Genomic DNA, 72,089 nt, shown 5'->3' with positions numbered 1-72,089 from the left:
GAAAGGCAAAGGTGGAACTGTAACTTTGCTTCAGATTAATAATTTCGCCTCATGATGTATTTAAATTATGTTATTTAAGATACTTCCGTTTAGATAGTAACATTTCTCCCTCGTTGCAAAAATGTAAATGCTACGTACAAAATATGTTGTAACCTGCCGCAAAAACTTTTGAATTTTTTTCACTTAGTAAGGTTTTTGACCCCCCCCCTCGAAAAACACAAACAACAAATTAGTGCTAATGAAATAAAAAGGAGATTATAAAAAAAAATAGTGGAAAAATATGTGTCTTATTAAGGATAAGACAAAGGCTTGCTGTCAAGAGAAGAGTTCCAAAGGTTTATTTTCCAAGCAGCGTTCACACACTTCATTTGTATCCGTCAAAACAACGGGTCTTCAGTTGATGTAACGGTCATTTAGCTGAAAAGCGGCAAATACCCAAGCTTAAACAAACTACTAGGGATATTTACTCAAGAATACACTGTACTTTGACAGTGAAAAATGTGTTCTGTTATACTATGACTTAGATTGTATTGTTTTGTCCTATTTTAAAGTTTTACTATTGGTTTTTAAGGCATATACAATCATTACAACATTTAAAATATGTTTTTTTTTATTATTGAATTTTGTTTTCTTAAATTCTTAAATGTGTGCAATATTATGCAATATTGTATTAACGCAAAAAATATTTCCATACTAACTGAGACGACGAACTAATAGATTCTTGATGTTTTGCCGTCAAACCTCAAGTGAAGTAAAGTAGGTTTTCTATCATAAGTTGGTGATATATCATACTTAGTAAAACTTGGAAGCTAAACCGTTATAATGATCACAAAGGCCACTTGTTAGACTCTGAGAAATATCAATAGCTTATTAACAGTCCTGTCTATAGAAATACATAGCTGGTTTTAGTCAATAACAAAGCTACACCATGCAAAGAACCTCACTACATTCTACACGCATTCTAGATCAAATTTCATAGAAAAAAGTTCAGTTACTCTTTCCTAAGTGGTTACAAAGTAATATTAATTATTATTTTGCCTAGCAGGTAATTTAAGTTTTTTTAAATTATATCACTGCCTGCCAAAGTGTTGGATTTAAATCAAAGATAAAATCACACTTATTACTTCTCCTTTTGTAATGATTGTATACACTGGATAATGTCTGTAAGATATCCTAAACACATTACTCGGGCAAGTCTCAGCTGATGTTTAGAGTTATTGATGGACGTCTCGAGCAAAGCTATTTATCCTCATTTGCCTCTGGCAGTATTGAAAAGATAGATCATTTTATTAAACGTTCTCACAAATCACTGGCCTTGTAATCTGAAAAATATCGAATACATCATAAACGTGACTCTTTTAGATCAATTCTCTATAGCATACACTGTACGGTAACAATTTACTTGAATATGCGTTTATAACCAAGTATAACCAAGTTTCACAAAAAATTTTCGTATTCTGCTTCTGTAAAAATATAAATAACTGCATCACCCTTATTCAGTGTAAATAGAAATATAAGCTGTGCTTTTTGGCCAAGCACAAAGAATAAACCCGTAATTAGCCTTACTAAATTATATTTACTTATACGTGGTAACAAAATGAAAACTTCTACCCTTCCTTTTGAACTTAACTTTTTTAAACTTAAAAGAACTAACTCTGTCAAAATATAGTAAAAGTACATTGGCTGAGGGATCCAGTAACAAAATACTCACAAGTTACTCAAAACTATGGATTTTTCAGAAGTTAAGGAATATTTTTAATTAATTGTTGACTATTTCTAGTTTCGTGCAAACAAATCGCTAATAATATAATTCTTTCTACAATATATTCTATAACATATTTTCGTGTGTCTCTCTCTCATCTTTCGACTTAATTTAATGATTGAAATAATGACGTTTCACAGTCTGCAAACTACTAATATAAAGTTTTTATAGATATACTAATAGTTCGTATCGTATACACCCTTCTCGAATGTTGGTCTTATAAATCCAAGTTAAAGGTCCATAAACGTAACACATGTTAAACTTATGTGATGCGTGTAAGGTGGCTCAATATGCGATGTGCTCACTAAACATTGACTGTTTGTATCGTATTTCCCATCATACAATTTATCATGTTTAGCGTGCATATTGTCTGCATGGTGTGCGATTTTTCAGTAACTCGTTCATCAGAAAAAAATCTGAAAACATTTAGGCTGGAGCCGTTTTTAAATCACTGTGAGCTGAAACGTTACTCGTATAGAGATTAGGATAAGTTAACATACAATAAAATAATGCTTACGATAAAATACTAGCTCACAAAATAAATAGGTGAGCTTGCTTTAAATAGTAGAGTTTTCAACAGCAGTTTTACCATCAATCCCTGAGGCTGCAATTGACCGCGACAAACTTTGCAACTTTATTAAAGGTAACTCGACCCTACAATCTCTGAGAAACTTTGTAGGTAGTTGTGTAAACTGTAAACTTTGAACTTTCCTAACTTTGCACCAAGTATAGTCTTTAGGTGAACTATACCTAGCCGTTTATGTGGATGTCTAAGAGATAAAGAGTAATATATGTATCTTCAATAGTTAAACGCGTATCGGTTCCACAACGAACATTTTTCAATGAGAAGGGGGTTGTTTCTAAACCATCTATAGTATGTATTTGTACATTGTTATGTAGGTTTTGCATAGGGTGAATATTTATATACAACGAATAAGATTTCTATTACATTACATATGAGTACAAAATGTTGTAGAACAGTTGACCGTAGTAAAATTGTCAAATAAAATCAAAATAACAAGAGACGAAGTTTTTACCGGGGCTATCGTTTCAAAATCAAAACCAGTTTCCTAAAAAAAGCTATCGCTTTTTTATTCGGTTTAAGGAAACTAATAATTTGTCTCATTGACTGAGTTACAGCCTCACGGTCACAATACTGACTCAGTACATGTCTCTATATCTCTACTTCAATTTCTACGTAAACAAAGGTGTAAACGAGTATCACGTGCAAACAAAGATGTAATTTAGTATCACGTGCAAACAAAGGTGTAAACTAGTATCACGTGCAACCAAAGGAGTACATAAACGAGTAATGCGTGCAAACAAAGGTGTAAACGAGTATCACGTGCAAACAAAGATGTAATTTAGTATCACGTGCAAACAAAGGTGTAAACTAGTATCACGTGCAAACAAAGATGTAATTTAGTATCACGTGTAAACAAAGGTGTAAACTAGTATCACGTGCAACCAAAGGAGTACATAAACGAGTAATGCGTGCAAACAAAGGTGTAAACGAGTATCACGTGCAAACAAAGATGTAATTTAGTATCACGTGCAAACAAAGGTGTAAACTAGTATCACGTGCAAACAAAGATGTAATTTAGTATCACGTGCAAACAAAGGTGTAAACTAGTATCACGTGCAACCAAAGGAGTACATAAACGAGTAATGCGTGCAAACAAAGGTGTAAACGAGTATCACGTGCAAACAAAGGTGCTAAGCCCAGTTAGTAAAGCTAACTACATGAGACGTTGTCATATCCTATATATAATACGAGTAAAGTTTGAATACTTGTCCACTCGATCTGGGAATCGGCCCTAACAAAATCGTTTATATTTACGGAATAACTAAGTTCTGTGTCAAAAATAAGTTCTAGACCAGTGGTATTGCCAGGAAAAATCTATTTTCGCCATAATATGAGTGCAAACTTTTGAAAATTTAACATGGGCCTTATGAGAAAACATTCCGCCATTGTTGTCATTTTGTTTACATTTTAAGACATAACGTGACGTTCTGTACCCACGGGCACCTCAGCTTGCGCATGCACATATGGCCTATTTACAAAAGACAGTACAAACGAAAAGGAGTCCGATGAATACCATTAAGCGTTGATTAACAATACACCGATTCGCATAATTTCTGGTGGCCTTACTGAATTATTCCAAGCAGATTATTTCGTTTAATTGTTGTTATTAGTTTTGTGGTAAATATTAGTCCGGAGTGTGGTAACTGTTTATGACGATTAGATTAAGGTATCTACAATCCTAAAATGCTATGGGAAGGGAGGGAAACAGGTCCGCGACGTAGGAAATGGTTAAGGAAGTAGTAAAGGTAAGTAGTCCGGAGTGTGGGAAATGTTTATGACGATTAGATTAAGGTATCTACAATCCTAAAATGCTATGGGAAGGGAGGAAAACAGGTCCTCGGCGTAGGAGGAAGTGGTGAAGGAAGTAGTAAAGGCGAGTAGTCCGGAGTGTGGGAACTATTAATGACGATTAGATTAAGGTATCTGTTATCCTAAAATGCTATGGGAAGGGAGGGAAACATGGTCCGCGACGAAGGAAGCGGCGCAGGTCCGCGGCGTAGAAAGTAGTGAAGGAAGTAGTAAAGGCGAGTAGTCCGGAGTGTGGGAACTATTAATGACGATTAGATTAAGGTATCTGTTATCCTAAAATGCTATGGGAAGGGAGGGAAACATGGTCCGCGACGAAGGAAGCGGAGAAGGAAGTAGTAAAGGTGAGTAGTCCGGAGTGTGGGAACTGTTAATGACGATTAGATTAAGGTATCTGTTATCCTAAAATGCTATGGACTGGGAGGGAAACATGGTCCGTGACGAAGGAAGCGGTGAAGGAAGTAGTAAAGGTGAGTAGTCCGGAGTGTGGGAACTGTTTATGACGATTATATTAAGGTATCTGTTATCCTAAAATGCTATGGGAAGGGAGGGAAACAGGTCCGTGACGTAGGAAGTCGTGATGGAAGCAGTAAAGGTGAGCGGTCCGGAGTGTGGGAACTGTTTATGACGATTAGATTAAGGTATCCACAATCTTAAAATGCTATGGGAAGGAAGGGAAATAGGTCCACGGCGTAGGAAGTGGCGAAGGAAGTAGTAAAGGTGAGTTAGTCCGGAGTGTGGGAACTGTTAACGACGATTAGATTAAGGTATCTACAATCTTAAAATGCTATGGGAAGGTAGGAAAACAGGTCCGAAATGTAGGAAGTGGTAAAGGAAGTAGTCAAGGCGAGCAGTCCGGAGTGTGTGAACTGTTTATAAGGATTAGATTAAGGTATCTGCAATCTTAAAATGCAATGGGAAGGGAGGGAAACAGGTCCGCGACGTAGGAAGAGGTGAATGAAGTAGTAAAGGCGAGCACTGTGGAGTCTGGGAACTGGAAACCAATTGTAACAGTTCGATTTCTGTATCTGAAAGTGAAATACTGAAATGCTATGAGATGGGATGGAAAGATGTCCAAGACATAGGAATTAGTAAATGCTAGCAGTGCGGAGTGTGGGAAATGTTGTTGGCAATTAGATTAATGTATTTAAAATACTAAAATGCAATGGAAATAGATGACAACATGTCCACGACGTAGGAAGTAGTAAAGTTTAGCATCGCAGAGTGTAGGAACCGTTTGTGTCAGTTAGATTAATGCATCTCTAATACTTAAATGCTATGAGAAGGGAGGGAAACAATGACGTAGGAAATGGTGAAGGAAGTAGTAAAGGCTGGCATCGCAGAGTGGGGGAATGATTTTCCCCGAGCAAAGCTCGGTCTCCAGGTACTTGTTAAAGAATTGAGTATATATTTTTCTATATACTACCTTCACTTCCTATGACGCTAGGCTATATAGGCTGGAACCGTTATACACATTGCCGTAAGCAAGTCCTAAAGAGCTTCGGAACTATCACTTAGCTTAAAGCCATTTGTAAGATGGGATTTGAACTCAGGATCTCGTGGACCGAAGCTCCGTTCTCTTCAATTGGATCAGCTTGCTCCCATATGGCCCGGGTATGGATAACCGCAGACCTCTTTGAATAAAGTTGCGCTTGTAATAGTTCAAGATTTGTCTGTGTCTACCATTTATTGTAGGCCTATAGTCAATGCTAAAAGCCAATGGCGGTTGAGCTCAGGTACCGTTTAGGTACGCTAGGTTCGATTCCCTATAGCTCGAGTTGTAATAAAGCCTGCGTAAGTTATCCCCGCCTCTCCCTCTATCTAAAAACTATTTGCACGGCTAACTGAATAAGTTAAAACACCTGATTCTATTTTTTCACTAAACTGTGAAATGCATAAAGCTTGTGTTAGTGTATGGGGTACTAGTTATGCGAAGAGTAAGAAATGAATTAATAATCACGACCCCGTGTATAAGTGCGACGTGTGTGTGACAAGTTGTATACAAAGCACGGCTTGTTACAGGATAAAATGATTGATTTATATTATTCAATCGTGAACAATTATTTCTTTTAACTAAACATCAATTAAATGTGGTTCCATATAAATGCTAAATTTTAAATTGAACTGTCATGTCACAACGATTGACTTAACATTTCCCTATTAGTGTATGGCATTTGACAACTGAAATAAATAAAATATTGATTAACTTCACTTTTGTGTGTCAGATTTAAATTAAATATTTTTGAATTGACTGCCATCATAAAATGGGATTTAATTTCAACCAATCTCGTCGAGACACTTTCACTTTCTACATGTTACCACAGTAAATATCTAAATCTATGATATTTAATTTCGAAACAAAAAAAAATTGAATCTCTTGCTGTTTGTTCACGAACAGAACATATTACTCAACGATAAATGGCAAAAATAAAATATATTTTCACTACAAAGCTTTGGGTTGTACTGAACCTTAGACATGAATACCCTATACCAATATGGATAATAAATACTCAGCATATTGATATTAATATCTTCTTCTCAGGTATTATCGCCCAATGCATAAGGAATTGTAGATAGGGTGTACTTAGATTTTTACCTTGTAATTAAAAAATTTTTATATTAGAACGAAATATGAATTTTAATCAAAGTTTTTCTTTATAAAATGGAATCGGAAAATTGTGTTAAATGGTACAACTAAAATAATTATTTTCCTCTCAGCTTTTTTCCAAATTAATTCAAATGTACAAGATGGCATTTTGTATGGCAATAATTGTTGACAAAGTAGGATTTGTGTTTGAAACTATCTACAGATAGAGCAAGGACATGTAATGAGACCGCATTGTTATGTTTACACACCTGACGATCAGCTGATTACTGATGTAGTTGACACAGAGTTACCAACGTGTGAAACCTGATCCAACCTGTGTGCACTTTAGAACCACAATCAGCAGACCTAAAACCTGCTACTGTATCATATTATCTACGTCTTCACCAACAATATAACACGAAATAGGCATAAACAGATTTGAAGCTTTGCAACACGAAATAAAAATATATAGAACAATAATTCTTATTATTCTTCTTGTCCTTCATTCTTTTTAAGACCAACAGTAACAACGAATCAAAAGAAAACATTAATTGTAAATTTAAACAAATAAAACATCTGATGAATTAAATAATATAAAAATAATCATCCAGACACACTCCAAGTCTTCAGAAACACGAGATGACTTCAATCTGTCATCCTTCAAGCTTGAAAATTATTCTCCCTGTATTAGCTTAGAAACCATTTCAATGTTTTCTATTATCATCTTTAACAAGTGGTCCAGAAGTTTGGTCTTCATGACTTCCTGAGTTCAAAATTGCTATACTTGACGACAGACTTCTTCAATTCCTTTCCAACAGCTTCTTCATCACAGTCTGATTAGTTTTAGATTTAATCATGACACCAAAAGGATCATCCATATCTGAAACGTCTATACTACACTTTTCATAAATATCCATGTTAGACGTTAACAAATATGTAACAGTCATTGAACTTGGTTTACTGGTCGCTTCTTTCAAATTTACTTTCCCCACTAACACCCAACAAAGTAATATTAGGAATAATAGATTCAATTTATTTTTTTCATCCAAGTAATGCATAATTATGGGGTTACGCAATGAATACATAACATACAGTTCATGCACAGTCTATACTACGGATAAATGTAACATTAAAAGTAGTTATTTCCGTTGAAATTTTAAACATTTAAAAAATTCAAAGCTACATTTTCCACATATTTCCTTTGTAAGGTTACAAACATTTAAATAGTTGTCTGTGAAATCAACTGATAGCTTGTTGTAAATTTGTTTTACTGATAATACTTTGGTTTGGGTTTCTTATGATTATTGATGCCTCTTCTTATAAGGATTTTGTATGGATAAATATAGTACTAGTGTACCTGTTGCTCGAATTCGAGCAATTGCGAAGCATTACAGGCGACTCAAAGATTATATGGAAATACTCACGATCTACACAACACAGTTGGAAATAATCAATAATCAAAATGTTTTGTAAATATCTTATTTTTTTTAAAAAGATGATCTTGTTTTTTTAGTGTTTTCTACAAATTCTTCCCTCCCATAGCCGCATTAGGTTGTCTATGATAACTATTATAAATGAAAAAAAACATTATTTCTATTTCTTCTACTTGGTTAAATTCTATGACTTTTTCTATGTTTCCATTGTTTGCAAATCGGTTATTTCAATTATTGCTCAAGAAATGTAGAACAGTGTTAATTCAGTTTTATTTTCAGCCTAAATCAAACTGTCCAGGATTTCTCGCTCTTTTCCATTGTAACAATTACACCAACCCAAGTTTTGTCTACAGATGTAATATTCCAACGAATATCACCTACGTACAATCTCCAAGAAGTGGTAAAAAAGGCAGAAACCAACCCATACAATAGATATAAGTTAACTCCAAAATAAATAATTTTAAGAGTTACTGTGATATTAGGATTTTCCACTTATTTGGTAATAGAACATTATATTGCCAAAAATGACACGATGCATAAGAAAATCCATTTTAAAATCAGAAAAACCAATTGCAAATACTGTACTTAGTTTTGACAAATTCAATAAATCACAATTTAAATATTAACAGCTGTTTCATTAAAAAGTTGTGTAGAATTGTGCATATGGTCGTAATGTAAACAAATCTGAAGAGGCAACTTTAAAGGCTTCTGGGGCAGAGCCCCAAGGGAATTTACTTTGTTCCTCTTTTGATGGCTCATCTACAGACCAAGACCTTTCTTTAGAGACCCCTACCAAGTTTCTACGCCCAGCCGTTCTCTCAAATTAGCTGTGACAAAACCCCCGTTTTCCTCCATAAGAATAACATGGGATGAGAATTTAAAGGCCACTGGGGCAGAGCCCCAAGGGAATTCACCATGTTTCTCTTTTGATGGCTCATCTACAGACCAAGGCCTTTCTTTAGACACCTCTACCGAGTTTCTACGCCCAGCCGTTCTCTCAAATTAGCTGTCACAAAGAAAAACAGTTTCAAATTAATATATAGATTGATAATAAATAATAAGTGCTAGGTGTACAAATTAAAGAACAGCGACGGTAAAACGGTTGAATTTTATAAAACTGGAGTTACTTGATTTTCGATCATATATTTGGTCTAGCTGTGAAAAGATTTAAATTGCATATAAAACCGCGTATGATTAAGGTAGTCAATAAAATTAAATTAGAACATAAAATACGCAAACACAGCTCCATTATCAACATAGGTCAGTAGTAGACTAATGCATGAGATAATCATGAATGTAATAACGCCGGTAACCAATAATCGGCCAACCAGAGAGATAGCTTCCGAATAAAGCATTAACGTGATAACAGTTAATAGTGGAATTTAATTATAACATCAGTATAAAATGTCTTTCCAATTATTTATTGAACAATATATTATAACTGTAACCCATTGTTACTTTTACTCCAATTGAGTGCATTTTTTATTTTCTAATCCTAAAATTGGTACTGGTTTATGTTAAATTTAACATTGTAAAATATGGATTTAATGTAATGAGCTCAATTTTTTTTTATATGACATCTTTAAAAAGCTGTACAGATTATTATAGCATTTTATGAGCAAACCCAAAATATGTCTGGCATTTTAAAATATTGTCTGGCATTTTAAAATATGAAGCTTCTAATGCAATGACATGCATTTTTTTATATGAATGGTGAAACTAAGTAAGTTAACCTCGTTTAGAGCTTTACTCGTACCCAGGTAGTGTGAACTATGCTATCCATATTTTAAATATGCTTTCAAATCAGGCAATAAAATCATTATTCCTCAACAATATACTATGGTTATTCTACACAAATTCTCAACAGATTATAAGTAGATTGAGGACAAATCCATGCCCTGCTTATACTGAACTGCAACCTAAGCGGTGGAGTTTTCTTCTAAAACATTCAAGTTGTCTTGTATTCACTGAGCGCTTCAGATAAGAAGTAATTCACATTCCACTTCACCCAAAGCACAGTTGATGTTTCAGTTGACCAAGGCTAAGATCAGTGGCTACAACAGCTGAATATTAAATGTAACTGTCGGAGAACTGACTGAGTTTAAGCTTAGATTTAACATACAAAAGTTGTATCAGTCTTAGGAGAGTAGGAAACAATTTAAAGGCTGGATCCGTCCCGTTTATAAAGAAAGCGTATTGTTGAGTATCATTTGTTTTTATTTTTTTATTTTTTTCAAAAACTAAAACATTACTTTTACACAATGATCTGTTTATAAAAATTGGTTGTCCTATAATATTGTAACAAAAAAGTTCATCATAAATCAAAATCCTCTCTACATAGAGTAAATACTTAAACAACAATGGTGTTCTCAGATGTCACGGACATGAAATACACGTAAAGCAGACTCCTAAATATTACAATAGTATATGAAGTCAAGTGTGGTAATATGCTGTTTGGATCAGTTTTAGTATTGATTTTATATGACATTACACAAAAAGTAAGATTTTATGTAAATCATCTATGATAATTGACTACGAATAAAGTATAATAAATCATCATTATTTTTCCTCTATCTTATATTAATGCTAGCTTAAAGCGTAGAGATAAACTCTTTAACACTTTATTTGAATGTATCATTGGGTGTAATTTTAACATAGACAACCTGCTTAAAATCGTCCCTACTTTAATTAAACTTATATCAAATAGTAATGGGTTTAATTCGATTACATAATGCTCAGCTTAAGCTTTGATCAATTAGTCCAAGTCTGTATTACAAAGGAAGTCCCCATTAGTCCGTAATGGATTGTTACATTGAGAAATAGTGTTAACAGTAATCCATACTTCATAGTGCTTACGTTAAATGTATTTTATTACGTCACTCGCCGTACTTAGTTAATAGTTTGCCAATATACTTGTAATGTGTTATAAAAGAAAACAACTTAAAAGATGAAATACAAATGGGATGAATATGTAGGTATATGTAGGATTTCAATTTATATAACTGTTCGAATACTCAATACTTCATAATTCCTAGTACTGTATATACTTCACCAGTCTAAACCACACGTCACCATCTTGCCAGTTTACGTACTTGTCTTCATATTAAAAATGCATGGCTAGTGCTGTCACATCACTCATTATTTCCCTTAGTTGAATTATATTTTGGTTTATTATTTGAATCAGGCGATGAATATACCTTAAAGTTCTTTAACTTTAAGTGTATGGTGAGTAAGAGAATATATAAAATGTTTAAATTACACACGTAATCATTTCCAAGCTGTTTTCTGATGCTATTACAGTCATTTAGTTGCTTGAAATCAAGCAGAAATATTCAGTAAGGAAGACCGTCACAATTCCTTAGCTCAGGCACTTTAAAATTTTCGTGGAAAAATAATCTGAAATAGATACCAATTCAGGAATTTCAAAGGTATGCCGATCCATACAATACCATTAGAGGTGATAGTTTAAAAGTAATTTATCAATCAAATCCATGTAACAATACAATGTATATACGATCCCTTTCTTCAGTTGCGTCATTAAGTAACATGATTCGTTTTGCTTTTGGACCATCAATCAATCAATGTCAGTTGACATTTGATGATCAATTAAAATGTATTTCATATCTAGATAAACATCAGGTTTTGAGCACAAATGTTTTTAATTTCTCCTTTCCAGACATCCAACATCTAATTGCATTGTTATTTGTATCATCATATCTATATTTGTTAAAGACATTTAGATATAACTCACAAATAAGGAGGGCTCTTAGCTAATTTTGTATTTTTAATACTGTAGACTAACTTTGCTTAACATACTAAATAAAAACCTGTGTAGAAACTAATTACATAACGGTATAAAAAGACCCATTAACCGAAGAACCAAGAAGGAGGTACAAAAAGGTATATTGCATATTACTTTTTATTGGACCATATTTTTGAACCAACATTGCCAGATATAGTGTTCTTATACGGTGAAATTTAGCAGGTATCTTCAAAACTGGGGACTACAGAAGAACAAAATATTGGTTCCAACAAAACAATAATACGGATTTTCTTTCAAAATAGTTTTTGTAGAAGTAGCATAATTGGTGGTCACATTAATACTTTTGATAATTCATTGCAAAGTGGTGTACATAAAATAATATCTGTGTGGTAGGAGGATATGTAGTAATATTATATTTTGTTACTCACTAGTGTAAGCTTACCATATCCCATCCCATTACGTGGTAAACTCTATCAGAAGCCATCGTGATTGAGATTCACCTACTGATCAGTGTAAAAGGTCACGTACAGGGATTGGTGTAAGAAGTTGGACCCAAGTAGGGAATCGTGTCATTCATTATTGAGACAGACCTTTTTTGTCTGATCGCCCTGGTTACATTTTGTTAGCTTTCGGTTTGAATGTAGACAAATTCCGTTGAAAATTCCTTCAGAAATCTCATTTAGACTGACCATATCGAATAAGTAGGTAGTTAAAACTTTCTTGGAAATTCTAAAATAAAATAGAATATGAATCGTGGCACAGAGGAATAAATCCATAGATATTATTTCTCTATGGCGAGGACGCAGTAAAACAAATCTAAAACGCATAAACTGAAATTACGAGTCTCACTGAATCAGAAATGTAATGTACATTGCGACGGTAATTTTAGATTAGAAAACTTCACTGTTGACACAAGCACAAATACCAAGTTTTAATTGAACTAGTTTCTGTACTCGTGCTAAGGGAAGTGTGCAGATAGTAATATAGCATATTATTACTCAGACAACAATATTCAAACAACCATATTAAACGTTTTATGAATTGTAAATGTATTCTTCCTGTTGCCTATTATACGGAAAGTAAATAAAAGAAACCCATTATACCTGTATGGTGCCCCTGAGAATAAATTCAAGTCAAACATTTTAGTTGATATAAGTATTAAAAATTAGTAACCATTATTTCGATTATGAATAATAATTTTTGGATTTATTATATTTTAAGAAGTAAAGTAATAAATATAACACGTTTATATATCATCATACTGTATATCAAGTACAAAAAAATTGCATTGAAAATGAGTCCTTAATAATGATTTTCAAATTATAAAAAATTTTATTGCTGTAAAATTTAAAAGAAATGCCCAATGAAAATACCCCCGCCGCAGCTACCTGCAGGCTAAGCGAATTTAAACTTGTCTGATTACATTTTTACTCAAATATTTCCATAAATAAGACTTATTTATTCCCAATTTAGATAACTTTAGATTTAAAGAGTGCTTAGGTTTGCTGCTACGGGGTAAGTAAACAGTGTTTTTAACCATATGTCAAAACATGATTTAGTATAGGATGAAATAAATAAATTTTCAAATTTTATCAACATACATCCATAAACAAGTAAACTACAACAGTTTTTCTCCATCAAAATATCATGGGAATATTAAATTACACTTTTTTGAATTTTCCCTGTGATCATTAGGCGTACAACAGTGCTTCAATATAATAAATTATTTCTCTTTTTAAGCTCTACAAAATGGTTTGTTTTTAGGGTCAAAATTGTGAAAACCCCATTTTGACCCCTAAAATCCCCAATAAATCCCTGTTCACGTGGTCCGATTATGCTGGTTCGCGAACTTGTTCGAATAAACGAAGGTTTACACGTTTACACGTGATCAAAATCGGATAATTTTTGCTCGAGTTATCGCGTTAACGGACACATAAATATATATATATATTTAAATTTGAACGGATGGTGTGTTTGGCCTCTGGGGGCCTCAAAAACGGTCCCGGGTCTAGGTCTTACCATGAGACTTACGGTAATAGCATGTTCCCTATATGGGAAATTCGCTAAAAGCATATCACGTGTTTTTTTAAACTAATAATTAAAAACTATTTTCTCACTAAAACTCTATTATTACAAAAAATAGTTTAAAAGATCAGGCTAACTAGTGTTATGGTAGTTGCAAGAAACTAATTACATTATTATTTCGTTCTAATCTTCTATCAATAGATACTTGAACCAGAAAAGCCTCTTAAAATAATTTGTCTCATTTTACAAATGACGATAGGTTTAAAGTCGTCGTGCCATTGATTATTTTATTGATTGTTGAGCGTTGTGTAAATTTTGCAACACGATGTCTTAAAATTGATTTCAAGCTGGAAACCACTCGCGGATATTTGGAAAACTTTCTTATCACCGGAGAACTCTCTCCGTTAAATGTTGAATGACCGTCGACCTATTAGTGTTGGTCAAGATCAACTCAAGTTGCATTTCGCAGCATTGTTATTCTTTTTGTTGTGAATTGATATTTGTATGTGAAAAATCCAAACTATTGATTAAACTGTATTATATAAAACGAGTGTTAATCCTTTAAAGCTTGGATGAATGAGGTAGGATCATCGAGCTTTGGTGCAGGTTTATTTTGTTTACCCAATCAATTAAAATAGCTTAAAGTGTTAGTCGAATCTGCACGGATCAATCACTATCCTGTTCTGCTGGAAGTTTTGGGCGTTGAATGCATATTTTAATTTTGTTGTTTTAACTGAAATGGAAACCTGGAAGACTAAATTAAAATATAATATAAAAGTCATAAAATGAAGTTATGGTAAGATAGTTGAGAGTTAGTTGTACATCTATTGATAAAAATTCTAAGTGGGTAATACCAATGAATACAAAACCTTATAAGAAGCGGCTTATTTGGTGGTAATACATTACAATTTAGAGCTTGATCAGCTGTGCACCTATACCAACAGGTGCAGGTGGTATGCAGTGATACCAACCTAGCTCGGTAGATAACCTATCATAAAGTTATAACTATAGATGTTTAAAAATGTATAAAAAAAATAATTATCTTACAAAGGGTGGGGTAGGTAAGTGTCCATAATTTTGAAGGTAAATTAATTAAAAGACAACTAAAAATGTTAGAACTTAACTTTGGGATTGGGATCAAAAAAGTACATTTGGGAGTTTATTGTAATGTAATTTCACATGGTTACAACTACGAGAATCAAATGTGTTATTAAAGTATACAATTCAATGCTGGTAGGCGATGTATCTGAGTTTACAGATACCACATTTAAACCTGACACCATACATCAACTTTAAAAATCCAGACATTTGATCAAAATGTAGTGTTAGAAAACACGTACCTGGTTCACTGCCATTCTGAACAGTGCCTTTCGGAGCAGTGACTGCGCAGCTTCGGAGCAGTGACTGCGCAGCTTCGGAGAAGTGACTTCGCAGATACGGAGCAGTGGCTGTGCAGCTTCAGATCAATTTATAAATATTCTCTGCCTAGCTGACTCTTGCTCCATTTAAATATTAAGTATTTTGTCTGAGTCATATTTATATACAAGGTATTAATGATTGTTGAATTGTACTGGCAGGAATTAACAAACTCAAAATAATTAATACGTTTCTCAAATGTCATTTGCCATGCAAGTGAGGTATCAAGGTTTGGGAGGAACAGGTCCCTTCGTTGCTGTTTTTCTGTTGATGAGTTCCTGATAACAAGGTGATGCCCTGAAGTCAGACATTCAAGCCAACCTCCAGTGATGATAGATTGAGATTGGAGCTAAGTAATTTTGCATTTTTATTCAGACAATTGTTAAAACCCACCCCTTCTCCACTCAAATTAGCCTGGAAATATAAGTACTTAAACAGAAATTGGAACGTTACAACAATTTTCCGTGGATCATTCCTACTTAGGACAAAACTTTTGCTGGAGGCAATATTTTTCTTAAGTATTTTTGAAAACCCTTAAAATGGACCTTTAAAGTCCCCTACCCCCCTAAGCTCCAACCCCACCGGTCAGTACTTTCAGTAGGACCCTTTTTCCTACACCTGTAAAATTTTGCTTATATATGAATGTTTCCCCTATTTGGTCTTTTTGTCTTCGTTGTGTGGACTAGCAGCTTTGATGAGGCAGATCTGCTACCTCACCCCCAACACACTCTACCCTTTCGTATTCAGATGCGTGAGTTTTTTGGTCTCGGTACCTGTCACGGCGTTTATGCCGCTCTAACAGCTCCACAACAGATCCTATGTGTCAATGATGTGGTGTTTTGCCTGCTCGTATAACAGCTCAGTTTTTTATGATCAGCGTCAGAGTTTTCACAGCAAAGTTGCCCGTATATCATGGGCCTTACTGCCAATCGACTAAGTTAAAAATTCGCACTCAGTCCAAACAAGTACTGTAGGCTGGTTAGTTAACTATTTTGACTAGAATCTACCAACCATGCGGCAGCTTCAAACATATTTTGTGTTATGGAAAATAAGTCAAAGTCATTGTCACTATCTAGTGAATTCATGTGAACCGTTTTATAACAGCTTTTTCCTACAGTCGCCTGAAAAGTGGCCTTCCTCGTACTAGTTGTAGCACAGAAAGTTGCTAATTGCTGCATCTATTTGCTTTTGCCGCACACTTTTCGCTTTTTCCGCTTTTTTTGCCGCAAGTATTCCAACCAAACAACACAAAACCACGTGCTTTTACTACGCAAGTAATACTTGTATGCTTGAAAATAAGTTGGCAACACTTAAAGATATTACGACTACTATCAGCTGGTGCAGCGTTTCCCATTTTGTTCAATGTTTGGATTTAGCCTAACCGAAAACGTGTTGTACAGTGTTTGAAAGACTAATATGCTTTACAGTGACTGTAGGATCAATATAATGTGTAACGCGAGTGCAAAGTGCCACTTCACCCACCAGTTACACAAATAACTATTTTGCTATGGTAACTAAAAAGGAAAACAATTCAACAGGAAAACCGTAAGAAATGTATGGTCAAGTATTTAATAGATAATATGTAACACAATAATACATTTGTAGGTTGAATATGTGCCGAAAGGTCCATCATTCTGTAATGTATGGTCTGTAGTTTCCAGTTATGGGTTTTGGCCAAATCTGCAAACCAATATTACTATATTAAAACGACATGTTTGTTAAGAGTAAACCATAATAGATTGTCATAGTGCTTCGCGTTGCTACTTTACTATTCGGCTTTATTTATCCTGATATCAGATATCAAACATGCATTTTTTATTATAATCATCATTCTTAAATTATGAATTATAATTCAAAAGAATGCATTGTAAAGCAGCAAATTGCTTTTGAATTTATACCATAATCATGTTTCAAAAACAGGGTAAGGTTAAAATTCTCCATAAGGTTGGTGTTATTTTAAAGGGCTAAAACAAAGATGGTCTCAGATTATCAAAACAGCAAGTTCATACAGCAGTTAAGAGAAAATATATCTGTGAAAGAGCTAAGCTTTATAGTTATTCATCTGAGATATTTCCCAGCTGTTCCTCCAACCTCAATTTAATCTTGAATATTACATACCTGTACCCACGAACTATGGTTAAGGACAACGGGACAACCTTCTTCTGTAGTAGGATTATCAGTGTCACCTATTCGATATACCGCACACTTTTGCTTCCCTATTACAAATATCTTGTTTGTATCTGCTACTCCAATATAGTAAGTAACATTATCCTCGTTGCAATTAACTGCACTTGAATTTACTTCTAGCAAAAGTGTCTCATCAAATCCGTATATTCCTATTTTATAATTATAAATTGACCCTGAATTATTATTTTTAGCTCTTCTCCAGCAGTACATTGAGTATGATATGTGCGTTTTCGTGTTTCCTTGACTTAGCATGTAGGTGTCTTTTGAACACCATATAGCATGAAGAATCCAATCATTGTTCATTGGTATTGTTTTCAGTTGAAAACATTTCTTCCGGGTGCAAACATCTGTGACTGAAAATATAAACTGATTATCCTACACTGTGTTATTACAAAACTAGCAGAGTACGAGTTAGGCGTATATATAAGTATAAAATGCTTATTGTAGTTACTCGTGCTCTGCGTTTGCAACGACGGGTTGAGAAAATTTAGTTCTATAGTATAACACATCTACAAATAACCATAATTTTCTACCAGTGCACCTAAACAATATACAAAAGTAGATTTTCAAACATTCACAAGACTATCAAATACCTCTCTGCAAAATTTCAGCTCAATTGGTCCAGTAGTTTTCACATAATGGAACTTCAGAGTTAAACACAAACATCCATACTTTCACATTTATAATATTAGTAGGATGTTTTCAGTGGGTATGATATAAGTAGACATACCATTATTGTGGAAAACATTTTAAAGTGATTTATGATGTGTACTTTAAAAGCTCTTAAATTAAACAACTGATCCTGCTTGTAATAATTGCTAATGATTGGTTTAAAGATACCCAAAAACTTGAGGTAAAGTCAAAGTTATGCTTATTTCTGGTGTTACTGTTATGAGTTACAACTCTTTACTCAAAGAATGTTTCATTATTAAGACAAGAAATTGCCAGAAAATCATAATATAAGGTTGTATAACACCATTTCCAAATCATAATGAACAGACACGTTTGACTTGGCGTCGCTTGAACATGTTCTCATGTCTCATGCTTGGGCTTACTAGATAAGTATTTAAGAACCAACTCACAAAAAGAATTGGGGTTTCCTTTTCTAGTCAGCGATTGCTTCATCCGGTTTGTGATGCCGTGTACCACTGCCCCCACTGCTGAGCATGTTCTTTGGAAGGAAGCGTTTTGATGTGAATAATGGACACAACCAATCTACATTAAATGACAAAATAAATAAGCATTTTAAGTAAATATTGACATTATAATATTGAAAAGCTAATAAGAATACTCTAAAAATTATTGACTTCTTAGTGTAATTTTCCATCTTCATTCAATTTCAAGTTACCTATGTACGAACTATAAATAACTAGTAATCTGTAAGTATAGTCTTTAGCATCTATAGATGGTAACCTCCCCTTTAAACTGCTCAAAAATAAAACGGTTTTCTTCAGATTGCTTGAAACATAATTCACAAAGAAACCCTATTAATTATTAAAAATCTAAGCGTATTTTTCTCCAAATAAATACAAGATTGTATTTTCTTGTCTGAATTGCACAAAATGTTCTCTGTAAAACACTTATATTAAGAGCAAAAGAATATTTATGAAGTAAATACTGCATATTCATGCGGTTTAAAATTTTATGAAAAAGGATATACAAGATTTTAAGAATCTGTTTGAGCTAAAAATTATATTTTTCAAAACATACTTGCACTCATGTAGAAAACTATTAAGACAAAAATGATTTTACTTGGTTAAACAAAACGTAAACCCCCTATAAAGTAAAAAATAATAATATTTTATGGATATTAAATACCATTAAAACAAAGAGAAGCCATCGTGAAGTACTCATGATGCACCAACAACCAAACTCACATATCTGACAGTCATTCACAAGTGGTAGGCATAACATTTAACTTATATGATAAATTAGAGTTTTATTTAAACAGTTGTCATAGTGTCATCGACATATTCTCTGTTTAGGCAAGCAGAAACCAAGTACAGCTCAAAACTAAATAAAAGTAAATCATTAACTCTTGGTTTCAAAAAAGGTGGTCCAGGGGGTTGCAAGGGGGTACCCAGATAGCGATTAATAAAACTGATTACAATAATTACCAAAAAGTAATTTTTTAATTTGTATTGTACAGATAATATTATAAGATGTCTTAGATATAACCTAACACGTACATCTTTAGTGTCAAAAAATGTCAATGGCTTTTCCAAGGAATATTTTAAGAGCATTTTTAACCAAGGGAAGAAATTGGAGTGACTGTTTTGGTTCATGTTAATGTGTTTTTGTTGTTTTCTTTTCTTTTGTCTAAACTCACTCCTCAATTTCAATTGGCTTTGTATGGTATGATATTGGCGGATATTTTTAGCATTAAAATGTAATAAACCCACAAGCCCTTAAAAGTTTCAAATTGAATCTAAACTTAGTTGAAAACAAATTACTTTTTAAACTTCCCCTTTTTCAATAATTTTTTTTAAGTTACAGTGTGTTGACAAAATAATAGTCTGACAAAGTCCGAATTAAAATACCAGAGCAGCTTAGTTGCAAAAATTGAATAAACTATTGCTCAAAAATGTATTTGGTGTCGAATAAGTTTACATATTCTTACTGCCAGTGCAAAGAGCACTAAAAAATATCTCTCCGCAGGCAGTAAATCCATTATTGCATTCGTTTTTACATACAGTAATACATCTGTGGATGACATTTCAAAGAACCAACTGTTAAAGTAATTTTAAAGGAGGAATACATTTTGATTTTATCGTTAATAACAATGTGGCTGTTTGCTTTTCTAAATTTTTATAGAACCTAGTGATTTTAACTGTTTCAACATAAAATAATATTTATGTATTAGCCGTGTACTTAATTCATATACTTACAACAAGTTAAGTTGTTTTCTTTTTCTTTAGCGACTTTCCCATAATTGTAATAAGCTATTACCGTAGATCTCATGGAACGACGTGGACCCGGGGCCGATGTGCTTTATCGTTTTGAGGTCCACTGAGGCCAAAAACAACATCCGTTCAAATTCATATTGTGTCTGTTAGCACGATAACTCGAGCAAAAATCATCTGATGATCATTTTGTAATTGTAAAAACCTACATTTATTCGAACGGGTTTGCAAACTAGTATAATCGGACTTTTGGAACAGGAGTTAACGGGGGGCTTAATAGGGATTGAGGGATTTCCCATTTTTACCACACAAAACGTACAATTTCTTAATTCCTTTCCAAACCATTTTGTATAGTTTAAAAACAAATAATTTAGTACATTGATGCGTTGTAATGCGCGTAATGGTTAAAGAGAAATTATAAAATCTGTAAATTTAACATTTACGTGTTATTTTTAAGGAGATTTAGTAAACTGTTGTAGGTTGGTTGTTTATGAATATATTTTGATAAAGTTTGTAAAATTAATTTGTTTCATTTCAGTATAGTATACTTATTAACGTTTAAACCATAAACACATTATTACCTTCCCTGTAGCAGCAAACTTAGTGCTCGTTAAACAAGTTTTTTAATAGGGAATAAACATGACATTTTTATGGAGATATTTGAGTAAAAATACAATCAGGAAAATGGAAATTCGCTTAGTCTGCAGGTTTGCTGTGATGGGGGTATTTATACTAACGGTAATTATTTTTTTGTACCCAAATCAAACTGATTAGGTTGAACCTCAATGAAGAGAAATTTGTCTTCAGAACGATCAATTAAAACCAGCTGTAAAGGCTCTGAAAGGGCAAAGGGATTAAGCTGAACTCGAGTTGAAGTCGTCAAATGATCCAGGGCTACCAACATTAAAGACAGATTTAGCAACTTGCAGCGTCCAACTTGTTGGCAAAGTTAGTAGTCGAACTCGTTACAATTAGGTGTACCACAGCTGTTCAAATACAAGTATGATTGTTTTACTCAAATACTCAAATTAAATCTGTGCACATTTCTAGCCATTCCACAACAACTAGAAACAGCAATGTCGTACCAGCAGGACTTGAATGGTACATGAATATTCCAGTCATGTCCATATTTAACCATGATGTTGTGTATTTATAAAGCGATATAAGTTTGAATAACTTTACTTTATTAGTGTACGACTAATTCAGATCAGTATACAGTCGTAGATATTAATTATTAGATGCTTGAGAAAAAAATCAATTAGGACTACGTAGGATTTAGGCAAAAAAGGTTAAGTGGTTTGGTTGGCCTATTGTACTGTAATTTTTGGCTATTTTCATGAATAATCTAACCAGACATCGGATCTGTTTCATTTTGTCCCATTTTAATCCCTTAGTGCCTCCCTCTTCCTGACTTTCCCACTATTCCCACTACCAATTGAGAATTATTTATATGATAAGTTTCCAAGGAAGTTGTGTGAAAGTTACAACCTTTTATCTATCATCAGGTCTGTTAACATTTTTTTAAATTGTGTATTGTACTTACACTACCACAAAATTTATTGGCACATTTCATTATTAAACAAATGGGTTGTTTATATATATATATATATATATATATATATATATATATATATATATATATATTACTGTATGGTGGAAACCCAAACCCAAGGCAACCTAAACATGTAATGAAGCTGATAAAAGTCCCTTAACTAAATAGTAAAAGTAACTTATTTTGAAAAAATTATAATTGTCTCCAGACCGAAAAAATCTCATCCAACTTGTTTTTAGGGATGTTTTCAAAACAAGAGCTTAACATGTTTGTTCGGCACAGCGATGTATTTCTAAGTTTAAAAGGCTACGTCTGCACTTTGTCAGTTTGAAATTTATTTGAATTATTGCTATTTTATGACGTTCATGCAAATTTAATGCGACATTTTTGAGAGTGGTATTGAAAAATAAGAATGAAAATGCTCCAGAGTACGACCTGAACTTGTATTACACTGCGGTTGTCCGATTCCTAAAGATCTTGATTATTATCCCGACAATTACAGATTGCTTTTAGACAACTAACCTAAACACAACGGTTTGAGTTCTTCAATATCCCAGAAAAGGTATCTCTAAGGTGAAAACTACAGCGGTTTTCACATATCTAGTCTATATTTGGATCGCTCCTCATAAAAGACTTTTTTTACAGAAGGTATACAGTGTACAATTTATATTTAAACCTTTCAAATTTTATGAGCAAGCTGAAGCGTTATATTTAATACTTAAATACTTAACAATGAAATGGCGACCATACAAAGTAGGTATTTTAAGCCAAGTATGAATGGAGATGAGTGTAGGAGTGTAGGATGAGTGGCGCGATCTTGTAGTCTTGTTAGTGACTAAGGCCGAATTATTCCTTAGACACAGCTGTTAATTAATAGCCCATGCAGCTAATAAAATTTATTTCCCTACAGTATGAAATGTAAGCTCATTTTACAGCGACAAATACTCATTTTAAAACGCTGTATTCATGAATGTCAGTCTTATCGATTAAAGCTTATATTCAATGCATTGGTAATTACATTCTGAACAGTTGGCTCACCTGATACGTCGTTTGTTGCTCAAAAACTCAATCAGCTGTTTTCGACTCATCTCTGGAAACGTACAATCATATAATGTTGTTGTTAAGCTTCTCAGTAACAAAAGCAATTTTAAACAAAACTGTTAATAGATTTTACAAAAAAGGGATGCAAGAATACAAAAGGAAGTGGAAATAGTAATTGTCATTGCTAAAATAAATGTATTCCTTAAAACGGTTTTAACGGACACACAACCACTTGAAGTGAAATGTATATTACAAATAAATTACGTTAAAGAGGTTATTTGAAAATATACATCAAAAGAGCCAAATTTGATTTAGCCACTCATCGATTAAGCTGACGCAAGCTACTGATTTCTGTAGCCCACGCCGACTTTTTAATGAGGCCAATTATAGCCAGCTTTTAGCGAATTTCCCCTTCAGGATGACAACCCAGCACCGATGTACTTTTCTATTCTCCAAAGGCCAAAAACATTATTCTTCATTTTTTTACGTATTTATGTGTAATCCCCTATGAATACGATGACAAAGGGGTTGTGGCCTGATTTCAATTAAATTTAGCATGAATATGCTAAACACACACACATAGCTAAACCTTTTTAAGCTTACTACTTATGAATGAGTTTGCGAACTACTAAGATCGAGTCATAGAAACGTTATGGGAGGGGTTATTTTTTTATTGATTTATTTCACATCTGTTCTCTTTAAACATGAAAATGTCCGATTTGTATTTCATCTATCGGGTATAATTATAAAAAAAATAACTTATTATATTTAATCAGCCTTTAGCGTTGTTGTACAATTAAAGATTAAGGAGAAAATTTTTCAAAAGAATAAACATTTAAAACTCTCTTGTTATTCTTATGGAGGAAAAGCAAAATATTGTAGTTTGCTTGTTTAGTTCAAAAATATATTTTGATTAATTTGTAAAAGTTTTACCAATGACACTTTTTCCTTCCCAGTAGTAGCAAACCTGGGTACTCGTTAAGCCTAATGTTATTTAAACTCTGTTTTATTTAAAGATATATTTGAGTAAAAATCCAATCTGACAAATTTAATGTGATATAATAACCTTTCATAGTGACATTAAATACTGGGAGAAAATTAAATTTTAGATTCTAGCAGACGTGTTTAGTTCATTCAACTATGCTTTCTGAGTACAGTCCCGGCCACGTAAAGAGAGAAAATGTCCAGGTAGACCCGGTCAGGCCTAATCCGCTGTTGTCAAAACATAGCTATTGTTTTGAAACCGAAGGGGCGCGCTACCCCCAGGGGGGTCTACCTGGACATTTTCTCTCTTTACGTGGCCGGGACTGTACTTGAGGATCCAATACAGTGATTCCAACACAACCTCAGATCATACATCAGATATTAAACAGGTTACATCCCTGAATACATGGAAAAGAAAATTAGATTCGTATGAATTAGTCGGAAGATATAACAGCAGATGTTTGATTTAATATTCCACCGGGGTCAAACATTTCCATACAACAAGCACAAGCAGTCCCTGGTTGGTCCCTGGTGACATCACTGGCGTAGCAGTAGCAGTCTACTATAGATTTGCAATAAAATAGAATAATGCATTTACAATCCATTAATATAGCATTAGTTGTCTCAAGGCAGCTAATCAGAAAACAATTTGATATCAATATAATGTTAGGGGTAGTTAACAAAGGGGTAACATAAAAATTTACCAAAATTATTTATTTTCAAAGATTAGATTTTGGATCAAAGCTCAAACAAACCCAAACAGATGACTTTCTATGACAGCTTTGACTCATCATCCCACAAATACAACGTAAAACAACTTGTCTATTGAATAATTGGCTGTCAGTTTCACCGTGTTTTGTCAATAGTGACGAATAAATTGTCAAAAGCTTAAAAATACTGCACAGATAAATTCAAAAAAAAATTTACAATACTGTATTGGGCTTTCCTCACTACCCTAAGACTTCTTCCAAACAAACTAACAAGCATTTTGATTAAATTAATTTTATTTTGAATATTAATAGTAGTATAAAGGTAAACTACAGTATTAAGCTTACCTTACAATTTTACCTACTTTATTTCCGTAATCGGAATATTCCACGTTTAGGATCGGCCACCATCAATTTTGTTTTAGAATATAAAATACGCTATTAAAACTCCGATTTTATTTACATTACACTATTTACCATATATTCTAAAATTACAGTTTACCCATTAAAGGTAGTATGTGTAACAATATTACTTATCATATAAGTTACTTCGAAATTGTCAACCTTTATTTTAGGAAGCAAGTCAGTAACTTATAAATAAATAGAAACGAGTAATCATATTTTATGTATATGGAACGTGCACATGTAAAGTATACGTGCAGATTGTTCTTGCTGCTGGTGAATACAGCAAGTCCAGTATCGCACGAACAACCCAAGTTTATTATTGACACAACCACATAAAAACAAACGCCAATACAGTTTCATCGACTTGTATTGTGATGCAATATTATATTTGATATATAGAAGTCGTAAGTTCGAGTGATAACGTTTGAATTGCATTGTAAATATGCACTGGACATTGTAGTTAGTTTTAACGTTAACATGACTATCGATATTCTAGCTACGATAATGACACTTGAAATTTATGTTATATTAATGCTCTCACCACTCATTATATTTACCTTTTGTTCAGTACAATTATTTTCCCTTTTGTACTTTTTATTTAATATCATATGTTCAGCTGTTTTTTATTTATTTATATTTTGTAAACAAATATTAATTACTTTCTGTTGTTCAAAAAAACCGCTCTCTTCTCTTTCTTTATGAATATTTTTTACTATTCAAATTACCAACAACATGAGTTTTGCCAATATTATATTTAACTATGATGTCCTCCTCTGGTATGGAAGTTGGTGGAGGACAAACTGAATGGTATGCCTGATAGTGGGAGCAGTGGTGTTGACAAAATGCAAACCTTCAAGCCCATACTGTTAGTTAATTAAATTTAAACGTCATGTTGTATGTTGTTTTTCTGAATCACTGAGATATAATATATATGAGGTTACATTACCTTAATCGCCAAGTGATCCATGTAGTCCAAATCTAGGATTACGTACGTTTCGACGTCAATGCGTCATTGTCAAATCTACAAAAACTTTTTTAAACCATAAGGGTCACGTCATAGTCTTTCCGACACACACAAACGAAACAATAACGGACAAAAATACATTTAAGTAGGCCTACTAACTAATTTATGGTAAACGGTCGTCACAACATAGTACAGATCTGATCGCATGCCGAGACTCGACTACTGATGGTGCGCCGCTTCCTGGTTTATCAACTTGGACTTTGTCCTCTGCCACCTGTATCATCCAGTTGTGAGCTCTTTAGTTTTATGAGGGATTCGAACAATGCATTTGACTGGAAAACAAATTTATTGAATGACAAATGTGTTTTCCAGTCAAATGCATTGTTCGAATCCCTCATAAAACTAAAGAGCTCACAACTGGATGATACAGGTGGCAGAGGACAAAGTCCAAGTTGATAAACCAGGAAGCGGCGCACCATCAGTAGTCGAGTCTCGGCATGCGATCAGATCTGTACTATGTTGTGACGACCGTTTACCATAAATTAGTTAGTAGGCCTACTTAAATGTATTTTTGTCCGTTATTGTTTCGTTTGTGTGTGTCGGAAAGACTATGACGTGACCCTTATGGTTTAAAAAAGTTTTTGTAGATTTGACAATGACGCATTGACGTCGAAACGTACGTAATCCTAGATTTGGACTACATGGATCACTTGGCGATTAAGGTAATGTAACCTCATATATATTAAATTTAAACGTATTATTAAAACAACCAAGTTGGTATTTTTATTGTACATCGTCGGAGTTGTAGTTTAAAACATCTTTAAACTCTTGAAGAGGAAAGAACCCTTTACAAAATCGTGTCAAAACTTAACAAAACTTAACGGAACATTAACGATACATGGTGGTTTTATAAATTACTAGCTGTTGTACCCGTGCTTCGCAACGGAGAGAACACTGAAGCAAAAAAAAGATCTTGAATTCGGTTCTATAAAATAGTTACACATTCCCCTTTGGTTTCAGGAACATAACTCAACTGAAACTCTTAGTTTGAAAAATATCTTTCTATATGGCTAACTTATAAGGCTACCCAGTATATAGATTACTTTATTAAAAGGTATTTTGATTTATTCGTTTTCAAGTAACTGGTGGTTTCTATTTTGTCCCATTTCTGTTGGACATGCTACTGACAGATTGCGCTACATGTAGACTATTAATAGTATAGTATCACTATGCTAAAGATGCATTGGCTATAGCGTTGTGTTATATACTTTGATGGCTATAGCATTGGCCAAAGTGAAATACGATACAAACAGTCCATGTTAAGCGAGCACGTCGCATATTGAGCCACCTTACACGCATCACATCAGCTTAACATGTGTTACGTTTATGGACCATTAACTTGGATTTATACGGCCAACATTCGAGAAGGCTGCATACGATTTAAATAGCTGGGTAAATCTGTAAAGTCCTTAGTGATTTGGTAGCTGCGAAACATTATTGATTGGTAAATTTTAAAATTCAGTCAAATGCACTGAGACACTATATTTAACTATATAAGGTAAAAAGTATTAGCAATGTAGTTGAAAGAAATCTTTGATTTAATGTAATATTAAACCAGAGATAAATATTGTAAAAAGTAATTAAAATAATTTTCATTTTCATAATATCCCTCTAAACTGGGTCTCTTAACCGATTTCTTTCATTTTGATGCTTGACATAGTTAGGATGTAACGATTTAACCTTTTCAGTTTCATATAGTTTAGAGAAAATGCACACATTTTCAATAAATTACTTTAATTATTGACATTAAGATGTTATATTTATAATAGTTGTGTAGTAAAGCAGCCAATTGCAATATAATGCTGTAAAAAATATCACATCTTCACTTTCTGTTCTCAGATAAAGAAGGAAAGCAGTGTCAATCCAATGTTATAGGCGAAGAATAACCAAATTATTCGGGAGTTTTGGGTATATACGATTACGAACAAATAGACTTGTAAATTATACAATACCGTGTTACTACGGTATGTAACTATAAACTATATAACTAATAAACTGTAACAATTAACATATTGATGTCATGATGTAACGTATTCAATATGTTTTAGATAACAACGTGGTTTGTGAGAACGTTTAATAAAATAATTTATCTTTTCAATACTGCCAGAGGCAAATGAGGATAAATAGCTTCGCTCGAGACGTCCATCAATAACTCTAAACATCAGCTGAGACTTCCCCGAGTAATGTGTTTGGGATATCTTACAGACATTATCCAGTGTAAACAATCATTACAAAAGGAGAATATGTTGCATAATAGCTATGTAGACAACTATACACAATAATTTAACACGCCCTCGCTAAAGTTTCAATGATTTTTCCGACAATAATATAAATTTAATCAGATCATTATAAACCAAGCAAAATACACAGTATATTAATAATTACTTTATCATTCCAGATGCGCAGCTGGGCTGAGTTTAGAATGAAGTTAAATGTTTAGTGTAGCTTTGTAACTGACTAAGACCAGTTGTTTTGTTAACAATGGTAATCTATTAAGAGTCAATGATTAAGGAAAGCTGGGCTCAGTTTTGAACCATCGTAAAGCTATTTTTCTCAGGGTTGAACCTTCAGTATCCAATAATCAGTGGTTGAACTCAGGGTTCCTAAGCTAGCACCACTCAACCCAGCTATAACATATACAGCTGATAAACAGTTTCGGCTATACGATTTTTTTACAATTTATTCACGTATGTAAACAGTGTGTCATTTATAATCCACTTGGTATAAAAACATGTTTGTATTCAAAATTTATATTATCCTTAAGATTTAGCATAATACTTTTGAAAACACTTTAACCTATTATATATTTTACAACGAATCTAAAGTTTGACGGCAAAACCTAAAGAATCTATAAGTTCATCGTCTCAACAGGTAGTATAAAAACCTTTTTGTGTAGGTAAGTATATTCCATAAATTTATCATCAAAAACTAATATAAATAATTTGTAAAAAGTCAAACATATTATTTTACATATTGTAATTTTAAAGGCCTTATTTTAAACCCAATAGTAAAACTTTATAATTTATTTTTGTAAAAAAATACAACCGACTTCAAACGCTCTAAAAAGAATGAAATAATTTCAATAAAGTAAACTTTTGTATTAAGCAAGCTCACGTATTTTAAGTCGGCGCGGCTCTATGATGATTTTTGATACAAATTTCAAAGAGGGTGTCCATATTGCAGGTGACTATCTATAACTAAAGTTGTTAATCTGCATGTCTTTTTCATATTTATGCGTTAAGTGTTATTTTATCACCGTAATCACAGATCGGCATTATAGTGGTATTAACGAGCATCTTTAAAAAGATTATAACGCATTTAAATGTTTATAACATGGAAAATTAACGTTTTAATACCAAACTAGCTTCTTTTCCCTATCATAATATCAAACTAAATTATTTTCTTATTCATATAGAACATTTGTGTGTGTTATTTTCATAATGCATTTATTCTGAAGTAAACATAAAATACAAGAAAATATTTCTTTTAATATATAAACAAAACAGTTCAGTATGTTTTTTTTATATATTTATGTTATCCAGCTACAATTTATTGATTTTCAAAATACACACACAATATTTAATTTCAATCATATTTGCAGTTTGAGCCGCGCCAAGCAAGCTGACTTGAAATACGTGAGCTTGCTTAATACAAAAGTTTACTTTATTGAAATTATTTCATTCTTTTTAGAGCGTTTGAAGTCGGTTGTATTTTTTTACAAAAATAAATTATTTTATGATTTTTAGTGACTGTATAATTTTTTATATATTAATTATTTGAGGTTTTTTGATAAGCAAAACGGTTTGAAACAATCAAAAGTTCCACGGAACAATCATTATTTTAAAACTGCTTGAGTCACCTGTTCAGGTTACATAATCAATGGGTATGAAAATAAACATTTTTAGATATTCCTTAAGAAAGAAAGAGTTGTCCATTACATTAGGCCTAATGAAAAACTAAGTCTTTTCTTGATACAATGTCAGACATCATCGATTCCTGCAATCGGTGTACTTCTACATTATAAAAAGAAATACAGTAACGTCTCAAGCCTTTTGGAACAATTTGAAAGTTATTCCTCAGCTACCAGCACTAAAAAATCTCTCAAAAGTGGAAAATTGGTCGATAACACGTATAGTACCTTTGGAAAATATTATATGAAAGATTGGTTCAGCTAAAAGTGGTGTAAGTCATGTAGGGGGTTTTGTTTGCTTAAGATATAGCCTAGTCGAAATTGCAAATCATCTTCCTCTAGGACTTTCCGAAGCAGGCATAATAGTATTGATATGTTATAGTAACTGGGTAGAGAATATTAATAAACATTCCACATCTGCAAATGAAATATGTATATGAAAGATTGGTTCAGCTAAAAGTGGTGCAAGCCATGTAGGTGGTTTTGTTTGATCAAGATATAGCCTAGTCGAAATTGCAAATCATCTTCCTCTAGGACTTTCCGAAGCATGCATAATAGTATTGATATGATATAGTAACTGGGTAGAGAATATCAATAAACATTCCACATCTGCAAATGCATGTTTAGTAATTAAAATATTTAACACTTTTAAGACAATTGACGATTATGCACTGTCACACTTCTTAGGTCGTGTAAGGAATAATTGCATTTAATTTATATTTAGACCTGTTTTACGAATGCTTTGGTTTTCACAATACACCTTTATTTGTCAATATCATACAGCTATTCACTGAAACATATATGTTTTTTTTTAAAGTCAGAATATTCAATACTAAAAACAGAATTACTGTATACACAAATAAGATCAAACGTTAAAATACATTTTTTATAGTAACCAAAACAAAATGCAGGGCAAGAAATAGTTTATTGATCAATATGAAGCAACTGTTTCATTAAGAATTGTCTCTAGCTTCATTTAAATGGTTTCAACTAACAGCTGTAGGAATGTTATCATTATTTATTGCCTTCTCTGCACAAATGTAAACAATCTGCACAAATGTAAACAAAATAAATGTTGAATATTTAAGGTTTTCAGAATTTTTCACCGAAACAAATATTATACTTAAACATAATATATAAGGTACCAAATAGAAACTCTCCTGGTTATTTTGGTGGTGGAACCAGACTGATCGGTAAAAGAATCACAGAGAAATTGGTGAACATACATAGAAAAAAAAAACATCGCCACAAACAAATTGAGAACCTCCTCCTTTTGTTGACAGTGGGGAAGTCGGTTAAAAATAGGACAAAACAATACAAACTAAGTCGTAGCATAGATAAAATGAGTCCTTTTATCTATGGTCGTAGTATTACAGGAAAACATTTATCACTGTCAAAAGTATATTCTCGAGTAAATATACCAAGTAGTTTGTTTAAGCTTGGGTATTTGCTGCTTTTCAGCTAAATGACCGTTACATCAACTGAAGACCCGTTGTTTTGACGGATACAAATGAAGTGTGTGAACGCTGCTTGGAAAATAAACCTTTGGAACTCTTCTCTTGACAGCAAGCCTTTGTCTTAGCTGTCGTATTTTTCTCCGTTTTAAGACTCTGATATGATGTTTTAAGCCTTCCGATTAACTTTGAATGCACAGATGAATTTTCAACACTATACTATAAAACTTTTGTTAAGTTCGATAAGCAGCTAAAGAAGTAGATCAATACATTTATCAACAAACTTTAAATCCGAACTCATATACTAACAACAAATAACATTTAAACACAGTGTAAAGTGGGGATGCAGTCTCAGTCGAATGTATATACGAGTACATTATTTTTAATCTGTGCCTTCCAAGAGATAGAGAAGGTAAACCTGAATTGGTAATCATCTTAAACTATCGGAAAACTAAACTGATTGTAATCAAAGCTATTAATATTCATTACCTCGCTACTTCAATTCTTGTTAGTTTCAAAGCAGTCATTTAGAATAATTCCTGGTTAAAATAGTAACTAGCTCAAACAACGTGTCGTAAACTTAAAAGAAATTATTTTGAAAGACATTTCAATGAAATTAAACTATAAATTTTTGATGGCGTGAACTGAGTACACAATAAAATTTCTAAAATCATTTAAACTGATTAATTATTAAATTTTCATACTACAGTTATATTAAGAAGCCCATTGGGATGGTAAAATGTTGGTCCAAACTAAAAACACTCTTTCTTTACGTGAAAGTTTAATAACATAAACTCGACGATGGAAGTAATATTAAACGTTATAAATTAGGCGATATTGCAGACTAATCGAGTTTTACAAGTTTGATGAGTTCCCGTAAAACGATGATGGGTCCAGTTTTAACCCACCAATATAATAAAGGTTACTTATTTTTAGAATTTCTAAAATATCGTATAATGAATTCATCATGCTAATCACTAGCTCCTGTTTTTTGCGTGTTTATCAATATTCCACCCCCCCCCCCCCCCCCTGAGATAATACTTGTCTAAATAGACTAATGCACACGTTTATCTTACTCTGTCATATACAGATTCACATGATTTTGTCTCAATAAATTCTAGTAAATCCTACTAACTAATAACAAAACTTGGTTTTGTTACTATGTACAAACTACATTTTTTTCTTACAGGTAGCCTACTTTATTATGCTTAGTTTTGAGCAAATGTGTTAATGACTATATAATCTCTTATATTATTTTTTTCCAAAACAAAAATATGTATGTAGCTAATGTTTGTGAAAACTGTAAATCGAACTAAATTTTTATCGTTTTCAACTTAAAACATTTTAACTGGAGATAAACTTTAAAATAATTCCAAATCAACGTAGATTGTGAGGAATTGTCTCTTATCGGTGAAGTCTAAGAAACTTCTGCCAAAGGTCTGAAACCCATTCAGCCATTGTAATGCAATGGCCTTTCTTATCTCGCAATTGTCATGATTACCCGTTTTGTTCCTTTACCCTTTATGTAGGTTGATAAGGAAGAATTGACTCTTAGACTTTAAATTGTTACTTTTCTTTGAGTTGATACCTGTAGACTTATTTTGAAAATAAGTCACCATTGTGAGTGTAAATTGGTTTTTAGGTTTCGTGTGAACTTGGTTTATTAGTAAATCGGCTGATTAATATTTTAACTATCAACTTTTGTGCTCATATTTACAGATTTATTTAATGACTACCTGTTAAGAAAATTACGTTTTATCTATGAAATTACTTTACTATCGAAATCATACATTAGTCCAACAACTAATTATGTGATATGGGTTGTTTCCCATTTTTTCATATACTTCACTTACTAAAGCGCAGTTGTCACATTACTGTAGCATATTTGAGAATGTGACAGATTATTAATATTCCATAGAATATCACAATATTCTAACTGAATATCACAATAGTCAATGACACTGTATTTAAACATTATTGTGCACTTATCCGCATAGCTTTGCTGTTCCCGCTCCCGGCGGATGAAAGCGTTGGTATCAGCGTAAGTTTTGTACAATAAATAAATAAAATCCTAGTCGAGTGATACATGAGCATCTAGTTGTGAAAGAATTATTCAAGATATCAAACCTACATTTTGTATACTTTATACTAAGTGCTGAACAAAACCTGATCAAGCGAAGCAGTTGTCTACGCCTGGGTTTGAAGCTGGGCGTACGGTAAAGCTTATAAAAACCCACATCACAAATCACCTGTACAAAACCGGTGGATGCCCTATTTTACTTCACAGGCTCTTAAACGTATGCCACCAAAGCAATGCCGTTATCCACGAGAACACGCTATAATCCATGTTATTTTCTATGGTTTATAGCCAATTTTTAGAAGGCCTACAACAGCTTTATTTTCTGGCTCAAATCAAAATTATGTATACTGATCGCCTATACGAAACTCTTTTAGGGTAAAAACTTACATACAGACAAGACAGGGATTGAGATGAGGGCGGGTGGGACGATTAGGGCGAGCTGTAGCGGAGCGGCGACAGGAACGGGAGCTCACTCTGTTCCAAGATGTCACATAGCAAGTTCGCACGCAATGCTGCACAGCGAAAACACGTGAAAAACATAAATTAATTTTGCGTGCTTCAAACCAGTCGGAGTGGGTGCATGAAGAGAATGAGGGAAGGGAGGTGCTCAGGAGCATGGTGAATACCACTTTTCTAGTTCTTAAGAAGCATGAATCACGATTTGTGAAATATATGGGTATGTCTAAATCGACCTATGATGTATGTCTAACTGATTGGAGGAAAGGAAAAAAATATGCGCAGATGAGAGGCTGGTGGTAACTATGAGGTAAAAGATTATTCGTAATATCTCGGTTTCCATAGCTGTTCTTTTTTGTAATTAAAAGAAATATATAAGTAAAATAATTGACAACACTGCACTTTACCTTCGCACAGTGACTAGAGCAGGCTGACTCACCCCTCACGATAAAGTCGTTGCCCACTCCACTCCCAAATGCTTGAAAAAAGTTTACTACTTGATTCTATGGGTTTGATTTTGTCCCTCTTAATCGCGCCACTCCGCTCCCAATCACTCTTTGTGTTTTTACCAAGGCCACCTCTAACTCCAGGCAACGGCCTTCGAAGTGGCAACGTCGCAAGTGGGGTTGTAACAGTTGTTTTTGTTTGGAAGCAGCTAATGGTATTTATGTATTTAGGAAAGATTGGATACTGGACTATGAAAATATTGACTCCGCTTTAAATGTACAGATATATATTTTCAATTCATATTGTTTTGGTTTTCAATTCTGTATGTTTTATTTTAATAAATTTATATTCATAAACTTAAATCAATAACGGGCCAATTAATGAGCTGATGTCACCTGTCTACCATGTTATCTTATGGGACGTCTGACACTAAACAACCCTACTTGCGACGTTGCCAATTCTACCAGTTAAAGGCAACCGTGGGATGGTTTTTACCCTGTGTGCGAGTTACTACTTGATTGTATGGGGTATGGGTTTGATTTACGTCTCTCTAAATTGCATCGCTCCTCTTCGCTCTCAGTCGCTGTATGTGTCTTTTTACCCTAGTGGAGATCATTGATTATAGGTCTATTTTTGTTGAGCTGGCTATTTTTCCAATTAAATATAATGCATCCTGCTCCTAAATAGTTTAATATAAAAAAGTCCATAACCAGAGGAAGTATTGGACCACTGCGTCAAAAGGACAGACAGCACCCGTACCGTATAAGACACTGAGACAGGAGACATAATGATTATTGACCCTTCGGCAAGTTGAACAGAAAACATTTTCGCGAGTTTATTCAAATTTATAACACTGTATCCACTGCCACAACACAATAATGAGCAGTTACATGTAAAAATCATATAGGTGAATGCGTATAAAATAATATCGCATGGGATAAAATGAGTAACTCAATACTGTATCATCAACTCTGAGAAAATTTGCTATCGTAGCATATTTAAACAATATTGGTAATGTTTTAAACCTCTGCACTGCCAGAGTATAATTATAATCAATGCTATAATCAATGCCATAGTCAATTACTCCTTCTTCCTTCTGCTGTGTATCGTAATTAGGCCAACGTACTGGACCAACGGGTGACGGAGCGTCGTGAGGCGAAGCAACAAGCCAAGCAACAAACAAGCAACAAAGAAAAGAACGCAAGCGACGAAGACGAAACATTTCTGTTTGTTTACAATTTAGGCTAGGTTTTATCTGCTGTTTAGAGACTAAATTGTGACTCATACCTTTAGGTGAGTAATTAAATTAAAGGTTTATGTGAATCAGAATTACTGTAAAGAATTTAGTTTCCTTATATTACAGAGATACTATACAATCAACTGGAGGTGAGAAGAATGTAGGTTATTGGTACACATATCTAATGTAGGCCCTTGCAATGCAAGTTAAATGTAATTTTATCATGGCAAAAGGAATTCAAATTAGGAATGTATCGTTTTTTAGCATCTAAATATGAGACTTATGATATAGGCTAGTAAGTAAAATCAAAGGCTAAGAGTACGGTACCTATCCTATCTATAATCTATTGGACCGTGGGGTTATGCTTTGGGCCAGAGAATGCCACATGTAAGAGCAATAAAGTTGAATATTTGAGCGTTACAAACAATTCCCCAAACATTTCAAGTCATTGTCAAGCTCTAACTTACAGAATAATGGGGCTATAGCTTGGGTTTGCTCTAATAATGTCAATTATTGCTTCAATTGGACATTTGGGGCAAAACTTTGCTATAGCCTACTGGTGACGTGCCTATTTATTCCAACAATTTGGTGATGTAGTTTTACTTACTTTAATCTGTTCTTTTAGCGAATTTCCCCAAGTTATAGGGAAGTAGCCATTAACTTACTGTAGGTGGCACGGTAAGACCTAGGCCCGGGACCGATTTCATTTTGATGTCCCCAGAGGCTAAAAACACCATTTGTTCAAATATTTATATAACTTTTATATACATAGGCCTATATAGATTTATATATGTACGTTATATAAGTTAGCCTATAACTTAGCCTACGTCCGTAAATGCGATAGCTTGAGTTTAACTTCATTTTTGTCCGATTTTGATGAAATTTGGTTTAAAGGTGTAAGGCGGGATGAACCTTGAAAGAGCTTGCGAACTAGCATGATCCGACCATGGGAACAGGGTTTTATGGATTAAAAATTGGGTTTTATAATTTTTGACCCTCAAAACACAAAGTTTTCCAATTTCCCTCCAGCCCTTTTTAAAGAGCTTTTTTAAAAAACAAATAGTTAGGCCTAAGTACCGTACCTGGGTACACTTCCATATCTGTTTGCACAAACAACCGAATGAGTACCGGTAGCCTAATATCCATCAATATCGATTATTCGATATATCATTTGGTTAGTTAGGTAAGGTTAACCTAACCTAATTAACCAAACGATATATCAAATTAAACAATCGATCAATCAATATTACTCATTCGGTTGTTTGTGCCAACAGGTATGGAAGTGTACCCCAGTACCCTAATATCAAAGTCTTTTTGTACGGTTATTGGTATGGAGAAAATTTGAAAAATTGTAAATTTAAAATCCGCATGTTATTATTATATTAGGCCTATGGAGAATATTGTAAAATGTTGTACAGTAGTTTGCTTGTTTATTGATATATTTATCTATTAATATTTTACTAAAAAGCACACTTTATTAGTTTCCTTGTAGCTGCAAACCTAGGTACTAGTTAAGCCTACCTAATGTTATTTAGTTGAAAATCAATTCAGAAGAATGGAAATTCGCTTAGTCAGCATGTTTGCTGCAGCGGGGGTATTTTAATTTGTACCAAGCCTAGACCTATAGACATCCCAAGAACAAAACAACCTGCGCAGAAACGAAAAGATCACGTGGTTCACGCTGGTAGGTGTGGCGTACCCTTCAAACCTGAGGCGCGGCTCAAGTCACAGTAGGTCATAATGTGTCTATAAATATAAACAGATTATACAGGAGATCTCTTGTAGTAAGAAAGAATAACCGTCTTTGTATCGGGGATGTACATCTGTTAAAATGTTGTTTAATGTAGGGCCTAGAGATTTCTCATCCCTAAGTCAAAGGGATTGCTTGGTAGCCTATAATGCTTCGAATTTTAGGAGTAGTACGATTGATAACTTAGTTGTAAACTTGCAGACTATAAGACGTAATAAGAGGAGAGTAGCTGAGCCGGAGGTTACACAACGCCAGCATGGGATGGGTGGATGTCTGACGTTAGATAGAGAAGAAGCCAAGGCTCGTCAGCGAAGTGATGAGATTGACAAGCAACTCAGCGAGCTCGCTCATCAAGAGAGAAACATCATCAAGATCCTGCTGCTCGGTAAGACAAAAACAACTAGAACCATCTTGCATGATCTCCTATCGCTAAAAATTATTTACAGACATATAAAATGGTTCTGAATTTTGTCTGTAAATAGGCATATTAAAAATGCAGGAGACTTTTCACAGTGTCTGAATAAATAGCGCAGGCTTCGGGGATTTTTTCTGGATTTCAAAAATTAAGTTAACTGCAGAATAACTTTTTATTAAGCTTAAGTAGAGGTACTGTGAATTCATTATAATCTTTCTTCGATGTGCTAAAACGGTCTAAAAATCTTCTTAAAAACTGGAACAGTCCTAACATTAAAATAAAATATCTGAACACTTTCAGGTTGGCAAATTCAGATTAATACTACGATGTTTTATGTTTGCAGGGGCGGGGGAGAGTGGCAAGAGCACGTTGGTGAAACAGATGAAGATCATCCATAGTGATGGCTTCACTAGAGACGAGCTTTGCAGCTTCCGACCCACTGTCATGGATAACCTTTTGTCGTCCATGAAGTACGTGCTGGGTGGCATGGGACTGCTGCGGATCAACTTGCAAACTGCTAAGAACAAGGTAAACTCTCCCACTGGCCTTTGCAGCTAGGTCACCAGAAAATATAACTTTAGGCTTTGGTATTTGAATTTGAGGGATTATTGTGGTAGACATTTTCCGTCACAATTCTAGGAAAAACAAATTTTCAAGACAAGTTTTTTACTAATTGTGATAGGTAACAAATTCCCGCAATACTCCCTCAAATACTATAAACCCACCATCACCAAAAATGAGCTTCTAACTGAGAATTAACTTATTTTTTTAAACAGTAGCTCCAAATTAGTTTCCTTACTATTAACTCAAAGCTGTCATATGTTAGTTTAAACTTTTACTGAATTAGGGTCAGCGTTCATTTTAATACCTAGACATGTTTGAAATGTAGGCATAGTAGCCTACACTTAGAGGGCAGAAATCTTGACCATTGAACATTTCACAATGATAACAATTAACAATACACTTTTTGTAAATATTGAGTTGTTAATACTATTGTTAACCATGTTGCTATGTAACTTATCGTACATTGTGTCATGTAGGGCCATGCCCAGACTGTACTCACAGCCACCAGCTGTTTTGACAAAAGTTTCACCATGTTGCCGGACGTCGCTGTCGCGCTGCAATGTCTGTGGCAAGACAGAGGGGTGAGACTGGCTGTCGCAAGAGGCTTTGAGTATCAACTCAACGACTCTGCCATTTAGTGAGTATCAACATGTCAGCCCCTAATACTATTCGTAACAATAAATCACAACAATAAAATCTAGTATAGCTAAAATGACAATACAATTGATAAATTTAATCAACAGGCATAGAGAATATTGCTCTATACGTTATTAATTGAGCAATTCATCTCTGTTAATAGCTCACTTTTGATTTACATCCTGGTCTGGTTAAATCCTAAGGTTAAATTAGCAAGGTTCAAAGATAATCTTTTATATTAGACATTGACATCCTCTCACTATTGCCATAATGTCAAACATCTGGTATTGTTTGTTTTTAAAACATATCCTAATGAAGCAATCAGGACCGTATGGATATGGTTTTACGGCCGTATAAATTTAGCTTTATGCCACACCTGAGATCTGCCACCACCGCTTCCCTCTAGCCTATTACAGTATTTTTAAATGTGCCTACTTCTATTCCGGCAGAATGAAACCCCTCCAATAGTCACCCGTAATTGCACATACATCAACAAGTAAAATTACAAGTTTGTTTAAAAACTAGCCTTATTTTCCGTGGTCGAGCTAACATTGTTAAAGCTGTATGCTTCGTCAAGTATTGTAATAGTAACCTTACTTTCTGCTGTAGCCTGTTTGACAACATGGATCGCATCTGTGACCCTAAATATGTCCCGACGGCAACTGATGTTCTGAGAGCCAGGGTGAGGACCAATGGCATCATTGAAACTCACTTCAAGATCAATGACTTTATCATCAGGTAAACCAACTATATTGAACTGTGTCTTTGGGACCACAAGTAGCTCTCTATGGTGTGGATTGCAATGTATAAGTATTTTAACATTTTACTGCACTTTTGTTTGGAATACTTTGAGTAAAGAACGTTATCTGTAACCACCATTTTGTCCCTTGTTTGTGCAGCCAGGACCATTTATTTAAAGTACAACAATCAACTAAGATTGGCCTAGTGTTGATCCATCAATTTCCAAATATTATAATATTATTTGCATATTTCAAGCACTGTCTTTTTTGACCAGGCCTAACATACCTATATTTCTAATGTTTTACATAAAGTCATAGCTGCATGTGACACCATCTTGAACTCTCATCCAGTTATGGTACCTATTACAACCTATTTATATTCATGCATGCATACCTTTTTAATGTTGTAGGCCTAAAAAAATCACTGAGCAAATTGTTAACCGCTATTTTATTTTAGAACAATATTATTTAAAAGTTTGTTACTTAAAATAAATCAGTGACAATAATCCTAAATAGACTTAGGCCTAAAATTGTATTATTTTCTTAAATTCCACTTTAACCTTTGTTGTTTCAATGCATCAATTAGTTTTAATTTGTAGTATTTTTGTTTAATAATTACAGAATGTTTGACGTTGGAGGTCAGAGATCCCAGAGACGGAAGTGGATTTATTGTTTTGATGATGTCAAGGCTGTGCTGTTCGTTGTCTCTCTCAGCGGCTATGATATGACACTAATTGTAAGTAATTGATGTCTTTGTACCGTGACGAGTGTTTGTTTAGATTGGATCAGCCAGAAGATTGGTAACATTTTACTAAAAATTTTGTCAATTCAATTAAGTGGTTATTTCTTGTATGATTGATCTTGGGATGTTTATTTTGTTTACTAAAAAGATTTGAATAGGTATGTTTTAAAGATGGTACCGTAGTGTTAATATTTAAAGATATGAAAAATGATTCCCTGTACATGGTCCCAGAGGTCTCTGCCTGAAAATGCCTCTCAGCCTCCTTTTACATTTTACTTTATCTTGAGCCATCCAAGTTGGCCTTTAAGAATCTCACACCGTAAATAGGAATTTTAAAGAAGGCATAAATACTAGAAGAGTTCATTAATAAAGCAATTTTGGTTTTTCTCAATATAAAAACAATTTTCTTCATTTATTTAAAAGTGTTTGTGTGTTAGTTCCAATATAATCTTTAGTCAATGTTTCATGACCAAAACTGCTAAACAGAAAAATAACTAAAATAAAAGCGATATGATGATCATAGGTTCTATCTCTTTTATTTTGTCCGGATTGACTTCCTTGTGGCGTTCCTTGTGGAAGCAGAACTTAAGCAAAACATACTTTGTATAAAATAACCTACATCTTCATTTACATGTTAATTGGTCTTGGATCACTTTCTAATAAAATCATTTTAACTTATCCCATCGTACTAACTGTTATTATTGCTGCAGGAAGATTCCAGTGTCAACCGGTTGGAAGAGAGTTTGAACTTGTTCTCTCAGATCGTCAACAACCGGTTCTTCAGAGAAGCTAGCTTCATTCTGTTTCTAAACAAGTTTGATTTGTTCAGAGAAAAGATCTTGTACTCTGGACGACATTTGAGGTTGTACTTCCCTGATTATAGAGGTGAGAACACTGATATTGGTAGAACTGATTGTAGTAGCCTACATAGAGTGGGCCCAGTAGTAGTCACCAATTCCTACCTGTTTCCAGGAATAAATCCAGTCTGGCCAAGACAAATAATAAATCAAATAATAAATCTTGTATCTCACTAAGAGAAACTCTTTTTTTCCTTTATACACATTTCAAAGGAGCTAGATGGATGGATAGATTATAAGTGGATGAAACTTTTGTTAGTGAATTAGTAAGTGTTTAAAAAATAGTGACAAAAAGATAGTTAGTTTTTCTCAGGCGATGTGGTCAGGGCCGTCACATGGTTTATTAGCACCCAGGGTGGGATATTGCCAGGCACCCCCCTTCCCATACCAAACACAAATGAGTGACGCTCGTAGTGGGTTGCGTCGATGTCTGAGACATCATCTGTAATGGAGACAATAACCATCATCCTCCACAATTGTGTCAAAATCCTGAATACCTCCGTGACCCCAGAAACATTATTTTGTTAGTTGCGGAAAAAATGTGATCTTTGCAGACACATTTTGTGATAGCCAAAACATTCTGATCGTAAAAGCTCGGCTTAAGCTCGATTTTCTGACTTGGTGCTTGATTCCTCAAGCGTGTATGCAGGCTAAGCTTGGCATGGCTCCAAAATCAAACCACCCATACACCTTTATGTTATGTACACCTAACATTTTTCAAATTTTGGTAATACCTCATGATCATCATGTTTGACCTGAGGCCCCCCCCCCCCAAGTCCGCCGCTTTCAAGGCACCCCCCACCCCCACCCCCACGCGACGGCCCTGGATATTGTTGAGACATTAGATTCATATCATAGAAATCTTGATCTTGGTATTGTATTTGCTTGGTTATTGCAAAAATTGTTGTTTAATAAAACTCTTTGTTGGTTTACAGTATCATAATATACAGTAAGAGTCCCGCAAACTCGGCGTTGTGTGGACTGGAAGGGTGCCGAGTTTGTGAAATGCCGGGTTATCCGGAACTAGAGTTAAAAATAAGAGAAATACACTTTTTAAGCTTTTTAACCGCCTTTTTCAATTAGATTTCTATTACAAGTCAGTATTAAGTCATCAGATATAGTATAACAAATCCTTAGTACGAGTTGCGAATGATTATACTTGAGCTGGCTTGTGTCCATGTTTAACTCGGACTCAAAAAATCACTAATTTTCTGAGCCAGGTGATGGCCGAGTTATCCAGACTGCCGGGTTATCCAGTGCCGAGTTTGCGGGACTCTACTGTAACAGTAAAGTGTTATTTAATAGCACTAGCTTCCTGCACAGTAAACATGAGATGAGTGGGTATTTCTTATTCATTTAAGTACTTTTATACTATTAACAATATTTCATATTGATGAAAATGTAAAGCATGTAGCCTTATTTAAATGCTGTAGACAACATTCTTCAGAGTGGAATGTGTCTTGATTAGCAAATCAAATATACAATTCTTTGAGAACAAACATTTTTTCAGTTTTTTTTTACAGTGAAAGCTATTTAAGCATCGTTTTTTTAGACTATCTAGTATGGTTTTGCAGGGCCGGACTTTGATGTGGACAGAGGTGCTCTGTTTATCCAGCACAAGTTTGCTCTCCGCAACCACAACTCTGCCAAGGTGTTGTACCCTCACTTCACCACAGCCACGGACACCAGCAATGTGCAGGTGGTCATGGACATGGTCATCAGTGAGAACTTGGCTCAAGTCACTCTGGTGTAACAGGTTAGTCGATAAACTGGACCTAAACTGGGATTTTTAAATGACCTGCCAAAGCAGCAGTTGATAAGCAAATATACGTCATTCCCTTCATTCTACTGCACAGTGATGATCAGGTGTTGTGGTCAGTGGCGTTTTTGATGCTATTATTGGGACCGGACTCCATTTAGATCATCGGAAATTCGGATAATTGGATTTTTACCGAAGTTCAGAGTCTTTTAAAAAAATAGGCCAAGTCATGCCGACCTTTTACTATTGCGTTTCGCGATTCTAAAATTTAAACTTTTGCTGCAGTGCGGAGTACGATTGTCGGTTATGATTTTCCGTGACCACGGGAGACGATGATGGTGTCAACACGACCTTAGGATATATATAACATTTTGCTGTGATCGCGAAAAACAATGACGAGGTTACCATGACTGCGGGAGAAGATGATGGTTTCTACACGACCGTGGTATATATTTATGATTTCGCCGCGATTGCGTTGAACAATAATGATGTTTCCATGACCGCATGAGACGATGATGGTTTCAACACGATCGCGAGACAAATTTTGGATTTTGCTGAGGTCACCCCTTCTGCCTTCTTTAACAATTCTTATTACTGTGGTTTTAAATTATTTCTGTAAGCAATTTGGATAGTTTGAGTTCGGATAATTGGAGTTCTACTGTATCTAATAGTTTCTGAAATAGCAATGGTGGCACAATTAACCCTTCCCGGACGGGTGACGGATATATCCGCCTAAGTTTTTGGCGATAAAGAACGGGTGACGGATATATCAGCTTATAGTTTTTGATGTTCCGGACGGGAAGCGGATATATCCGCCTTCTTTTCAGACAGACTGGCAGGTGCTTGAGCAGTAACCAGATGTTTCGCGGTACCAAGGCAATACTTTCCTGCTATCTCCATGGCTGCGCTCTCTCCCGCACTCCCCCCTCTCTCACGCGTCTACCCTCTCCCCTCGCACCACCCACCTCTCCTATGCTCCCCCCTCGACGTTTCACGCTCAACACTACGTTGTCTTTATTTATTGTTTACATATTGTTCTTTATTTATTGCCTAACGTTGTCATGGTCATATCTTCAAAGACGGGTGGCGGATATATCCGCTGCTTTTCTACTCATCCGCGGACGGGTAACTGATATATATCCGCTATTTAAAAACGAGTAAAAAAATTATTTTGACATTATGAAGTGTTCTATTGTGTTTATTTCATGTATACTTGTATAACAAAACACAAACAAAGAAAATTAATTTTTATTCTTTTCTACAATTTTTTCCTGTCCTATATCATGATTTCGCCCGTCCGGGAAGGGTTAATTTGTTCATGCTGTATATACAAGTGTTATTATCGGGTTTTTTTTTACCATAGGAAATGTAAATCTTCTCTAAGAATCAAATAATTAAAAAAGGCATGATTGATCGATCTAATTTCAAATTCGTTAGAACTAAAGCAAACAAATAACTACAGTTGTGGACACTAAAAGGTAGGCTACTTCTTCATGCTCAAACCAGTATCATTCTACAAAGTGGTGGTCTAGCCGACAGATAGTCTCTACATTCATAACTTTTTTACCATGTACTGTACCATATGAATCACTTATTTCATTGGAAATCGTGTTTTCTGAATAGTAGTTCAATTTTATTCAGTTGATTAGGCCTATTCTTATAAAAAAGTTAGCATACATTGTTGTTTTTTACAGATGTTGAACTGAATGAAACGATTGGTCTCAAAAGATTCTCTAATGTTGTTCCTACAAAAGAAGATCATTTACCAAAAATCGTCGATCCAAAACGTGTAAAGATTAAGGTAGACTGTAGGAGGAACAAATACAATTGTAAGTGTTAAATATATTTGGAATCAACCTTTATTTTGTTTGTAGAATTTGTATTTATTTATTGTTTAAAATAATGTTTTCCCGGTAGAATTTGTTTTCTAGAAATCTTTAGTGAAAATATGGCTTGTTAGTTGTATTTCATTATATTTATATATACATAAAGTAGATTTAGAAGTTTCACATTACTTGGTGATAAGTCTAAAAAAGATCATACTTTGATTATGTTGACTATGTGGAATGTTTTTTTTTTTCTTTTGTAAAATAATGTAGATAAATAGCCTAATAAAGCTTTATTTTCCGTTAGTTAAAAGTAAAAGTATTATATTTAAAAGTCCATGGTAGATTACTTACTTTGTTATTTTTACCTGAGTGCAATAATTATTCTTGACTAAGTTCTGGTTCAGTATTATGATGGAGACCTTTAGTAGTATATTACGTTACTAGTCCTGAAAATGAGTGTTTACCGGACGAGTGTGGTCGTTCCCGTGCGAGACGAAGTCAAGTACGGGATTACCATACGAGTCCGGTACACACATTTTGGACGAGTTAGGTACGATAGTTTACGCCATACTAATAAATCTGTACAAATCCTTATATATTTCCACCAACTAAAGGAATAAAAATCACTATATGTTTTTGTTTATAACCATTCATTGCCACCTAAATACAGTATAATCAGCTGATTGGTGTCCGGTAAAACTCATTTCAGTACAGTAGTACGCAATGAAACCCCATTTGAATAAGCTGGCGGCAAACAGCTGTTTTCTGGACTAAATCCTTGCGTGGGAAGTTCGTCAAAATAATGTAGTGTGGCGTAAATATTTTTTCATTAATTAAGACAGTCGAGTTTTGATCAGTCGTCCAAACTAAAGTCTATCTAGCATTACCAACTAAGCAAGATACCCTGCTTATCATCTATTGTTTTCTTTATTTTTATTAGAACAATATAATTGACAAGTTTAAGACATATTTCTCAAAAAGTCCAATTAGTCATGTTAGTAAAACTTAACCCAGCCAAATTAAATTTTACATTTTCAGGGTATTTGTTGTTGACTAAAATGTGTAAATTAAGTGCTGAACACTTCTTTTGTATCTTAGAAACATGTTCAAATTATGTGTATATTGATGTAACAATTAAAAAAAAATGTTTTTCAAAATTATACTGTACCAGTTGTACAGTAATGGAGGCCAGCAGTTAAGGTGTTAAGGCTCGATTATACAGGATAAGATTAAAAGCTACTAGTAGCCTTTTTTACACAAAGTTTGTGAATTAGCCCTATGTTCTCACTAGAATCACTCAATACCTGTTATTAAAAAAGCTCTGGAAAAGTGTACGGTACTTTCTTATTAGACGGAGGCCGCCCTTATACGCGCTGCATCGTTTATGTTAGGTTTGGTTATCATACATATGTTTGTAGGACTTTCCTTGTTTTGTTATGAATCAAATGATATCAGATGAGGCATACTTTCGCCTGCCAAATCCCCTCCAAGTTGGCCAAGGTCAGATCATTGACCAGAGCGCGCGCATCACCTGTCACCACCTGTATCTGGGTCAGCGTCCTGAGTGATAACTCATCTGGTATCGTTTGATTCATAACGAAATGAGGAAAGTCCTACAAACATAACCCAAACTAAGATATCCGCCGCATTGCGCTGTATAACTACTTGGCGGAGTGTAGCTAGCGGCGGCAATTCATTCAACTCAATCCTCGCTGACATAGCTGCCTACTGGGAGGCAGAACTCAAAGGCCGCTAAACGTAATCATGTCAAATTTCAACAGTAAGTCAAATAAAGTATGTTCTTTCCATTTATATAGTTATTTTTCGTCTCCAGTAAAAAAATTCCCTCTAAAATAAGTGGCCTCCGCAATAATTAAAAAATACCAAGTTTACTCTGCCGGTGAAATTACAGGCCTCTTACTCGATTTTGAGCAAACTATATCATGGTAAATACTATCGAAGTGTGACTATCACAGTTGCTTGTGCACAAGTGACAAATGGCATTAGTCTTGATGATGTTAGAGGAATTGGTGAGTAGTAGGAGCTTTTTTGGTACTTGCTGAGAAGTCTACTTTGTTTACTTGATGACTTGTTATTATATTAGCTTGCACTGTAAAGTTGAGCCTTACCCTAGCTTTAAAAATTACTTTGGAGCTACTGCAGTTTTTGAAAATAAGATGCCATTAGGTCATTTAACTTAATGCTAACTTGATTGATGTATTTCTATCATCAGGATGAACATTTCTCGTAACCTGACTTTATAATTTGTTTTTATTGGACATAACGTTGAGGCCTACCCCAAGATCTCTTTAATTACTTTGATACAATTGGTATCATATTTATCATGTGATACCACAATAAATAATATAATTGATATAAAACATTAGATTTTATAGAGTAAGTATTATTTCCTGCTTCTTTTACATTTAATTCCCAAATGAACAGGTTTAATTTATTTTCTTATTTTGTGGCCATTTAGGCTACTAGCCTGTTAGTGCAATTTATTCTTATCTCCAGCACCAGTGTTTGTTGGATGCTTTTCCATTTTTTTGCTTACTCGTGGTCAATTATCCCTCTTACATGTTACTACATAAATTATTCTTCTTATAGGAGCAACTGTGTTATTCACATCCCCTGTGCCTTATGTATTTTATGCAGCTGTTGACAATACAGCAAATGATTGTGTTCATTTTTACAAAGTTTTATAGCTAATAAGGTTTATTGATGAAATATTTTGAGATTTGGTGTAAGCCTTTTTATAAGCTTCGCAGTATTTTAAGAGAAAATTTGTTATCTTGTTGCATTTGAGCAGTTTATAGTTTTTCAAATAAATGTTCAGAAGAGCTGCGGTTTTCTTTACTTTTCCCTGATATTGAAAATGCAAATCTCATAGACATAAGCATGTAGATATAAAAGTTAGTATGTTATAACGTTTGGTCATTGTATTCACTATAGACAGGTTATTACAATAAATAAGAGATTCGCTGAAAGGAAAATGAGGTCTTCAGTTTGTCTCACTAAAAAAGGATTTTCATTTCACATAACATAAATAAGACACAATTTGTTAACATTAAATGATTTATTCATCGAAGAATTGTACACACATACAACTCATCCTTTTTTATTACAATGTGATAACAGTAGTGTATAATGTATAACTTTATCAGATTTTCTCTGTGGTAACGCTAAGATTCTTTGGTAAATGAACTTTTTGATTGTTAATTACAATATTAATGTGTGTACTTAAGTGCCACACCATTTTTCCAACCAACTTCTATACCTCCACATTGGATGATGACTGGTAACTTATTATCTTTTCAAGCTTCCGGTATAGAGGTGGTGGGTTTGAAATGTGTCTACTGTATTTAAACACCTACCAAACTGAATCTCTGCCCTAAAAAGAAATATCCATCCCTCATTAGTCTTTAGAAATGGTCTTTTTAGAAATACAACTGTACTTGCTAGACTTTAAAGTTAATGAAACAGGACTTCTGGAATAATAGCAACGAAACAACCACGCCACAGCCGTAATAGGTGGTACAAGGTACAACGATTGGTAACATTCATCTATCTATTCTACAATAAATACTGGCCGTCAGTTGGGCAATGCCAAACGCCGTGTCTCTAACTTGAATAAGCATAGGTATTTCAACGCATAAAGATTTTATATCTTTCTCTTAACTTAATCCATACTCTGAACAGTTTTCCTTTGTTTTTTTTCTCTCTCGATTTATTAACTGACTTCTTCTTGATGTCGTTAAAAACTCGTATAATAAAATAACCAGATTGTTTGTGTTTGAACCTAAACGATTGAAAAATATGAAAATATTCTTATGATAAAAAACGGGATTAAAAATATATTGTAACAGATACTGATTTTGTCAAACTATATAAGCTGGCTTTATTTCAGCTTCATTATCTGTATCATGGATCTATACTGTAAACAGCTTCATTCAGAGGAATCGACTGCCATGCTCAATAGCCTCCTGTGAGAGCTTTAGAAAACAACTAACAACCTTCTACATTCCAGTTTTTGGTGAAATTCCTATGCTTTCTATTTAAATATTCAATACATTGACAACACTATACAAATATACAACTTAAATAGTATATACATTGGCTTCCATAACCGTAGCACGACAGAAAACTTGAATATTTGTGCCTTAATAACAGGACAAACGTAAATTTCAAACATCAAAACGTGGATCGATTAAAAAATGAACTATGCACTAAAAGTATTGTCTACTGTTACGTACAATGCCCCTTCAAAAACCATCACATCTACCAAACCTTTATACAGGTGAGAAAATAACTTCTGTAAATATATAACTGTTTCGCTATAAAAATATTAATTTTATTAGAAAACGAGAGTAGCAAAATTACCGATTTACCAAAAATATGGTTTCTTTTTCTTATTTACGATGAAATGCACAATCGGAAGCATTTGTTTATTTGATCGTATTGTGTTGTAATTTACCAATACTACTTCATCAAGAAGCAATTTTATATGAATCAATGTTAACAGGGTTCAGTCAATCATTTTACTCTGTTCATCTACACAGACCTTATGTTTGCATATGGATCGTGATAAGTATACGAGGAAATTATCTACAAGTTTTTAAATGAAAAGAACTACAATTAGATCCTTCACATTTGATTCAGTTCTATATAAAGTCAACAGTTGAATCCTACTTAAATTTTACAAACAAATTAAATTCTTACTAAACCTATACTTCTACAGTATCTTAATTAACATACATTCTCTTTATAAGTTATTGTTTTCAAACTCGTCAAGTTTTGGAAGCACACTCTGGAACACTCCACAGCAGTTATTATGTTAAATTTGTCAAGAAATTGAAGATTGTTATACACCAAGCCTACTCTGGCAGGGCTTGAAAGCATTGTATGGTGAATTGCAAGATGTGCTCCCATTGCTTGATTTAGTTTTCATATCAATCAAACTATAAAAGTACAGTTCTAAGTGTAAACAATAAAGTTTTAATTTGGCTAACTCATCAGATATCTTGAAAACAGAAAGTGACTGTTGTTTCTGCTTGATAATCTCGCAATAATAAAGATGGTTCTTGTCGGGGCTTCATTAAACATCTTCTCATTTCCAATCTTTTACCTTCTAGTATGCCGGGGCCTGATAGTCTCCTGGGCCTGAAAAGAAAACAATTTGTAATTAATGAGAACATTACAGTATAAATAGTATTGATTGGCTAATTATGCTGGATCCAAAGAATAATTTTGTATGTATGTGTCGTTTTATTGATGTAAGAGAAATACAAAGCAAAAAAATCCTACATTGTAGTGCTCTACTATGTACGGTACATCCCTATTGTTCTGTCAATTGGTATCTCCGAGGAACTAACCAGTTTAATACTGTTGATGATATTAATGTTCAATAAATCTTTCCTAAGGAACTGGAATTTAAATTGAGGCAGCTGACATCTTAAATCTTTTCCGAACAAATTTCCACTCCATTTGGAACGTAACATTTTTCTTAAGTATTCGAGCTTTGTCACGATGGCGGGAAAAGATTAGGTTGTTTCCGTGACTGTGGGAGACGATGATGATGTCTTCAAGAGCGAAGAAGACATCATCATTTTACCGCAGTCGGGGAACAAGATTAAGTTGTTTCCGTGACCACGGGAGACGAAGATGATGTCTGCAAGACCGAAGAAGACATTCAAGATTATGCGACAATGACAGAAAAAAATATTACGTTGTTTCCGTGATTGCGGGAGCTACGAAGATAATGTCTAAAATCGATGAAGATATTAAAGGTTTTGCCACAATCGCAGGAAAAGATTACACCGTTTCAGTGACCGTTGGAGACAATGATGGTATATTTCAAGAGCGAAGAAAATATTGATATTTTTCCGCAATCAAGCTCTCTAGCCCTACTAAGCATTGAATGAGAATGGGCTCTTGTTCGTGACTTCGGCTAGCTAGCAACTAGCTTTTTCCCAACAGAAGAAAAGAATATTAGTATTATTTTAGTTACTGTACTGCTGTTACTGTATATGTACTGCTGGGGGGCGCCACTCAATGTAATTATGCCACTGGACTTTGCACTAGACACCACTTAAGTGTAGCATTACATGTTTCTCTTTACCTTACCTCTTTGTGGAAGATGCAATTTAATTTGTATTTAGCTGATCCTATCTTATTTCCATAACTTCATTTTCTCAATGTATATAATTAATTATATCAAGTTGTATTCTTAAGAATTTGACCGCTCTAACTTTGCGTGGTGTGCTAAGTATGGCAACAGAAAATCATTGAAAATTATCACCTTTTTTTCAGATAATCTCCATTTTTGGGATTACAACAAATAATATTCCTGTGGTGAATTTGAATTAGATATTTTAGCTCATACCTCGCTGTTGGTTCTGGGAGAACGGAGCCTCTTGGTAGGTAGTGTCGCTGTCTGGGCCGTAGCTGGTGTAGGCGGCTCCGGGGAGGGAGGGGTCGGCCTCATAGCTTGGGGCAAAGGCAGAGTCAACTCCAGCCCTGAACCTCTGGTAGGCGAACCAAGCACAGCCGGCCTGTGGCCAACACATTGGGTAAGATTAAACAGATAAGGAAACAAAGTAGAGTGTCGGTTAGCCTGGTCATTCGAAACGTCAGTAAACCAAATTGAAGAAAGATACTAGAATATAAATTCTAGTCTGTTATGGCCATTGGCCAATATTCACTCAGTTCAGTTAGTTGCCTGAAGTCAGTTGGGCATTCCCCAGTGACAGTTTATACACTAAACTGTCCTGTTGCTTGGATCTAACTGACCATGTTGCCTAAGCAGAAATGTCTAGTGCTTCCTATTTCTGATTAACTTAAGCTATTGGAGCAGGTGAGAAAAGGTGAAAGTGGGTCGAGTTTAGCTCAGGAATATTGACTGGGAAACGCAAAAACACTAAAAGAATTGTAAAGCCCTTACAAAATTTTTGTGTGTTGGACTGGAAGAAGTAAAGAGTTTCAAGTTCCAATTAACAAAATTTATTTTAACATGTAAAAGTCTGTTTTAGTGTTTTCAGTTTTAGATTTGGTGAAACATATTTCAAAGTTGAAATAATATATCTCATTTTACCGGTCAAATGGCCGATTAACCAAAAAATCTATTATCCGAACACCTCCAATCCCCAATTGTTTTGGATAATCGACTCTGCGCTACAGTTTGCTGAACTATAATTAGTTGTCATGCAGTTTTCAATTTATTTTAAAATTAGTTTACAATTTTGTTACCCAAGTGAAGATGGAGAAGAAGGAGAAGACGATAACAGCCTGGGCATTGTTGACTCCGTAATTACCCTCAGGAGTCTCAGCATTGCTCCACTCGTTGGCCAAGTAACAAAACCCGATAAAGTACAACAGAGTCCAGAACGCTGCAAACAGAAACATGATAACACATGTCAATATATGCAGACACAGTGGAAAAACGTGGATTAAGTGTTTGCTTGTGACCAAGTAAATTGAATTTTCTCAGTTGGTGATGCAGGTTGAAAAAAGTGTATACTTAATGTAAATTAGAACAGTGTTGACAAGGTGTCCCATCAATTTTTACTTTCTCCCCCTATACCATAGTATATGGAGAAAGTATTGTTTTCGTCAAAATTTTCGAGTTTGAGTTTTGAGTGGATATATTCGTTTTGGGTCCCCCTGGACCAAAAAAAGTGGTTTTCGAAGTGATGTCTGTGTGTGTGTGTGTGTCTGTGTGTCTGGATGTGTACAGAGCTAGAGACTACACCTGTGGTCCGATTTCGATGAAATTTGGTATGTAGGTTCTAATCCATGGTATCTCCAGGCGTTTTTTTCATTTTTTTGAAATTTTGATTTTTAATGGGGATTTTCCCATAAAAACCCATAAAAAACCGGAAAAATCGGATTTTCTCAAAAATGGCCCGAACGATTTTGATAAAAATTTAGTATGCTGTAGCCCTTTAAATTCTGAACAAAATGGTACAAATCCCATTTCTGTAAAAATTACGTTTCAAAATTTATGGTAAATTGTGTTATTTTCCCATAAAACCCCATAAAAAACGAAAAATAGGATTTTAGACAAAAATCCTGTATTGATTTAACATAGTACTTATGTTATGGTCCTTACAATTTTGATAGTTTCTCATTTTTTAGAAATTTTTATTTTTAATGGGGATTTTCCCATAAAACCCCATAAAATAATGGAAAAATAGGATTTTCCCAAAAATGGCCTGAACGATTTTGATAAAAATTTAGTATGTTATAGTCCTTTATATTCTGAACAAAATGGTACAAATCCCATTTCTGTATAAATTACGGTTCAAAAGTTATTGTAAATTATGTTATTTTCCCATAAAAACCCCATAAAATAACGGAAAAATCTGATTTTCCCAAAATTGGCTCGAACGATACACGTGATAAAGGTTGTTGTCAAACTTATGGGAGAAAGTATGTGTCAGAATGCTGATACCGTTTATTATACTTGTAGAGATTAGGTGAAACATAAAGGGTTGTTGGAAGATTAGCTTTAGATTGATTTGGCTTTAGTAAAAACTATTAGTTGAGGATTTTATCAATTTTGAATTCTAAGAATAACAATAAAAACTTAAAAGCTGTCAGGGCAGAGCCCTAAGGAGAGTATTCAATACAAATTTGCCTATGTCCATTTAGGCCTGTGGTAGCCTATATTGCCTCAATTCATGGAACAAATCAGCTCAATTGGTCAAGTAATTTCCACGTGATTGACAATGTGACATACTCCAAACTTATAATCTTCTAATATATAAAATTCTCGTGTCACAGTGTTTGTCTGCAAACTCCTCCGGAACGACTTCACCGATCGTTATGAAATTTGGTGTGTAAATTCCGTAGGTATGCGAATCGGACGTAAACTATTTCCCGTTTCGAAATTCTTAAAAGGGCTCCGCCCCAGTGGCTCTGGAGTTTCCCATGTTAACCTTATGAGAAATGGAATTAATGAATCTTAACAGCTGTTTCAATTAAACAAGTTGGTTCTGTTCTATGATGTTCAATAGCATTAAAGTTACAAGGATTACCAACAGGGTGCAGCACTATTATTTCTTTTACATTTATGACAACAGCTAATTTGCAACCAAAAGGTGAGTGAGCGTAGCGAACGAACTTCAACCTGGAGGCGAGTTAGCGTAGCGAAACGAGCTAACCTGAAGGCAAGTGAGCGCAGCAAACGAGCTCCAACCTAAAGGTGAGTGAGCGTAGCGAACGAGCTCCAACCCAAAGGTGAGTGAGCGTAGCGAACGAACTTCAACCTGGAGGCGAGTTAGCGTAGCGAACGAGCTAACCTGAAGGCAAGTGAGCGCAGCGAACGAGCTCCAACCTAAAGGTGAGTGAGCGTAGCGAACGAGCTCCAACCCAAAGGTGAGTGAGCGTAGCGAACGAACTTCAACCAGGACGTGATTGAGCGATGCGAACAAGATCATCTTGAAAATTAAACGCAACGGTACTTTCTTTCCATCGGTCTGTCTTAGGGGAAACCTATAACTTAGGCGATACGAAGTTCGCCGGGTCAGCTAGTACCTTTATAATATTAGTTCATTCCATCCAAGTCATTCATTGTTGATTGATCAGTAATGAACTAAAAATAAAAACATGCTACTTCGTTTCCCAGACATTGTTTTGAGGGAAAACAAACATACAAACAGAATACATTTTTATACATAATTTGAAAAAAAAGAAAGTCATTAAATTTAAAACATTATACACTTAAAAACTTTAAATGCCCTATTCACACAGTATCACAAATTATTTAGTAGTATCAAATTAAATTAAAAACAATAGTATATTCTAAAGATATGTATAATCTCTGGCAGTATGTATAATTAATACAAACCTCATAAGAAGCGCAATGCATATTGTAAAAAATTGATACTGGGAATAGTTGAATTTCAGATAGTTCTATCGGTGGCCGCTAGGTAGTGAAGTCGCTACTGTCGAGAGCGCTTGGCCAAGTCAGCTATAAGGTATATACCGGTAAGCTGAATTTCCTAATGCCAATATTTTTATTCTTTCGAAAGAGTATTCCTCCGCAAATCGAGCACTGGCTATATCATGTTAAATTTCAGCGCAATCTGACTAGTAGTTAATGGTGTATGATTGAGCCCCAAAAAAACAAAAACACAAACTTTCAGAATATTCCTTCCTACGGGGTTGGCGTATAAGTATAAAATGCTTATTGCAGTTAAATACTCGTGCTTTGCGTTTGCAATGGGATAGGACAAGTTTTAAGAAAATTTGGTTTACTATGAAATGAAATGAAATCAACTTTATTCATACTTTGCAAACATGTGCACGAATGGCGTCATTACATTGGATCAAAATCATAATGCTTAATCCCAAAAAAGTACAAGATATAATCACTACGGTATTGAAAAAGTTCTTACTCTAATATATTATGTAGGAGGAAATATTCATTCTTTGAGTACAGGGATTGGTTAAAAAGTACATTTTTAGATTATTTTCAAATTTTGTAGTCCTTGTGTAGTCCTTTAATTTTGTTGGAAGAGCATTGTAACATTTTATACCCATATACATTGGTTTTTTTTTTAAATCTTAATCTATTGGAAGGTGTTGCATAGTTATTTCTGTTTCTGGTACAGTATTGATGAGAATCCCCTACCAGTGAGACATTATTTTAATTTTGGACAGTATACAGGGTGAGTTTTAATTGTCCCCCCCCCAACTTTTTTCTACATTTTTTCAAATATCAATCCCAGACCACTTCCAAACATTGTTGGGTAGTAAGTACTTCATTTTGACAAGGTGGCCATTTCCGGCCGCCATCTTGGATCCGCCATATTGGATGCAAAATTTTTTTTTTCAAATGTAAAGGTGGGGTTGTGACCCATTATTTCGAACTAAATTTTTACCCTGATTACAATGCCGCAAACCGTTTAAAAAAATCTTGATTCATTCTAAAGTTATGAGGGCTTTTTAAAACTTTATTTTTAGCCCATTTTAACATTGTGCATTTACAAACTAAGACCATAATCTCAAAATAGTGCTAGATAAAGATAAGTACACACAAGTAAAGGTAAGATACACTACCAGTAATTGTCGACCTATTTTCACTTGGTTATGACTGATGTATTTTTTTCGGCCGCCATCTTGGATCCGCCATTTTGAAATGTGATAAATTATTTTAAATATGAAGGGGGTGTTGTGACCCATCATTTCGAACTACTTTTTTAAGCTGAAGACAATGCCGCAATCCATTTTTTGTTATCAAGTTTTATTTATGAAATATTGAAATTTTTTTGTTAAAAATGTCAATATTTCAAAATCAAAAAATGAAAATGAAAAACGGATCATGGAATTAAGTTCAGCTTAAAAAAGTAGTTCGAAATGATGGGTCACAACGCCCCCTTCATATTTAAAATAATTTATCACATTTCAAAATGGCGGATCCAAGATGGCGGCCGAAAAAAATACATCAGTCATAACCAAGTGAAAATAGGTCGACAATTACTGGTAGTGTATACTTATCTTTATCTAGCACTATTTTGAGATTATGGTCTTAGTTTGTAAATGCACAATGTTAAAATGGGCTAAAAATAAAGCTTTAAAAAGCCCTCATAACTTTAGAATGAATCAAGATTTTTTTAAACGGTTTGCGGCATTGTAATCAGGGTAAAAATTTAGTTCGAAATAATGGGTCACAACCCCACCTTTACATTTGAAAAAAAATTTTGCATCCAATATGGCGGATCCAAGATGGCGGCCGGAAATGGCCACCTTGTCAAAATGAAGTACTTACTACCCAACAATGTTTGGAAGTGGTCTGGGATTGATATTTGAAAAAATGTAGAAAAAAGTTGGGGGGGGGGACAATTAAAACTCACCCTGTATAATATACATTGATAGATATAATAGCTATATACAGTCATTATGCCTAGTTCTTCAAATTTTTTCCTAACAGAATCTTGCCAATCCAAATTTAACATAATGCGTATTGCTCTTTTCTGGAGAATTAAAATTCTGTCTAAATTAGCTTGTGATGTTCCTCCATAAATACTTATACCAAAGGATAAATGTGAGTGAAATGTGGGTATAATTTATTTATTTATTTATTTATTTATTTATTTTATTTATTTTATTTATTTTATTTATTTTATTTATTTTATTTATTTTATTTATTTTATTTATTTTATTTATTTTATTTATTTTATTTATTTTATTTATTTTATTTATTTTATTTATTTTATTTATTTTATTTATTTTATTTATTTTATTTATTTTATTTATTTTATTTATTTTATTTATTTTATTTATTTTATTTATTTATTCATATATTAATGGCATCTATCATAGCAATAATGTTCTACCACTGCACTTCAACAATAGAAACAAAGTAAAGTTCTCACCGCTTTTTGTTGCTGCTTGGTTCAAATTTACTGCTGTCATAAATGCAAAAAGAATTAATAGTGCTGCACCCTGTTGATAAACCTTAACCTTGCTATTGAATATCATAGAACCAACTTGTGTAGTTGAAACAGATGGAAAGATTATTTAATTCCTTTTAAATATGAATACTCATATGGTTAACATGGGAAACTCTAGAGCCACTGGGGTGGAGCCCGATTACTAACAGGGTGCAGCACTATTATTTCTTTTACATTTATGACAACAGCTAATTTGCAACCAAAAGGTGAGTGAGCGTAGCGAACGAACTTCAACCTGGAGGCGAGTTAGCGTAGCGAACGAGCTAACCTGAAGGCAAGTGAGCGCAGCGAACGAGCTCAAACTAAAGGTGAGTGAGCGTAGCGAACAAGCTCCAACCTAAAGGTGAGTGAGCGTAGCGAACGAGCTCCAACCTAAAGGTGAGTGAGCGTAGCGAACAAACTTCAACCAGGACGTGATTGAGCAATGCGAACGAGATAATCTTGAAAATTAAGAAGTTAAACGGGGCAAAGCCCGCGGGTTACAGCTAGTATAATATAAAGTAAGATCACTTTATTTAGAAGTATGTAATAGTTTTAATCTTACTGATGTCTGTTAATCTATATGTGAGTATTTTTGTATCGTGATAAAAAGTATTGTTCATAACTTGTACCAAAAGTGATTTTCCGGCACTTGCTCCAATTATTCCCATCCCCAAAAATAGTTCCCCTATGCTCGGCGGTGTTTGGCTTTGCCTCACAAATGAAACTTGAGCGTGCTTCGGAAAATGCCACTTTCGGGACTAGAGTAATAAAATATTATACATAGTTAATGTTTCCAAGATGGTATTATAGACGTCGTTATTTTCTCAAGCACTTTAATTTCTGTTTAAGTGGAACCATCCCTAAAATTATTATCTTGAAATTTAAAATCACAGTTTGTTATACACGATGTAATTTTCATTTTGATTCTTCAGATGCTTCTAGCACAGGTGAGCTTAGATGCATCTGACATGAGTAATATTTTAAGTACCTTAAAAAATATGAATAAGTCTATTTCATCAAAATTACTCATGTTAATTACTTACAAGAGTAACCGAGATCCAAGAGAACGTAATGTTTGCGAGTCTTGACGGAGGACATTTGCTCAAAAAGGTATTCCCCGATGAGGAAGCCGATAGATGCCAAGAATGCCAACACCGACACACCAGTGCCGTAGTGACAGGCGCTGGCATCCCTGTTGTAGATGCAGTACTGCCAACACAAAAATCTTATTAGAACTGTCACAGATCCCTCATAAATGATTATCAAGTAAACTTTTCTATAGCTTGTCTTAAATTAAATATTATTATAATTGTGGTTTTGCCAAATTATGTTCAGTAGAGTTTACAGGTCCCAATTAATTTAAATATATTTATTTGTCAACTAGTTATTTGTGTTACACATTATATTTTTTCAACAGTTACTATAAAGCATATAAATAATGGGTGATATTTATAAGTTGTACCACGGATACTATAAAAATACCGGTATGGATAATAAACATAAACAATTTAAGTTTTTTGGCCCCAAAGGAAACAAAACCCCTATTCTAATAGCATTAATAAACATATGGTTTTGTTTACTTTCGGGTCAAAAACGTCATTTGTTTATGTGTATGCCATACCGGGTCTATTCTAGTATTCGTGAGTTGTACATTGTACAGGTGAACTTTTATCATGCAGTTTTACAAATTAACAAATCCAAACCTTAATGATATTTGACTCGCAAACAAACGGAAAACTAAAAAATTGTGCCACAAATTAACAAATAAAAAATCTAAATGACATTTCACAAAGTTAATGAATCAACATCTGAATGTCATTTTGGTTTCTAATGGTTTTAATCCTCCAACAACAGGTTATCGGTTTAAACTAAGTTCAAATTGATGAACAACAAATAAACATTGCACCAACTGATCGATTAAGTATAGTGTTGCCAACACGTTTTTGTTTTACACACAATTATTGTACACATATTTCATCCTAATAAATGCGCACTATTTTGTGTTTTTTTGTTGAAATTTTTTTGGGAAAGTATGGGTGTGAGAAAAAGAAATTAGTGTGGGAAAGTAAGTACCTAAATGCAGGAATCAACTACTTTGCTTGTTATAATAAGTGCAAGAAAACCTGTTTCGTCAGGTAACTGTAGGAAAAATATTTTATAGTATGTATACTACCCCAATGATTTAACCAAAAATCTAGTGTACAATGGTACTTAGAGTAAATATTTCCATGAAAACATATATAAAATCTAAATCCTACAATATTCTGAAACTGGGTAGTATCCATAGTACATTTTCTATCATCAAGTTAAAATACCTCAATATAAAAACTGTTAACAAATTGTCTATGGATTTTATAGCATAGCTGGTGTTATCGTGTTTAAAAAACAAATTAAAGTAGAATAATGTTTACCAGCAACATTTGTTCACTATCAAAAAGATGTATTTATCTACTGTAGTTTTTCCAAGGAACTGACGCTGTGCATGCAAGTATTCCTTGGTTACAAAAGATTCAAACACTAGTCCAATAAATATGAATTTGCCAAAATATCATGTACAACTATTTTGGTCTTTTTGTTTGAGGTAGGTCAACTGAATGATTAAGAATTTAAAAAACTTTAAATTGATTAGTCTAGGATCAAATCTTTGTCAAAACTAAATGCAGTAATAATTCATCTATGGCTGAAATGAGTTTTCTAATACACTAGTAATTTACCTCACTAATTTAACTTAACTAATAATTTACTTCACTAGTAATTTACCTCTCTTTTCTCTTTCTCATCATACATCCATCCCTCAGAAGAAATGCATCCGAAAACAATGATTGCAAAAAGCTGAAACAAAATTATAGTTGATAAAAAATATTAGGCTTTAGTCTCTATTCAGGGGAATTAACAGAGAACTCAGGTAAAACTTCATAGCTTTATATAACACGTTTACTTTGCCATTCTAAATAATTTCTTATGAATGCATTAATCAAACTCTCAATGTGCAATCATACAATAATTATATACATTGCAAGAGTATGTGTTTTACTTTGTTGATTCAACATGGACGTTTGAAAATATTGGGTTCAAGTTCAAAATACTTTGCAAACATATTTGCTAGTCTTAGATCCTTAAACATGAAATTTAAGTAGATAAATTAAATACATTTTAAATATGTCAGTAAAGTATACCCACAAATGTCATTATTGCAAAGCTCCTTTTTTGTTTATACAGAATTCATTGGTTAAAAGTAGATTTTGCTTAATTATTGACTTCACCAAAATAGTATTTAATTAATTATTAAATGTTTTAATTTTAAATATTCGATAACACTTCAAGCCTTGTAACTTTGAATAAGAGAAAGGGAAAAGGTTGAGAAAGGCACACAACCTAGAAGTGATCACATTTAATGTGTTTCACTTAAGTCAATGGTCATGTTTTATTCAACCAGTAAATCCATCCATTAGAATGTTGTTCTTTACAGAAGGTGATTCTTTGTTGTTAATTTGTAGTCTCTACTATTTTCATGAAGCTGGATTCTATATTAAAGAAAACTTATGACAAAAAACTTAAAGATTTGCTATAATCAGCTTTTTAAAACATTAACATATTATATAATAACCCTAAGATTACTAACAGTTTTTTTAAGATAAAAAATATTTAATTTTTTTGCATGTTTTTTTCTTTTTTCTTTTTTTTTGTCAAAGTGATATCCACTATTAACTATTCCCACCCCACAAGTAAAAATGATATTGTCAATAGAGCAGTAAAATAAAACTTCAAATTGGCTGGCATTCTTAAAATGTTTTTAGGCTTGGAAAAAACTTTCTGAATTAATTTGGTTCCCGATGTTATTATATTAACTTATTATTGGGAAATTGCCTAAATGTGTGAAATTCCAAAGAAAATAATGTGAAGCACACATCAGAAAAATCAATACTGCCCATGATACAGAATGACAGTTAGGTTAGTCTAATCTGGCGGTTTAGCATGTTTAGAATTAATAGACTTACCAGGCACACAGCTCTCAATATTACTTGGGGCTTTTGGACAAAAGTGAAGGGGTCAAAAGGTGCCCCTGCCTTGCCACCACCGTAAGCTCCACCCGCCTCCATTTTGTGACAACTTCTGTTACATCAAATATGGGAGGAACCTTAACTGGAGGGTGGTGGGTGACTCAGAACGACTCAAATCAATAGAGAACTAGTACTCACAGAGTGAATCAAAAGATTCGTGCTATTCAAGTGAACGAGCTGATTGTTTTCAATGTCGGGCTATACAAATTAGAATGCAATATCTTGTATTTACATATTTAGGGTAATTGTTTCACTAATCGGCAATTTATTAAAAGTTGCATGATTAGTATTTATTAGTATTGAAATCTAACACGTCAATTCTGTGATTGACAAATTCAGGATTTGTGATCAATTGAGCTTTATTGTCACTTGAACTAGTTAGTAGCATTTGGGCCCATAGATAAGCCAGATACCTTAATATAGCCTAGGTCTATCATAGAAAATTACGTCCATTATTTTTTTATTTAAAAAAAAATTATTTAAAAGGTTAGAAAATCGAGGTGCCGACAAAAGATCGATCATATTATGAACCGAATCGTTAATGAGACTTGGTAGTTCGTGGCATTGGACTCGTGATCATGAAGGCCGAGGCAGGCTTAAAACTATTTGTAGGCCTATGGGTTGTTTCATTTTTTGTCCCTTCCAAAATTAGTGTTTGTGTTACAGATCGTTTACAACTAGTTATTATAAGTAGTATAATAAATTATTACTATGCTATATGTGAATATTTATCCTGGTATATGTCATGAAGAACAGTTACTGTCAATTGCAATCTATTTCCCTCTTCAATACATCAAAATAAAAACACAGTGATAAAATGTGTGTACTGATAATCATACTTTTGCTAAACCAATTCTGGCAACAAAATCTGAAACAAAAATATTTCTCAGCATCAAAGTACACAACAATTTAGGAACCAAACAAACACTACTATGTTACTCATTAGTTTTGCATAATCGTAAAATATATTGTTATTTTATATTTTTTATCCGTAATGACACAAGATCTCTAAGACCCCAATAATCAGACTCAATGGGTTGGGTAAATTAAATGGTTTTAATTGATTAATTATATAAAATGGCAGCTTTCTTTGGTTATTTAATTGTAAATAAAATCATTTTTTATTGGCAATATATGTTAATCTATTTACTCTGTCAATGTCAATAGGTAACTTAAAAAGCCATAAGTTTCCTAGATAGTCTGTAGAAGTCTAGTGTTCATTCTACCAAATACTAGAAGCTATATCATTCTAATCCCACATTAATTGTGTGACCAAAATAAAAATTGAAATGAAAATTGACACACATAGTTACAACAGATGCAAAACCTGTCATGAATAATAGAAGAGGAACTACGAGACAAGATAATTAAAGCGTATTCCTCATATGTAAATATTAATGCTTATATAAACATTGTGACAAAGAAATCGGTAATCTGCCCTATGAGATACCGCGGTTGATCGTGTCATAAACAACACAAACAGGAGTCAAGCAACCGAAGTAACCCAAAACCAAAACTGACAACAATGAAGGAGTACCACGTGACTTCAAACCAGCTGTCCTTGTGAAATGAGGTCAGCTGACTTATCTCACAGCTGTTGGTTGCGAGTTGCGAGATGGCCTGTGTGGATGTGCGTTTCAAATGCAAATCTAGGAGTGATCAGTGATAAGTGGGTTGTGTACAAAATATTGCAGTACAAGTGTTGATGTGGGTGTGATTTATCCGTTAAACCCAATTGGATAAGAATAATACAACACTGGCAGGATGGTTAGTAAAAATTCATGTACATTAGTAAAAAAAAAAAAACAATTTTAGTACAGTACAAAAAATTCAGACAAATTAAAATTATTCAATTATTTGAACTGAACTGATTTACAAATTTGTTTCAGTATACAGGATAGAAACATTAATTTATATTTTCAAAAATGAACTTGAAGAGGAGACCTGTGGAAAATTTGATTTTTGACACATTTTGACAGACTTAAAAACTTGTTTGTGGGGCAAAAGAATGTATTGAATTGAAAATTTAAAAATTCAACAGAGAGTATGGTCATGTTGAAGTTTTTAGTTATACTTAAAGAAAGATTTAATTTAGTACCAAGAAATAAATAACACCACTTATACATACGCTATACTATGCTGTATTAATGCTATTGTAGCTGATTGCTACTGTATTAACCTTTGATAGCATATTAATTCCTGAAATAGGAACTGATATCAAAAAATACTTCTTTATTTTTTTAACATTTGTTTTATTTATATACAATTTAAGAAATGTGTAAGATTAAAATAAATTAATGTGTTGGATTGCCAAGTTAAAATTTCCATCATAGTAAATTGAAATTCCACTGAAACTTAAACCATAAAAGCAGAAATTAGTTATAAAAACGCAAGTTTCCTTTATATTGCTTTTAAAATTGAAATACTGAGCCATGCATGGCTCGGTCCCCCGGTACTTAAATTATAATACAGTTTTTATAAAGAAAGTTAAAGAGCATCACTGGAACTATGAAAGTGGAACTCTAGAAATCACAAGGGCAAAGCCCTTAGGGAAATTACCTTTTTTGTTACCATTTGCAGATGTGCTCAGGATCATAAGCTTTAATGACACCTCAATCGTTAAAATCGATTAAGTAGGACAACTGAAAAAGGGATGTTACAGAGAAAACCTGTGTTGTATTAAGTATATAGATTTGTATTTTAGTTTATTACAAAATTGTTAGCCAAGTTATCAGTTAGGATAGGTAAATGGTGTAGGGTATACCTTTTCTATTCGATTGTAAACTGCAAACCCTACAGGCTTTGTACCTAACTTATTATAGTAATGTACACAATTTTAACAACCAACTTAAAACAATGAGTAAAAACATAAATACTGAAGAGACCTCTATTATTGTTTGTGAAAACACTTCAAAATAAAGGGCTGCTTGCCCTTCTCTACTTCCAACTTCTCTACTTTGACCCTTCGCTGTAACAAATAAAACTTGTGATTAAAATTTCTTCCATTATTTGTTTTGATTTTCTGTTTATATTGTGTTGTTATTTCGTCACCAGCATGGCAACCCATAAGGTCCATGTTAATTAAAAAAAAAAAATTTAGATTAATTTTTTGTGCCTATTTTGGAGTTTATTTTAATCTACAAAGGGATTCTGCACATCTACAGGAAAATATCTTTCCAACTATGCATAGATTTTCCCTGCGATACATACGAGCTGAGAAAATAGGTTTTAAAGAAACATGCTTGCCTGTTAATAACAGGGTGTTTCCAAATTGTCTGGACATATTTTGTGGACGTGTTCCTTGGGCTAGGACAAACATAAAATGCCATATAAGTATGGGTCTAAACAGCCTAGATATCTGTTTGTCGGTCTGTTTGTGATTTTTAAGAGTTATTTTATATCTTGGGCATTTTTCAAGATAGAAATTTCAAAATTGGTATAAATGTGTATTTTAGTACGTAAAAAGAGCTTACAAAGTTTCGTTCCAATATCTCAAGCCGCTTTAATATGGCGGTCATTTTAAATCTTAAGTGCCTAATTTCATGAAAACTGTAAGTATTAAGAAAATTGTTATTCAAATCAAAAAGATTGAGAATTTATATCCAAATCAAATAAGACCTTGTTTGTTAAACTCGGATGACAAACAACCAAGTTACCGGTATCAGTTTTTTTCTACGTTCGGTTAGGCAATTTAATAGGACTACCATTACTGCTCTGTAAAATTAACAAATAATAAACAATATGCATGTCCTTTAAATTGCGTACCCGAATGTAGAAAAAAACTGATAACTCAGTTGTTTGTTATCCGATTTTACTAAACAAGGTCTCATTTGATTTGGATTTACATTCTGTATCTTTTTGATCCGAAGAAATATTTTTTTAATATTTACTGTTTTCATGAAATTTGGCATTAAAGATTTTAAATGGCCGCCATATTGAAACTGCTTGAGATATTGGACCGAAACTTTGTAAGCTTTTTTTACCTACTAAAATACACATTAATACCAATTTTAAAATTTCTATCTTAAAAAATGCCCAAGATATAAAATAATTTTAAAAAAATTACAAACAGAAACCGAGGCATTTTAGACCCATATTTATATGTCATTTTATGTTTGTCTTAGCCCAAGGAACAAGTCCAGAAAATATGTCCAGACAATTTAGAAACATCCTGTATAGATTGGACTACTCTTCTAATGACTCAAATAATATATATATCAAATCAAACTATAAATAAATTGTCATGAGAACGAGAACTTTGAAAATGTGTCTGAGCTTGCAAAACAATCCAAGTTTTGTGTTGTTTTTGTGATGTCACAAAAGTAGTCGCATACAAAAACCTCACCTCACCAATCTGAATTAAAGGTGCATTGCCTTGCCTCTCTCTTTGGAAGTGTTTGTTTTCCAATTTTTTATAGTCTGTTCAAGGAAAAGTTGTTAAAAAGTATGACCTATTATTACTAAAGAAATTGTCTACTAATCCACTTCATAGAAAATTAAAACTATCATGCAAAAAAAAAAACATTTTCTTGTAAGTTGGTTTATTTAAACTTTGTAAGAGATGAGAGATCTCCTGGTCTGCTGCTGTACCTAAACATTGCATTTGAGGTAGCACAAATAAGGTATTTGATCGAAATGAATAATGCTTTCATTTCACTGTTCTGAGAATTTATCTAACTACACATTGAGTATTTCTATTGTATTACGATGTGATGTTTTCAGGTTATCAGCCATACAGTCCATTGCCTCTGAGAAAATGTCTTTACTTGCTCTTCCTGAGGAAATGTTGGAAGTCATTCTGCTTTATGTTGATGTGGAAGACATATTGAATGTGTTAACAGTGGTAGGGAATAGGGGAAGTGAAGGCTTCTGGAAAAGAGTATCTTTGAAAAATGGATACAAGAAGTTACCTGAAGACACAGAGTGGAAATGCGTATTTCTCAGGAATGTAAATTGGCTTAAAGGATGTTTTGTGGAACACGAGTACAATATAAGTGATTTGTCTAAAGATAAGCCCATTGGTAGAAATGAGTACGGACAAATATGTCTCGATTGTGATGATTCTAGTACCCATCAAACAACCTCTGAAAACTTCAGGGACAGTATTTTTCTTAAGAGTCATACATTAATTTTTCAAAAACATAATGAATTGTTAGTTATGGATGTTGAAACCCCTAAAAATCTATTACAAAAGCTTCCCGGAAAAAGTGTAAACTGGTGTAACGCAAGTGAGTCTAAATTGCTTGTAAAAACACCAAACTCGCTAACAGTTTACTCTTTGAATGCATTTAATTATGAGGAAACGTTTGTTTGGGATTTGGACTGTGGTTTTCCTCTGCCTCGCTTTTTCCTTTCAGATGATTACTTCGTGGGTCTTACTCTAAGTAAGGAAAAGTGCATGACAGTTGTTAATTTAAACACCTTGGAAAAGTACTCCCAACCATTTAGTGAAAAGGGTGAACCTTGCTCTTTTGATGTGTGTGATCATATTTTAAACTTTATCTGTTTAGATGGACAACATTATGTGCTGAGAAGGTTTCATCTACAGAAGAGAGAAAAGTTGAAAGAGGTCCATATGTTTCAAAATGCAGCAATGATCCAAATCCCACAGATCCGAATCAACCAGAGAGCCTTTGTAAGCTGGGCAGTTGCATTAGATAATTGGAGTACTATGTTGTTGAAATGTTGGAGATCGCAAGATTCAACACATGATTCATTCAATGTGGTTAAGACTACATTCCTTGGCAAGTCTCAGCAAATTCTATGGTTACTGTTAGAAACTGATTATGTTATCTTTTCCACATCCAAAGATGTGGTTTCCATTGTGGATTTGAAAGATCCGGAGAGTGAAATGTTTGTGAAAATTCAAGAACATGGTTATCTAGGCCAAAACATTATATCAGATTTTTTGGTCTTATCTTACACCAACTGTTTAAAATTGGTAGATATCAAAAGTGCAACTTATGTACAACAGATTTCCTTTAAAAGTAGTTTTAAATTTAATAGATTCCGTGTCAACGCATGCTTTTACATTGTTTACAATGATTATGAAGACAAAGGTAATGGTAAACTTTGCATATATGACTTTAGATGTAAAATACAGTAGAACCTTGATATCTTGACCCTCGAAAATCCAGACTCTATAAAAATCCCATCCCTCTAAAAGTCATACCCTACAAGAATTGTTAGTGTACATCTGTACATGTAATTTCATATAAAAGTACAGTACCAAACAGAAAAACTCTGTACTTTACTGTACTTTAATATGAATTTTTGTACATATGCATTAAATTATACTATTACCTATATCCAATTGTTGATGATCATGGAGAGCATTTCAAAAACTTAATTTAGGAATTCCCATATTATTCTTATGGAGAACAACTAACTGTTGTAGTTTGCTTATTTATAAGTAGATATTTAGATAAAATTTTGCAAATTTGTAATTTCATACTAATCTATTGGCATTTTACATAAAAATACACTTTATACCTTCTAAACCCTGTATCAGCAAACTTAATTACTCATTTAACCAGATTTTATTTAAAAAGGGAAACATTCTGTGAGTTTTAGGGGAATGTGTTAATGAAAATCAAATCACACACAACTAGAAATTTGCTTAGCTTGTAGGTTTGCTGCGGTAGGGGTATTATTTTTGTCTCAGTAACCTCGGATACCTTAAATTCACTAATTGTAACTTATACAAGCTGCCATTTAAGTTGGATCATCAAGGTTCTATGTACCATGATCATAGTGGTGTGTAGTAGGGTACGGATGTTTCCATTCTGAATTTTTGTATAAACCCTATATATTAATTGGAAATCCATATTTTTTTTAAGACGATGGTGGAGCGTTCCTGTACTGGAAAATTTATATTTCCACTACACCACTGACCATGATGCTAGACAATTAAATTTATTATTATATTTTAACAGCTTAAAAACCATTTACAAAGTATCAGAACTTTCAATTATTAAAAGATAAAACCCTGTCTCCAAATCTTACCAGTTTTAAAACACATTTTTATCAGCTCAACAATGTTTTCAGCTCAAATACCAATAAAATGACTTTCCTATCTTGGTGTTGAAGATCCCAAACTGGACCAAGCTGCCCTTGATTAATCGGGATTTTAAATTTTATTTAAAGTAAAATAAATGGCATAAAAGGAAAAATAAAAAAAAATTCTAAAACAACTAGACCCCCGGTTGAAGGATACCTACAGAATATGTGTGATGAAATAAATCGTCATCATTATCCCCATGACTTATAAAAATGAACTAAAATTGGGTCTTAGTATTTTAGATTTCACTATTGCTCGAAATGGAACAGTTTCCAAGCATTTATAAGAGAGAATTTTAAATAAATTACTCTCACAATATGTATTAATTTATTAATATTAAATATTATTAATACATGTATTTATTATATTATGAGGTTTTATAAAAGATTATGTAACTAGGTGAAGTACAGTACTCATATTGTAAATAAAGACTTTTTTATAAACAATATTTCTAAATAATTTTCCAAGAGCTCAGTAAGTTCCACATTATTATTATTGTAAAAATAATTGAACAGCCATATCTTTTAATTTCTAATTGAATGCCTAATCCAGTGAAAAATAAGTTTGTTTAAAAACATTTTTTTCAAAAATATATATATACCTAGAAGAGTACTAGAGTAGGCCGCAAAGTAATGTTGATCGATATTGTAACAGGTGCTTATGATTTTTATGGAATTCTATAAAATATTTTGAATGTAATGGATCATTATCAAGACTATTTTTGTATTGTTTAAGGCCTACCTACCCTAGTTACGCTCAAATCTACAGTAGTAGGGTCAAGTGGGGTAAGTGGAACCAATGACAAACCACTAGATAGTGGTTTGTATTCATTGGTGGTTTGGTGGTTGCTTGTTAGGTTTTAGCAATAGTTCAACTTTGACCTTACATTGCTCAGGTATTATACCTGTAATTGTGAAATTTTTGTACCATTACTACAACTAATTAGCTTTTTAAAGACAATAACTTTAAAAATATTTTTTTTCTTAAAAATAAAAATAAATGAAAAGTTTGTGTTTTGTGGTACCACCATGGAGGAGGGCAAGTGGAACCACCCACATCTGAATTAAAATATATTGCATTGAGAGGAATGAGGGGCAAGAGGGTCAATAGGGAAATCTTCTGTAATTCTGGGACTTTTTGAATTATAAAAATATCTCTATCCGTTTTTAAGTTACAAACTTGTTTGTAGACCTTTACGGAAAACATCGTAAAATGCAAAGAAACGTAAAATTGCAAAATCTTGTAAAAATACGGAAAAAAAACAAAAAATAGTACTTTCATTGTGTGTGGTTGTAGTGGGTCGCTGTCAATGCGCCACGTTGTAGTATACTCTCTGGGCACATGATTCACTTGAAAAAAATATGGTTTTTAATATATAGTCTTTTTTTTAATCTAGCTCATACTGTTATGGTCAGTTAGTGAAATAACCGCCTTCCCTAATGTATCTGCAATACTAAAATGCTATGAAAAGGGAAGGAGGGAGGTCCACGACATAGACAAAGGTGAAGAAATAGCAAAGGCTAGCAATGGGGACTGTATGTGGCAATTAGAATAATGTATCTAAAATACTAAAATGCTATGGAAAGAAAGGAAAACAGGTCCACAGCGTAGGAAATTGTGAAGGAAGTAGTGAAGGCTAGCAGAGCAGAGTGGGGGAACCGTTTGGGGCAGTTAGATTAATCTATCTGCAATCCTAAAATGCTATGAGAAGGGAAGGAAACAGGTCTACGACGTAGGAAGTAGTAAAGGAAGGAGTAGGGTAGCATTGCAGAGTGTGGGAACCGTCTATGGCAGTTACATTAATGTATATGCAATACTTAAATGCCATGAGAAGGGAAGGAAACAGGTCCATGAATTAGGAAATGGTGAAGGAAGTAGTAAAGGCTGCTAGCAATGCGGAGTGTGGGAACCGTTTCAGCAGTTAGATTATAGTATCTGCAATACTTAGATGTCATGAGAAGGGAAGGAAACAGGTTCATGAGTTATGAAATGGTGAAGGATGTAGTCTATGTGTATATGTAGTGTGATGTGTAGGCTAAAGCAATTCGGAGTGTGGGAACTGTTTGTGGCAATTAAATTAATGTATCTGCAATCCTAAAATGCTATTGGAAGGGAGGGAAACAGGTCCGTGACGTAGGAAGTGGTGAAGGAAGTAGTAAAGGCGAGCAGCGTGGGGTGTGGGTACCGTTTGTGCCAGTTAATTATTGTATCTGCAATACTTAAATGCTATGAGAAGGGTCCACGTCATAAAGAAATGGTGAAGGAAGTAGGCTAGCAATGGGGACTGTATGTGGCATTTAGAATAATGTATCTAAAATACTAAAATGCTATGGGAAGAAAGGAAAACAGGTCCACGTAGGAAATTGTGAAGGAAGTAGTGAAGGCTAGCAGTGCAGAGTGGGGGACCCGTTTGTGGCCGTTAGATTAATATGTATCTGCAATCCTAAAATGCTATGAGAAGGGAAGGAAACAGGTCCACGACGTAGGGAGTGTTGAAGGAAGTAGTAAGGGCGAGCAGTGTGGAGTGTGGGAATTGATTTGTATCTGTACTAAGCCTGCGTTTAGAGTAAACTAGTGATTTTCACCGAGTAAAGCTCGGTCTCCAGGTACTAGGCTATAAACGAGCGACCTTTCATCAACTTTAAAATAAATTTATGTCTTGAGAATTGCCAGGTTAAAATTTTCATCGTAATAAATTGAAATTCCACTCAAACTTAAATTATAAAAGCCAAAATTAGTTGTAAATAAAACGCGAGTTCCCTTTTTTATTGCTTTTACAATCAAAATTATAAACCGAGCCATGGCTCGGTCCCCAGGTGCCTACTACAAGTATCACAATATACATATTAAAAATGTCTATACAGTAAAAGGCGGCCGTGGCTTATGTACTGCTTCTTCCCTGTGTACCTAAGACGCAAAAGACGTGTTTTGTTTAAAGATAACGGATTTGGTTGTATGACCTAATTCTATTTTTTAACTCAGTAAATATATGTCATAAGTAACAAAATGCCAAACTGTAGGTTCAATTGATGTCTTTAAAAACCCAGTGGAGGTTTTTTTTAAATCCTGCATGTTGTCAATTTTGGTCTAATGAAAGTTCCCTTAAATATTGTCTGGTTCCCTCTTGCGATGCTCTTGATTGGAGCTCTTGAACGTCTGCAGTTGCAGACCATCTGGCAAAATCGTAATCAAAGTCAAATCATTTATTGCCGCAACACATTTACAATGTATGACAACGTCAAAAATGGGTACTTTACAACAAATTATTTACAAATCAAATGCATCAGTCCATTGATTTACAATTATCAATGAATTCATTCAAAGAATATACACTAAGCTGCAACAAAATACATTTCAACTGTTTCTTAAGACATACAGGTTCTAAACTTTTAAGGCGAGGTGGTAACATATTGAACAGTCTTATTCCTAACTCAAAAGAACTAACAACTGTGCTTTGATAATTACATTGGT

At 33.8% G+C, this 72,089-nt stretch overlaps 3 protein-coding genes and 1 long non-coding RNA gene across 4 annotated transcripts; 2 read left to right on the top strand and 2 right to left on the bottom strand.

Moving 5' to 3' along the window:
• Positions 1-16,943: 16,943 nt before the first annotated feature.
• LOC129001783 (uncharacterized) lies at positions 16,944-19,463 on the bottom strand. Its single transcript, XR_008491492.1, has 4 exons — positions 19,384-19,463; positions 18,648-18,780; positions 17,497-17,918; positions 16,944-17,058 (listed from the first exon to the last, which is right to left on the bottom strand). It is a non-coding gene; the product is annotated as an uncharacterized LOC129001783 (long non-coding RNA).
• A 16,257-nt stretch (positions 19,464-35,720) lies between these two features.
• LOC129000873 (guanine nucleotide-binding protein G(o) subunit alpha-like) lies at positions 35,721-45,673 on the top strand. The gene is made up of 9 exons (XM_054427933.1): positions 35,721-35,821; positions 37,717-37,900; positions 38,274-38,458; positions 38,971-39,131; positions 39,740-39,868; positions 40,492-40,606; positions 41,323-41,497; positions 43,044-43,225; positions 44,923-45,673. The coding sequence occupies exons 2-8, from the start codon at positions 37,777-37,779 to the stop codon at positions 43,220-43,222; spliced, it is 1,068 nt and encodes a 355-aa protein (XP_054283908.1). The 5' UTR covers positions 35,721-35,821; positions 37,717-37,776; the 3' UTR covers positions 43,223-43,225; positions 44,923-45,673.
• A 2,456-nt stretch (positions 45,674-48,129) lies between these two features.
• Positions 48,130-61,630, bottom strand: LOC129001579 (synaptogyrin). The gene is made up of 6 exons (XM_054428921.1): positions 61,496-61,630; positions 60,258-60,329; positions 58,541-58,706; positions 52,306-52,445; positions 51,443-51,611; positions 48,130-50,220 (listed from the first exon to the last, which is right to left on the bottom strand). Exons 1-6 carry the CDS (start codon positions 61,595-61,597, stop codon positions 50,189-50,191), a joined length of 681 nt encoding a protein of 226 aa, XP_054284896.1. The 5' UTR covers positions 61,598-61,630; the 3' UTR covers positions 48,130-50,188.
• A 1,543-nt stretch (positions 61,631-63,173) lies between these two features.
• LOC129001169 (uncharacterized) lies at positions 63,174-67,906 on the top strand. The gene is made up of 2 exons (XM_054428382.1): positions 63,174-63,325; positions 66,281-67,906. The coding sequence occupies exon 2, from the start codon at positions 66,315-66,317 to the stop codon at positions 67,662-67,664; it is 1,350 nt and encodes a 449-aa protein (XP_054284357.1). The 5' UTR covers positions 63,174-63,325; positions 66,281-66,314; the 3' UTR covers positions 67,665-67,906.
• Positions 67,907-72,089: the final 4,183 nt, after the last annotated feature.

This window comes from Macrosteles quadrilineatus, unplaced genomic scaffold, assembly GCF_028750875.1.
Source record: "Macrosteles quadrilineatus isolate MER2022 unplaced genomic scaffold, UCM_ALF_1.0 Scaffold_8__2_contigs__length_117827958, whole genome shotgun sequence".
Classification (NCBI taxonomy): Eukaryota; Metazoa; Arthropoda; class Insecta; order Hemiptera; family Cicadellidae; genus Macrosteles; species Macrosteles quadrilineatus.
Note: the sequence above shows the minus strand (reverse complement) of the source record. Positions and strands in the feature narration are given on the sequence as shown.

What these genes read in the sequence shown, in the direction of transcription:
- LOC129001579 (XM_054428921.1), bottom strand. Translation starts at nt 61,597, where the DNA reads ATGGAGGCGGGTGGAGCTTACGGTGGTGGCAAGGCAGGGGCACCTTTT. An exon ending in TCTTCTCCATCTTCACTTGG is followed by an intron (nt 51,612 to 52,305) that starts GTAACAAAATTG and finishes TGTTGGCCACAG; the next exon opens with GCCGGCTGTGCTTGGTTCGC. An exon ending in CTCCCAGAACCAACAGCGAG is followed by an intron (nt 50,221 to 51,442) that starts GTATGAGCTAAA and finishes TTTTCTTTTCAG; the next exon opens with GCCCAGGAGACTATCAGGCC.
- LOC129000873 (XM_054427933.1), top strand. Translation starts at nt 37,777, where the DNA reads ATGGGTGGATGTCTGACGTTAGATAGAGAAGAAGCCAAGGCTCGTCAG. An exon ending in TGCAAACTGCTAAGAACAAG is followed by an intron (nt 38,459 to 38,970) that starts GTAAACTCTCCC and finishes TGTGTCATGTAG; the next exon opens with GGCCATGCCCAGACTGTACT. An exon ending in CTCAACGACTCTGCCATTTA is followed by an intron (nt 39,132 to 39,739) that starts GTGAGTATCAAC and finishes TTTCTGCTGTAG; the next exon opens with CCTGTTTGACAACATGGATC.
- LOC129001169 (XM_054428382.1), top strand. Translation starts at nt 66,315, where the DNA reads ATGTCTTTACTTGCTCTTCCTGAGGAAATGTTGGAAGTCATTCTGCTT.